Raw genomic sequence first — 72,089 nt, forward strand, 5'->3', positions numbered from 1 at the left:
ATAATATATCACTTGAATAATGATTAGATATTCAGAAGCTTTATTAATGATTGTCCCTATGCAATTTATGTTAAAATAAACTATAACTAAATCATGATGAATAACCTACAAATGTCATAAATTTGTGCCTGATAAATGTTTTAACATGATATTTGCCAAGTAAAACAGATTGAATTACTAATTGTAATAAACTATAACAAAAAAAGCAAGCTATGTCAACACTAGAACTAATTAAGCATGTATGTTTGTGAGATTATTAGTCTGTTATCCTGTAAAATAGCAGTTTGAATTAAACTGTAGAAATTGCAGAAAACATCTAGGTTGTCATGACTCATTGTTCGATATTACAGGTATCAACATGATAATCATTACTTTTAGTATGATTGTTTATGTATCAAACTATAGTAAAGGTTTAGTCTGAGGTTTAAGAACCAAGAGTTAATTGATTAGCATTACCTATAAATATAACATTTCTAACATGCTTGAATAAACCGACAATGAAACTTATAATACCTACATTTTAAGAGAAAAGGATAGTAGCCCATATGATCACATTCTGATCCATAAATATGGAACGTAGCCTGTTGTAACTACAACTTGGTGTCTGTCATCCGTATCTCATCTGTTTGAAGTAAAAAAATCATTAGGAGTGGATGTTAAAAATAGTTCAAGTCAGATGGACAACTAGATATCATCACATACGATGAGTTTTCAGTGACATTTATTGTGTGAATCCCAAAAGAACAAAATCTCAGTTGGTCGAGGAGTGTTTGATTATTGAGCCCCTATATACGAATGAGTTACAATTTTGATTTGTAAATAATATGTTTAATGGGAGATGTGTTTTTTTCAACTGACTCTCTATTGCCGTTTAATAAAAGACAACGGTTGAAGCATTAAAAATGTGATGGAACTGCAATATCCCAAAATGTATTTTACGTCAATTCTAATCTGTTTCAATTGGTTGGCCACATGCTAAATGTACTAAAACATTTTCTAGTGCTGTGATATCATACAAGGCTGAAAATTGAAAAGAACTTTCTCTACACCTGGATTCAGATCCCTGAAAATATTCCTTACTATGGATGAAATGGCTTGAATTTACTCAATTGATATGTCAATCCCATAAAGGAACTTGCTTACTTACCTACTCCTGTTACCTCTCATCAAATAGCATAGGCCTCTCACCAGCATTCTCCATCGAACTCTATCTCGAACAAACCTTTCCAGTTGTTTCCAGTTGTTATTCATCCTTTTTATATCTTCTCCCAATTTTCGACCCGCTGTTTTCCTCGATCTTCTTTTATTTTCTCTTTAGGATTCCAAGTTAGGACTCATGTCTTCATACAGTCTAATGATTTTCATAATGTATATCCTATCCACCTCCAGTTACTTTTCCTAATTTCCTCTTCACGTGGAAACTGTTTTTTTCCATACTTCTTCTCAGATGTGGAGGTCTTCATAATCCAGTCAACCACGAGAAGGAAAGGAAAGTGTGGGAGTAAACAGCCTTGTCCCATAAACGAAGTTGAAAATCTAATATACACATTTTTCTGATTACAGTCGCTCTCGTTGTTAAAAATAAAGTTTTTTTTATTAGAATCGATTACTTTGGAAATGATCAATGCCAGAGATATAATACTTCTTTCAACCTATAACTATAATAGTAAGAAAATTGCAAAGAACACAGCAAAATCAGAAAGTGAAAATTTCAAGTAAATAATTAAAATCATGCTAATACAAACTGAATACTAATGAATGTTTTCTGCGAGAAACAGTTCCCAATTTGCTTTAATTGATATTCGAAATATCAATGATCAATATCCTTCGATAAACAGATGTTCTTACAAGTTAATTGCATACTGCATTTGATTCTTAATAAGGAAACTAATACTGGGTTACAGGTAGGTCAAGCTAGAGAGTTATAAATTGAATTGACAAACTATCGACGATTATAATTTCTAATGATAAACTAATCAAACCTTAATGTCAACAATATGAATCAGTTCAGTAATCATTTTCTAACATGAAAACATTACTGTTTCTAAGTTATAACAATTGGCTTGAATAATAATTAATTTATCTAAGAATTCTTAATGTCCCTTCTTTTAGCAGTCATATAATTAAAAAACCACTTACCTATGTAGGTTAACCAAAAAAAGTATAATGTCAGTTCGTTTCTATATGTAGAGAAAATTCAATATTTTTAAAGTGTATTCTTTTCTTAAAGTTGAATAAATAAAAGTGGTTTAAAGTAGAATAATTTACAATGTAATAGACGTCAGTGACATTTCAAATCTAGTATATCCTTTCATAGTAAAATAAAATCAATATTTTGCTTCAATTACTTTCATTATGATAAGATTTTTAGAAAAAAACTGTGCACCAGTAAAAGTGGTACGAAGGTAGTCAAACAGTAGTAGTAGTAGTAGTAGTAGGAGGAGGAGGAGGAGGAGGGGAAAACACCTTTTTCCTAAACAGTTGTTTATATAGTTAAAAGTAATTTATAACTTAAATTTAATATATTTCATACTTAAGAAAACTTACTGATTGACTGATGTTTGTGTGTGTGTGTGTGAATAAATTTTAAAATTTAGCATGCTGCTTATTTCAAACAAACAAAATCAACCGATAAAACATATAAGACGATTTTAAAGAACTAACAAAAGGATCGTTCATTGAACCATTAGGAAAATTGAATCCTTTATGAATTAATTAAATAATGAATACAAGTTAAGCAACAACAAAATATTATCCATGGGTAATGAATAAAATTTCTTGTAATTCCTTTGTATAAAAAAGCAGGTTATTATTCATTGTATATAACTAATTAGTATTGCTTTGAAGTATTTAACTGTAAAAATTATTTTTTTTTTATTATGTTAGAACAGACTGATTTCAAGAGAGATGTTATAGGGATTCTGTACCTTAAAATTGTATCGATTAGAACTATATTCATATCATCAACTTGTAAAGCAATGGATGTCTATAAGTTCATTCAGTTGAAGGAAGCCTGGTACAAATGTTTATCAGCTCCAGTTGTCATACTGTGGTGTGTGTGCTACTGATGTTGTGAGATATAAATAGTATATATCATCAGTCGAAAATGAAATGCCTAGTGGCAGAAATGAAGTCTGCGACAACTGATTGACATTATGAAAATTAAGTATTTACTGTACAGTCCTCAAATTTTTTGAGGACGTTAGATCCCCAGAACTCACTTGGAAAAAGTCCTAATTTTATGTTTTCGATGCTTAGTTGACCTACAGCTTACATTTCCCACTCAGAAATTCTTGATTGTCATTGGTTGACGGATGTTTTTAGTACGCTACTTTGTGACTCTCTCAAAGACATTTCTATCATTGTATAAATAAGCTTGATTTGTGTGCTTAGTGATCTCGTACTTTCTGGGTGCTTGTAGAATACATTCTCTACTCCTCATCAAGACTTCTTGATCTAGTTAGCAGGGCCGGGGACAACGGATTAGAATAGCCTATCGTGTCATTGTCTTTGACCTTTGTTCCCTTTACCGAGTAAGGTGAAATCGTAATAGCATAAAGCATATCAAGATTTTACTAAAATGTTCTGTAATTTTGTGTTCAAATACATTTGATTGTCTCCACTCATGTCCTCGTTCACTACAATGCTACATTAGCACGATAAGACGAACTTGATAAAACAGTCAAAATAATTGTAGTAGCATTGATATTGAAAAGGATTAAACACTGAGAATATGGTTCGAAAAGACTGAATATATGGAGAATAATAGAGCTGAAGAAAGACAGGGAGCAAACTCATTTGTGCAATTGTGATCGATTGTGAACCATGTCACTTAATACTAACTACTAATCCTAGTTATCGCGCAGATCGAAATCATACATTCTATATCTAACAAAACTACTCAAACTAATAGTCAACAATTTCGGATGACCTTATAAATTAGTCAGGAAATAAGCATCTAGAGCTTCTGATACTTAATCTAATCATGTGCACAATAAGGTTTGTTTTCATTCGTTTAGAAGATATCATATTTTCTACGAGTGAAAAGACTTAAATAATTACGGAACTTGAACACTTAAGATTTACAATATCATTTGGTTATACTTTTAAACGACTATGGACTATTATCACAATTAGTTTGAGTTAGTAATCATTCCATTATAAGAATTAATCTAAGAATTCATTAATTACATATTTATTATCAAAAATTAATTAGAATATTTTTCCATTTAATTAATGTATGGCTTTGTAAGGCTATATTGAATAACAACATTTAGCTCAACATTGTAACATTGGACCCTATCTCAAATAAATCTTAGAGTGAAAGAATTCATTAAAATTCGTAAAAACTCTATCAAGATACAAGTGAAAGTTTTTCACCCTTTGAAAGCAACTGTATTCTTTTCTTTATCTACAATCTAATGGATGGATTTGAGTGAAATTTATTTACTTCTCAATTACAAATTGATATTTACTAATTATCAGAAGGGGGTTTTGTGGAGATTTTAGTAATTTTATATAGTTGAGATCGTGAGTCGATTAAAGTTAGACCACCATAGAAAACCTGAGGTATTTCCTGGAGTTCTAGTGAGAAGCAGTAACCAGTGGAGTTCAACCAGGTCTGTTGAGAGGTATCAACTCACTGATGACATTGATGAATGGTTGCTCAATTTCGTGGATTGGTTGAAGTTAGACATTAACACCGTTGGATGCCAGCTCAGTGGTCTATCGGTTAAGGGCTCTGGCTCGAGACTGGTAGGTCCTGGGTTCGAATCTCGCGAGTGCGGGATCGTGGATGCGCACTGTTGAGGAGTCCCATAATAGGACGAAACGGCCGTCCAGTGCTTCCAGGTTTTCGATGGTGGTCTAGCTTCAATTGACTCACGATCTCAACTACATAAAATTTACTAATTAATTAATCATATTAGTTAATTACCGATGAGCATAAGCATTCATACATATTCGAACATAAATATAAATATAGAAATGAGCGCACAAAGTAATCACGTTTGATCCTAAATGTTTCCTCTTCATTATGTACTTATAAAATCCCTTATCATGTCTTGAAATTAAGAAGAAAATAACAATGAAACAGTATTTGATATTTCTTCTGATACTGAACAACATTATGATTACAATATCATCATATATTCACAAAATGACATTGTTTATTTATTATAGTAAGTAATTATTGTATCCATTATATGTTAAAAAATGTTTTTATCACAGAGAAACATAAGTGTATATCGTTTCTGCGCGAAAATAAAATGTGTTTGTCAATGGATAGCTGATTTGTTGAACTTTCATTAATACCAGAATGACATAAATTCATTTTCATAAAAAGATCTAGTGTTAACTGCGAATGTGTAGACGATCTGTTAGTAAACAACTTGTGCCAGTCGATATTCCATATAACTCTTAAACTTCGTCCTGATAACCGTTACTAGATAACGCCCAACGATGTATAAATCAGAAGATGAATACGAATCGTTGATTACGTTTATTATCGCGCCACACACAGATCACCAAAGCCACAGGCACATAAAGTAAGAATGATATGCGAGTGCCGAAGATCAATCGAGCGAGTGAGCGAGTGAGTCGAATGAACAAGATTAAAATGTACATATACATACATAGGAAAGTGAATGCGTCATCAAATCATTTAAGCGACTAACACCAAAGCTAGCAATGCTCAAGCATACATATTCATACAAGCACAACAAGAATAAAAGTAAAATAGTATAGATAAGTTATCGTTGCACGAATGACTCTATCTGTTAAAAAAGTTAATAAAAGGGTTTAACTAAATTAAATGAGAACAAACTCAATGTGTATGAGCTGCTATAAACTCGTACAATCTGGCCAATGATTAGGTTAAATTCTTCAACATATAAAGAATTCAAATTAATGGACTTATAATTAGATAGCATCATCTTGATGCATAAATAATAGTGGTGATTTTTGTTGTTGTAAACAGTTGTAATCTGACTAAAGAACTTAAAATAATTTCATATTTTCCACTCTGAATTACTAATTGGTGTGGCTGAAGATGAATAATCATTAATTTACCTATACAATCACATTCTCCATAATTTGGAGAGTTGATATTTAGAGCATAAAAAACCAGTAAACTGTTAAAATCAATTCACTTGGTATTGTTTGTTTGAATCTTCCCACTGATGTTTAGGACTGAAATTGATCAGTCTCTTACTGGCTTATGTGCATAATGTGCGTATTGCTTCGATATAGCCTTAATTCACAAGCATTATAAACAAAAATGGATAGTGGCTACCAGTAGAATCCAAGACAAGCTTTTCGTCTCATTTGGGACTCGTCAGCTGGATGTACCTGCGAACGGCACTGGGTTCGAGTCCTAGAGTGGACGTCTCAAATAGGACGAAACGCGCTTCCTGGATTCCACTGCTAGCCACTATCCATCTTTGCTTATATTAAAAACAATTCTTATTTCCTTGATTTGCTGTAACTAAGGCTAACACCAAACCATGTACAATTTTATACGGATAATGGATGCTTCATAAGGTGATAAATGATAAACAGACTCTTAATATACTAGAAAATTTCTTTGAGGATTTGAGAATGGTTAAGCAATGAAATAGATTACTGCCATTATCTTGCTATAAACAGATTCGCTGATGATAATTACTCCTATAAAACAACTTTATATAACTTTTATACTATTGGAATGATAATCGTGACATAGAAGTGTAGTCAGTAGACTAAAACTACAATTTTCTATCCTGTTTGGATAGATTTAACATACATAAACTTTTATAACTTATAAGAAAGCTATCAATTTGAAGACAAACTCTTATCACTCTTAAACACTTTAATATTAGATTTGTCTATCTTACCATCTTATTGTTGAATAACTATTATTTTTCTTGTACATCAATAAAAGTACAACATTGAAAATAGACCTTATATGTATGAATAGTCTAGGCTAATGCATTTGAGAAGTTACACAAAATTAAACTCAACTAACACTAAAAAAATAAACTCTAGTGAACAAAACACTAGTTGGGGTCAATCGAATGTGTTTAGACACAAATTACAGACTATCTCACCGAATTCTGATAACCATACAGCGAACGGTTAATTTGCAAAATAACAACCAATCGTCCTAATCTTCACTGTTCCTTCTGTAAATATTAGTTCATCTCTAATTCCATTGTTTGTGCATTTTCGTACCAATTGCGCTTCATTTCAGTTCTTTCCTTATCGGTCTTCTGCCAAAATACATTCTATGTCTAACCATCACCATATACTACTTATATGGATATAAGTAGACCACAAGCTAACTTATGTGAATATAGTATTATTTTCACACTTTCAGGGAATTATCTTCTATAAGTATTCCTTACAAAAAAGCATATATGTTATATTATGAAGAATATCCTGGTATACATACAATTCTATCATGTTTCAGTAGTAATACATTCATAAAAGTATGTTAATACTGAACTGTATAACACTTCCGTTTTGTATAGGAAACGGAGAACTATTAACAAAATAAACATTATGAATTATATGCCTACATCTATTAAAAAAGCATGTTTCCTGTCTAATTCCTACTTCATTTTAAGCAGTATCATATACTACTCCTAACAATGATATTATTATTAATAATGTTTATAGATGGTCAAACTATTGTTTTTCTTACCCTCTTTTAATTACAAAGAATATAAAGAGAAACAATAGCCGATCCATTCACTATTCACAACAATTACCAATCATTACTAAATGTCTAATATATATAAAAACGGAATAGATGTATTTTCTTTTATCAGCCTACTACCAGTATCTATGTTCAAAAAGAGAAAATGAAGTGAGAAATAAATAAAGTATTCCTTTTGAGTATAAATAAATTTATTTATTTCCTGTTTCTTAGTTATATTTTTTGCACATGAATATGACCTACTTTTGACGCTCTATATAAGAAAAAATAGATAGTGTAGAATATATAGAACGTGGACAACAATTGAATCCATGACACTTATTCCGTTCTATTTTAAACTTACAGTTTGAATATATTTATATTCCAGTGTAGATGTCTCCATGCGGATTCGAAGCCAGTACTTTTCTCAGTCTCAACACATTATCCAATGAATTGTTGAATTTAGAAAGTAGCTAACTTGTACAACTGGTATGAACTTTATTTTAATTTATAATGATTTGAATTATTCTGTTATTGATATTCTTGATTAAATTTGATCAATCTTAGTTGATGTAAGCATGTCCCGTGAAGATTGCATCTATTTAGCCATGACAATTCTCACATAATACACCTATCCCAACCAAGACTGATCGATATCCGTAAACAGCATGAACAGAGGGATATTTCAAAGTGTTACAGTTAAACCAAACGCTTTTAGTATTCAACAGTTAAAGATAACCAATAATTACAGTGAATGTATTTTTTAAATTGAATGTCCACTGAATGAAGTTTTAAAATTAAGTGTTTTCAGATGATAATTAAAAGTGTTTTAATCATACAAAAGATAACGGTGATAAAGATAGGTATTACGGAGGAATTTCACACAACTTGATGATTTATTAGGATCTCTTTGTGAAAGTATTTTAAAATTCGTGAGAAAGATTTTATCACAAATTGTCACAAACTTGAAAACCATTGAAAAATATAGCGCACTGGGAATCTGCTGCTTTCTGTCTTGGAACTTTTGTATCAACAGCATCCTCAGGACATGTAACTAGTACAGCCTTTTTAAGTAAATCAATTAAAATCAATAAGTGATATTGAAGAAATATCTTTCACCAGTTCTATTTAAGGAGATGAAAGTACCTGTAGAACTAAAATGACCGCTGAACACTGAAAGCTTGAATAGACCTATCCAGAAGTTTCCTAGTTATATTTTTCAAGAAAACTGGATTCCCGCCCAATGTCTGATTTGTATTGTATACCTGAGGAAACATGGAGGTCCTGAGTTTCTTCTCATGTCACCTGACTACAGGTTTTAATCCAAAACAAGACATACAATTAACATCATTGGCATAATCAAATAATCACTGCAAACCCTGTAAATGAAGAAAACATTTATTTCTTGTAAATCGGTGCCTGCTTCACTGTTTTGTAACTCCATTTCATGTTGTTGCATCAATAAGTAATTGTAAATTCAGGGTCTTTCACTCACTATAAGATTATCAGAGATGAATGACAGATCTTTTTTTTGATCGTCCTCTAATTAAGATCATTTCGTAACGTAATCTGCACAAACCTTCTAATCTAACATTTTTTTAAAAAAAATCCTGCATAATTGGAGCATACAAGCACCAACATTTATTTATTTCAGTCACTCTACTGATACGTGGGTTGATTTTAATGTTGCCTAAATAGTTCGTTCAAATCTACCTAAAACAGTAGAAGCTCTTGCCATTCATAAGATGAAGCCACAACTTTGTATACAATAGAAGTACATCTTATCGTTATATTTACCGTGGCCTTAAACCATTTTTATTTTATTTTATTTCGTATTTAAAAATAACCCCCTTCTGTCTCTAACTGTTTCTCATATTCCTACGTTTTTATTCATAATTTTTTCTGATATCACTTCATTTCACTTGACCCATTTATTACCTTTAATCGTTGTATCAAAAATATTGTAATTATCATACTTCATTCATATTATGATCTGTTATTATTTTTACACTTACGATCCTTTATTGTTACTACTTACATTACGTAATCTAGTATTATAACCGTTATAATACATCATCATGTTTATTCTGTGTTCAGATTTCCTCACGGAACTAATACGGTTGTACAGCTTGATAATAAGGAAACCTTCACATATCTGGGCAGCATCATTGATGAACACAGCGGATCTGATGCAGATGTGAGGGCGAGGATAGGCAAAGCAAGAGCAGCATATTTACAACTGAAGAACATCTGGAACTCAAAACAATTGTCAACCAATACCAAGATCAGAATTTTCAATACAAATGTCAAGACAGTTCCACTGTATGGGACGGAGATGTGGAGAACTACGAAAGTCATAATCCAGAAGATATAAGTGTTTATTAACAGTTGTCTACGCAAGATACTTCAGATCCGTTGGCCGGACACTATCAGTAATAAGTTACTGTGGGAGACAACAAACCAGATTCCAGCGGAGGAAGAAATCAGGAAGAAGATCTGCAAGTGGATTGGACACACTTTGAGGAAATCACCCAACTGCGTCACAAGGCAAGCCGTCACATGGAATCCTGAAGGTCAAAGGAGAAGAGGAAGACCAAGAAACACATCACTCCGAGAAATGGATACAGACATGAGAAGAATGAACAAAAAATGGATAGAACTAGAAAGGAAGGCCCAGGACAGAATGGGTTGGAGAATGCTGGTCGGCGGCCTATGCTCCATTGGGAGTAACAGGCATAAGTAAGTAAGTGAGTAAGCTTGATAATAAATTCATTAGAAAGAGATCACTTTGCTGAACTAGATGTTTTGAATTCATACTAAGACCAACTATAATCCCTCAAGTAATATGCAAAGTCAACTCAACAATGATCAAAAAAAGATTCTTGAAATTAAATTAAACTGAAAATTTTCAGTTAACTATAACTCAACGAAAATTCTACATTTCTTACGAATTGAAAACAACTATTCAACAGAATCATATTGCAATCACCTCGTTTATAGTAGTAGTAGTGCTAGATGTAGTAGTAGTAGTAGTAGTGATAGTAGTAGTATTAAAGGCAGTTCTAATAGTTATACTAGTAGTGTTCTAATCGTTTTTACTCAGTTAGTAAAAATAGTCTATTGACTTTTTCTCTACCCATTTAAATTTGTAACCGTTGAGTTCAGAATATTCAACAGATAGTAGTTATCACTAAAGTACTAAAGGATTATAAAATAACTCGACGCCCAAGTATATAGATTATCACATGAGAAATGTGTTGCATTAGAAAAGGTTGTAGCACAAAACTAGCAACCTTAGAATTATTAACCCGCTGATTCATTAGATAATTTATATGACTACAGTTAAGTAGTAAATACTACATTAGTGACCCATATTGTATTTTCTCTTTAATTTAAATCAATACTTTTATAGACATAAACAAGTCTATTACAAGTAGTAATATAATATTAAGGCAAACAACTGTTATGAATTATTGTGTACATTGATAATAAATGCGAATGTTCGATTGAACATTTAAAGTTTAGTTAATTATAACTAATAATAAATAAAAATCACCCATAAATGAATCTTCTTTTTTTTTTGAAAAAGGCACAAATTTTATGGGGTTTTTAATCAAACAAATTTAAATGAGGATTAATTTTTTTCACTTAGCTTTGATACTTATTAAGACTATAGTTATTATACGCCACCCACTATGGTTAGTTACAGTTTATTTTCTACTAGTAATTAATTCATTGATTTATTTATTTATGTTACATAGAAATATCAACCAAAATAGTTACCATGACAACAGACGTATTCTGAATACTATTGTGGTTGACTAAAAATATATTATTTATAGAAATGTTAAGATATGAAACAATGAAATTTTTATCTGTCTATATAGTGTTTTGAAAAAAAGCAGTTATGGAAATGGTTATATTTGGAATTTTTCAATCTGATGTAACTATGACTTATCTAAATTTCTTTAGAATGATTCTTGGAGAGAAAAGAAACATTATTCATTTTAGATGTCTACGAAGTACCTAGGCGTTTAGTTTTCAGTGGTTGGAAGTATAGACCAAGTGGTTCTACCTTTTCTCTATACAATTCATATCATTATTTAAGGTTCAGTAACTGAAATTCTGAAATAGGAGGAATGAGCTTCCAAGAGCTCATACTCACGTCACTGCTATACAGTGAAGTATACTGAATCACATGGCAATAGACACTTTTCTGGCTACTTGACTAAGAACTAGATATGTATATAAAAAATATAGTGACATAAATACATAGTGGGATCAAGTCAGTTACAATATCAAATTAGTCAGTATGAAGTCCCCTCTCTTCTCTTACTATCTAATCACAGCTTATATTGTCTGGATTAATCACTCTGAATCACAGTTTTATAAATTTATATTAAGTAGCTCAATAGAAGGCTGTGTAATAGTGGTAGTGATGGATCTTAATTCAAGTCTCTGAATGATAGTGCTTTCCCCAATATTATGTACTGGTACCTGCGAACATCAGTACCCTTCTATCAACTAGTAGTTATATTATGAGTTATGATATCGAGCCAGATAAATTGATGAACTTATGAAAGTAGATATAACTTATTCAGTACTAATGATTGCTATACCTGGAATTGATGGACAAGTTAAAGGCAGAATAAGATGAAATAGAAAATTTAAAGACTGATATCAAAAGCCTGTTTACTGAATTATTCCTTAATAGATAAACCAGCACGATTGAACTCACCACACATCGAAGCAACACACACATAATATCCTATAGATGTCACTCCACAAGTGATCGAACAAATCAGGATGGTAATCAGACAAATCAACAGTGAGAAAGCAGCATGACCTGACAACATACCAGCTGAGGTACTGAAGTCAGACATAGAAACAACTGCGAACATGCTCCATGTTCTATTCAGGAAGATTTAAGAGGAAGAACAAGTGCCACAAACAGACCGGAAAGAAGCATACCTCATCAAGATACCAGAGAAACGAGATCTCAGTAAATGTGAGAAATACACAGGCATCACACTACTATCGGTACCATAAAAAGTTTTCGACAGTGTTGTTTAACTGGATGAAATATTCAATAGACACCTAACTATGGGATCAACATTCTGGATCGCGTAAGGATCAGTCGTGCACAGACCGAACCGCGACACTACAAATCATTATTGAGCTCTCATTTGAATGGAACTCGTCACTATACATCAACTTCATTGACTGTGGCAAAGCATTCGACAGTGTGGATAGCAGAACCTTATGGAACCTTCTTTGACACTATGGAGTGAGTAGCTGAGAACATCGTCAACATCACAGCGAATGTATACTACGGACTACACTGCAGAGTTATGCGTGGAGGACAGCTGACAGACGCATTCCAAGTGATGTCTGGTGTCAGACAAGATTGTTTGCTCTCTCCCTTCCTCTTCCTTTTGATGGTCGACTGGATTATGAAGACCTCCATACCTCAGAGAAATCATGAGATACAATGGACAGTTTGCATGCAACTAGACGACTTAACTTCGAAGATGACATAGCCAACCTATCCCATACACAACAACAAACGCACATGAAGACAACCAGATTAACAGCAGTCTCCGAATCACTAGGACTCAACATGCACTAGGGATAAACTAAAATCCTCAAATGCAACATGGAGAACATCAAACAATCCTATCACACTTGATGAAGAAACTCTGAATGTGATGGAAACTTTCACGTACCTACACAGGTAGCATCATCGATGAACAAGGAGGATCCGATGCGGACGTCAAGGTGAGGATTGACAAAGTAAGGACAACATTCCTACAGTTGAACAATATATGGAACTCAAAACAACTTTCAACCAATATCGAAGTCACAATCTTCAGTATGAATGTCAAGACAGTTTTAGTACAACCATCATAAAAAATGTGCAAGTATTTATAAGCATTCCCCATTCCTCTTCCTTCTAGTGATTGACTGGATTATGAAGCATTCGACATCTGAAGGGAAATACAGAATACAATGGACAGCTCAGAATCAATTAGATGATTTGGACTTCGCAGATGACCTAGCCGTCCTCTCTCATACACACGAACAAATGCAGATGAAGACAGCAAATGTAGCAGCAGCCTTCGCATCGATAGGCCTCCACATTCACAAAGGAAAAAGCAAGATTCTCAAATGCAACATGGAGAACATCAACAAACCCAATCATACTTGATGGAGAAACTCTGGAAGAGGTGGAAACATTCAAGTACCTGGGAAGCATCATTGATGAACAAGGAGGATCTGATGCAAATGTAAAGGCAAGGATTGGCAAAGCAAGGGCAGCATTTCTACAATTGAACAACATATGGAACTCAAAACAACTCTCAACTAATTTCAAAGTCAGAATCTTCAATACGAACGTCAAGACAGTCAGTCCTACTGTACGAAGCTGAAACGTGGAGAACTACTACACCCATCGTCAAGAAAGTACAAGTATTTATAAACAGTTGTTTACGCAAAATACTCAACATCCATTGGCCGGATACCATCAGCAACAGCGTTTTATGGAAGAGGACAAACCAGCTTCCAGCTGAAGAGGGAATTAGGAAAAGACGTTGGAAGTGGATCGGACATACATTACGGAAATCACCAATGTGCATTACAAGGTAATCCCTAACTTGGAATCCGGAAGGGAAGCGGAAAAGTGGAAGGCCAAAGAACACACTACGCCGGGAAATAGAAGCAGATATGAAAAGGATGAATAGCAACTGGAAAGAACTGGAAAGGAAGGCTCAGGACAGGGTTGGATGGAGAATGCTGGTGTGCGGCCTATGCTCTTCCACGAGGGGTAACAGGCTTAAGTAAGTAAGTAAGAATTAGTTAACTTATCAAGTTTCCATTAAATTCTAAGGGATTGGTACATCTTGTTTCTGCTGATTGCTCTTCTGAATCGATTATGAAACAAATTCCCAATTAATGTTCAATAGTCCCTAGAACATTGTTTCCTAAATAAACTTCCCGTAGTACAGACAGTAATAAGTCTGAAATAAATTCTTCAGTTGTTCACAAATTTAAAAGCTAAGAAAGTTGGAGGTTTATAAAGTAATGGAAATCATGGCATCATTTAACTTGATATTGATGTATTATGGTTATACCTCATTATATAACTCTCCTGGTGGAGTATATATCCGGTTCTAACGTCTAGTCATTCGTTAAGACTTTGCGAATGAAATATACAAATTAAATCTTGTACTTGTTTTTAGCAGTAACTGGATTTGTTTTTATAGAGATTCTTTTTCTATTAGCTCTTCTAGATGATTTCTTTCGAAATATCTTTGAATAACACCTACTTGTATGTTTATTATTTTAACCAAATTAATCATTTGAAACATTGTGAAATTTATAGACCAATTACAGAGAATTAATAACTGTCTTATTCACGTTTTGACTTAGAATTAATGATTATACTATGCTCCATCAATATTATTTGTTTTTCAATGGTCTCTTTATAAGTAGTATCGATAAGATAATTATTTACTTTATTTCTCATACATTTAAATATGTTTACATCGAGAAATAAATGAATCGAGTGAATGAATTTTGCACTAACAACTTCATAATTAAAAATGAACATAACAAAATTCAGGTCTTTATAGCAATTCATTTTCTAAGTTAATGTTGATTATTATCAGATGGGGATTTTGTGGAGATTTTATTAATTTTATGTAGTTGAAATCATGAGTCAATTGGAGCTAGACCACGATAGAAAACCTTCAAGCACTAGAAGGCCGTTTCGTCCTATTGTGGGACTCCTCAACAGTGCGCATCCACGATCCCGCCTCGTGAATTTTCCATGATGGTCTAGCTTCAATTGACTCATGATCTCAACTATTGAAATTGTCTTTAGTTACTAGGCTAGATATCAAAAATAAAGTTGCGTAACTTAATACGATAATAAATTACAAAATAGATACAATCATCTTTAATATTGAATAATGAATACAAAATTATTTTTTCAAACAAACTGTTAATTTACACATACATATTAGTTTATTGTGGAACTCATGTATAAAAAAGAAGTACACATAGCATTCAATGAATTGATTCATGTTTAACTAAAACAAAAGTGTAATTCTAAACTAAGATATAAATATATTAAGAGTATAATATTGTATCTAATGGGAAATATGTATAAGAACTTTCGTCTAAATTAGAGCGAATAGTTTCACAGTATTTGGGCGCTGAGTTGATACAAGACATTAAATAGGAAAAAGCTTGGACCAGATTGCCAGGCGAAAACGTTGAATTTACTTCAAATTCATTCGCTGAGATTTTACAAATATATATTATTCCTATTTAATGGGAAAAATATTAAACAAATTCATGGAAATTGCCAAAGATTAGAAGATTTAATAATAACAGATAACCAATTCATATGAAATGACCCTTCTTTTTAATTGATTCTATTACAAATTAGGGTATGAATTCTGACCGGTAATTAGTTTTTCGATACAATTTTTATAATGTTCGTTAGTCATTGTGTATTGTTTATTTCAGTGAAAGATTTAAAAGAAGGATACCTAATAAATATAAATATATCACAATAAAATAAGTAAATGTAAAAGTCCGGAAATAAACAACAATGTTACAAAATTGTTTAAATATAGGTGATAAATGCTTCCTAAATTTAGTCTAACTGAATATGTATCTATACAATTGCATTGTATAATGATTCTTTACAATGAAATAAACAATATAGATAGAAGAGTACACTACTCAAATTAACCTAATATCAATGTTTATATATGTATATATAGTTAAATGTAGGATAACAGAACACTTTATCCAATAATTATGTTACAGTTATTATCTTGAACAGGAAATCATTGAATGTGAATTTATAGAAAACAAATAATTAAAAGTATTTATTTAGTTGAATTAAATGTAATTCATTATGAATTGTATATTTTAATTTTCATTTATTAGATCATTAGTTCAAATACTGTGCCATTGATTTCAGTTTTTAAATAGTTTGATATTATTGTAGTGTGTATGTGTTACAGATGTCAACAGATATAAGTAGTATGTATCAGCAATAGAAAGTGAAATGCTTGAAGGCAGAAGGTTAAGAAGATTGAAGAAAAGAGAACCACAACACAGAGTGATTGGTGTGGAAACAAAAGAACAATCAAGTCTGAGACGATTGACATTTTGCAAATGAAGTATTTACCGTATGATTCTCAAATTTTACTAAGATGTTCTATAATTTCGGTTCTCGATACATTCGATTGTCTCCACTTGTGTTCTTGTTCACCACATTATGTTTAAAGTACTTTATGAACACAGTTAAGAAATTGTTTTGTGAACCGGTAATTGTAGCATGTTATTTGTATTAGAAAATGAATCACTCAGTATTTACAAGTGTAATGATAATTCATTTATAATTTAAATGATTTCTCCAAATTTAAACAACATTAATATATATATATATATTTCAAGGTAGAAAATCTATTTTCTTTGATGATTTTGATTATTTCCCTGAAGAATTCCAGACAAGTTAGCTGGACGAAACGTTGAAATTATTTAAATTTCAATCGCTGAGACTATTTCAAATATAATTCCTCACATCTAATCTATTTTATAGTTTTACCATTTACCTTCTGATCAATGATTTTTCTTTTTAATGCCTATTCTGTTTATTTCGGCTTGAACAATCGAGTGATACAACTAACTTTTAAACATAAAAACAAAAAACATTCTATATTATAATTAAGTCATTAATCTAAAAACTACCACTTTCCCTCTCGATCAATATGATAAACAATTTTTATTTCATAGTGTCCTTTACTTACTACTAGTATGTTACGATTCCAATTATATATATATATATATATATGATGACAACTTTCCCTTGAACATACATTCAGAACATAAATTGTTAATGTATCTTTATCGCATGAAATAATAATAATAATAATAGTAACTGTGAGATTTCTCACTCCTTGTAAATCTGTAATAAATAATTTTATGTTGATTATTTGTTTGTTTGTTTTTTTTCGTCACACATAAAATCACAACACTAACAAACAAATAAATAAATAAATAGATAAACAAATAAACAAATAAATATCGAAATTAACAGTGTTTCTGAGAGAGAGAAAAAAAAACTCATAAAATAAATCAGATTATTTTCAAACTGCATTGATATCTACCCATCTATCCATCTATCTATCTATCTATCTATTTATCTATGCATGATGGGAAATAAATTTAATGATACCCTTTAATGACTAATTAATTTAATTTTTTTTTAATTTGATGATATAGACTACTTCATAGTAGTTAGTTAATTTTCTTGCATGTCAAAAAACAAAGTAATAAAAAAATAAATAAAATAATGTAACGTTTGTTGTTTTGTTTATTTGTTGTTGTTGTTGTCGTTGTTCTCTTTCATTTTCTTTAAATTAAGATAAGTTAATATTACTTCAATAAGAATTCTTATATTTGAAGTATGGATGATGATTTTTTTTTTAAAAATGTTTACTTTTTGTAATTTAAAGGATTATTTTTGTTAATTTTAAATAATTTTATGCTTAATGAATAATCAGGGTTTTGGGTTTTAATTGGTTTTAATTTCCTTCTCGTTTTTCTTTTTAAAAAACTTTATATGAACTGAATAATTATTGATTTTAATGGATATATATTACTGATATAGGACTTAATCAAGAATAAATAATAAACTTGATATATATATATATATATCCCAAGATTTTGAAGGACTGTTTAATTAAGATCCATTCATGATGTAAATTGGAAAATGAATAATCTCTACAAATCTTTCATACTAAAAATCTGGGAATATCAATTACTGAAATAATGGAGAAGATATGTAACCTAGTTTAGACATTTTTAACACTGATTGGATGACCTATTCAGTATACAATGAACTAGAGAACCATGTATCTATTTATATTCGATAATTTTGATGTTTGATTACAATTCCTTGAAAAAGCTTGGGCTAGATTGACAGGTGAAACGTTGGATTTACTTCAAATTCATTCGCTGAGATTTTACAAATATATGATTCCTATTTAACTCAGAACAATGTTTTTGTTAGAGTTACATTCTATGAGCCGGATGATTTAATTGCCGATCTTTTATAGACGATCTGAATAACATCATCAGTATCTATTTCATCTAGAAATCTGTATGAAGTAAATACTGATATTAATGTCTTGAATGACATCTAAAGCTTCTCAATTAAAGCATCTTATTAAGAGAAAACAACCTTATCTAAAAGTATCAATTATTTATGTAAAGATTTTTGTGATCATTTAGTAAATGATTCAAAAGCAATTACCAGAAAATAAGTCACTAAAACTACGTAACTAGGAAAAATCACTTCAAACCAACCATAATGTTAAATATAACAAGTACATAAGTGAAATACAAATTACAGTTTATTATAATTGTTGTTCAATGCTGTCATACATTGTAAACAGTTTTCTGAAATTTAAATATGATGAGTAGTATCAACTTATTCAACAGAATTCGTTAAACTCAAGAGACTGACCAGTTGCAGTCCTAAACATCAATGGGAAGATTCAAACAAACAATACTAAGTGAATTTAAACTTCGCCCCATTGCACAAACAAGTGGCTATCAGGATTCAGTAGCTGGGTGGATAATCCGATGGCGTTTGAAGCGAACGTTACTAGGTTCGAGTCCCAGAGTGAACATCGACTTTGAGATGCAGGTACATCCAGCTGGTGAGTCCCAAATAGGACGAAACGAGCGTCCTGGATTCCACCGCTAGCCACTATCCATCTTTGCTTCTAATAAAGTAAATACAATTGCATAACATTACAAAAAAATTAATACAACTCAGTGATGAAACGTCTTTTTTGTAGATGAATGTTTTTTTGTACATTTAAGCATGAAAAATCCGTGTTATGACTTATCCCTCGACATCATTTTCAATTTCCCCCTACAGACTAGTTGAGTATTAAAAAGGTATAATGACTCATCAGTTTTGATTCTTTGTTTCAATTTTAAATGTAGGCGTGACGGAGTATTTTATATTATTATCATATGCCCAACTTTGGTACGTATATTGATTTACTTAATTTTGACATTCATCAATGTTTACGTGTAAACGCTTACTATCTATTTTAACATAGTTTCCTAAAGGATAAATGTGATGACAAATACAATGCTTCTAAGACTCGTTGTTAGGAGCTCAATTTTTCTCAATAACACTTCGAATTCGTTTAAAGGTACATTAAAGAATTTCATTCCCTATGATCTTTCAGGTCACTTTCTCTCAAAGAAGAAATTTCGAAAAACATCATTAAGTAGAATTCAACCAAACATACTATGGAAAGGATTTTAACCACCACATACGCTAATAATTTGCATCAGATTGTGGTAGACATTATTTAAATTTCAATCTTTTATATCATCATTTCCCTTCTGTTAGCACAGTGACTCAAATCCAGTTTTTGATGAACGTCTATGTTGAAAATTATCTAGCGTACTAAGAAAGAGGATTATTAAGCAGTCGAATCGATAGGATTCAACCAGTACTAAAAATGAGACAACATAGCAACAGTTACCATGCAACGATGACTTAATGTATCTATGTTATTCCCACAGACCAGTTATGAATCGATAATTTGTGATTAAAGTTTTTCGCTCTCATATTGGTTCACATTGAATCGAAGATTTCTGGATGATTCACTTCCCTGATTACCATGAATATCATAGTGCAAGCAAATAATTTAGCGTCAAGACTTCATTTTAGTTACTTCTAATCATCTCGCATGAAATACTGCAATAAAATACAACGGCATTTGAATACAGTATATTATACAAATGTAATACAATTAAACACTCATCTTGAGGATAAATAGAGATGGAGCGCACTAAAGATTAATTATACAGTGGGATAAATAGATCATATGTGTTGGTAATTATATTTTCGACTAACTCCGACTGTAGCTCTTCTAGGGTTACTGCCGGCTCCAAGCATGGGTGAAGGAGGAGGGTTGGGCATGAGTTAAGCAACCCACCAAGTAGAAAACAACTTTGCTAAAACAACGCTAAACAAAATAAACCAATTAAACCATTTAAACTCTGTCCTCCGAGTTGAGGCATCTTCATTCATGACGCCTCATAATGAGGACCGGAATTCTTCGGAAGTCGCAAGGTCGACGCTCCTTAAAACAACCAGAGCAACAATAATATAAGCACATGGAACGTTTGGACAATGTGGGAGACTGAGAGGACCAATCACATAGTTACGGAAATGAGGAGACACAACATGGTGGTGCTCGGAATCAGTGAAACCCATTAGATCCAATCTGAACAGAAAGGGTTAGATTCGGAAGAGGTGTTGTTGTATTTTGATCACGAAGAGGAAAATGTTCCGCGCACTTAGGGAGTTTCTCTGATGCAGTTCAAAGAAGCACATAAGCCAGTTATCGGATTGGAATCACATGGATTCATAATCAACAAGACGTCCTTTGAAACAAAAAAGAAAGAGATCACAGTAAGGATAATCGATACTATGTACCTACCAATGATAGCAATGACGACGATAAAGATCAGTTCTACGAGAGGCTGTAATAGATCACAGCGAAGTGTCTAGGAAAGGACCTGAAAGTCCTGATTGGAGACCTAACCGCCAAAACGGGATAGACAGCATGGAGTATGGACATATCATGGGACGAAATGGACTGACTGAGAGAAGGGGATGAGAATGGTGACAGATTTGCAAATTTATGTGCCTTTAACAAAATGTTTATAGGCGGCACAATATTCTCACATAAACGCATACACGAAGTTACATGGGTCTTATCGGATAATAATTACACCACCAAATAATTCAGAAGGTCAATGGAAGACATGAGAACCAAGTGAGGAGCAGACATTGCTTCAGATCGCCACATGGTGGTTACCAATAAGAAAATGAAGCTAAAGATGCTCTGGAATACTAGCGAAACAGCATTACAAACGTTTAATAAAGTCTATATTCTATAAACTGACTAACTCAACAAATTCAAGGTAACTCTCAACGATAGGTTACAAGCAGTACAAGATCTACTAAAAGCAGAAGAAACTACTGTGGAAGACAACGGGAAAGAGGTAAAAGAAGCACTAACTTCAACGTGTCAAGAGGTTCTGGGACACAACAAGCATCATCATATGGAAGGGATCTCTATGAGAACCCTGGACAAGATTTAAGAACGGAAGAACGAGAAGATAGAAAGTAACAACAGTCGAACAAAAACAGAGAAAGTCAAGCCACAAGTTGAATACACAGAAGAAAACTAGCGAGTGAAGAAAAGCACTAGGACCGACAAGCAGAAATACATGGAAAACCCAGCAATGACAGTGGGAAAATGCTGAAAGAGAAGGAAATTTGAAACGAATGTATGACATGATCAAGAAACTGGTAAGGAAATATGATAAACCAGAAAAACCAGTCAAGGACAGAGAAGGCAAGCCAAGGAGATTGAAGAACAGAGGAACAGGTGGACAAAACATTCTGAGGAACTCCGAAGTGGGCCAGCCCCATTGAATCTACCACACATCGAAGCAACATGCACAGACCTTCATATAGATGTCGATCTAACAACAAACGAAGAAATTAGGATGGTCATCAGACTAATCAACAGTGAGAAAGCAGCACAACCTGACAGCATACCGTCTGAAGTACTGAAGTTAAACACAAGGTTGACTGAAAAGATGCTCCACATTCTCTCCAGAGAGAACTGGGAAGAAGAACAAGTGCCATGGACAAACTGGAAAGAATCATACTTAATCAAGATATCAGATAAAGATCTCAGCAAATGCGAGAACTACACAGGCATCACATTACTGTCAGTATCAGCAAAAGTCTTCAATGGGATGTTGTTGAAACGAATGAAACGATAAGTATACCCCCAACTTCGAGATCAATAGATCAGATTCCGTAGGGATCAGTCATGCACAGACCAAGTTGCGACACTACAGATCATTATTGAGCTCTCATTTGAGTGGAACTCGTCATTATATATCAACTTCCTTGACTATGAGAAAGCGTTTGGCAGTGTGGATAGGAGAACCTTATGCAACCTTCTACGACGCTATGTAGTGAGTAGCTGAGAACATCGTCAACACTACAGTGAATCTATGCAACGGATTACACTGCAAAGTTGCACATGAAGGACAGCTGACAGATGCATTCCAAGTGATGACCGGTGTCAGACAAGACTGTTTACTCTCTCCTTTTCTCTTCCTTTCAGTGATTTACTGGATTATGAAGACCATATATATATATATGAAATTCAATAAACTTTCAGTTTATTTAGTCACGAATTCAAACTTCACTGTAATCAATTCGGTTTAGATAACTAGAGAATAATATTACCAACAAACCTAACCAAGTTAGTTAAATAGTCTTGAGAATAAACCTTAAAGTAGGTTATTAAATAGTATTTATTATTAAACTCAATTAGTATTGTTTGTTTGAATCTTCCCATTGATGTTTAGGACTGCAACTGGTCAATCTCTAATTGATATATGTGTATAATGTGCGTATTACCTTGATATAGCCTTAATTCACAAGCATTGTAAAAAAAAGACGGATAGTGGCTAGCAGTGGAGTCCAGCACGCGCGTTTCGTCTTATTTGGGACTAAGTGAGTTTAAACTTCACCCCATTGCACAAGCAAGTGAATATCAACTCTGAGATGCAGGTACATCCAGCTGACGAGTCCCGACTAGGACGAAAAGCGCGTCCTGGATTTCACTGCTAGCCACTATCCATCTTTGCTTACAAAGTATTTATTATTGTCGATATTTTTTTGAGCATCTATTGAACTATTAAAGAGAAATATGCCACTGAAAATACATATTTGTATTCATAAGATCATTCGTCTCTCACTATAAAATATGATATAAAAGACTATGAATTTATTTAGTTTGTTGATTGAACACATTTCAAAGACACAGCCTAATATCTAGTAGACGTGTGGATAGCTAATTAATTAGAATTAACAATGCTAATTATTATAAATCTTACTGACCAACAATTGAAAATTTGTTAGTAATAATATTCTTTGAAATATGAATATTCTTTTGATTATATTTCGTTAACCAATTGTCTATTTACTATTATTGTATTCTTATCAAACATTTTGTTCCGGTTCTACTGTCTTCTACATAAGACTGAAATTATTTTTGACAAAAATACATTAATTAGCCACTAAGCAGGACCAGACAACATTCCAGAAGAAGTACTGAAAGCAGAAGTGGCAGTAACTGCAAAGATACTCCACATTCTTCTCACCAAGATTTGGTATGAAGAACAAGTACCAATAGACTGGAAAGAAGGACTTTTGATCAAGATACCAAAGAAAGGCGATCTCAGCAAGTGTGATAACTACAGAGGAACCACTCTACTCTAAATACCAGGAAAAGTCTTCAACAGGGTGTTGTTAGACAGAATGAAGGACTCCCTAGACGCTCAACTTCAAGACCAATAGGCTGGATTCTGTAACGATCGACTGTGTACTGACCAAATCGCAACCCTACGGATCATTGTGGAAAAATCAATTGGGTAAAATTCACCATACAGTGGAAAGTTAGGATGCAGTTGGACGATCTATACTTCGCAGATGATCTGGCTCGTCTATAGTACACACAACAACAAATGCAGAAGACGACCAGTGTAGCAGCAGCCTCAGCAATAGTAGGTCTCAATATACACAAATGGAAAAGCAAGATCCTCCGATACGAAACAGCATGCACCAATCGAATCACACATGACGGAGAAGCTCTGGAGGATGTGAAAGCCTTTACATATCTGGGCAGCATCATTGATGAACATGGTGAATCTGATACAGGTGTGAAGACGCGGATCGGCAAAGAAAGAGCAGCATATTTACAACTGAAGAACATCTGGAACTCGAAACAATTGTCAACCAACACCAAAGTCAGAATTTTCAATACAACTGTCAAGACAGTTCTACTGTATGGGGCGGAGACGTGGAGAACTACGAAGGCCACCATCCATAAGATAGAACAATTGACTTTACCTACTCATAAGTAGCTTAAATCATTTGACAGCATTTTCTGACAAAAATTTCTCATTGCAAAATTTACAGATATAGCACTTCAGTCAAATAAAGCTTAATTTCCTTAAACGGTACACATTTTCGATATTAAATGGTTTACTTAAAACCCACCTATACATGAATTCATAATAGTACATGATTAGTTTTTTGACACTTCATATTTGTTATAACAGTCCCGTTTTCCTTGTTTACGCGAATGGGACGTTAATTTACCTTAGACGAATATCTACACTAGATTCCCTCCCAGTGTCTAGTCTACAGGACTTCAACACAACTCAGATCAATAACACGCGATTAGCCTATCTAGAACGTAAATATATCTTCACACCAAAACTCGACCCAATCCAACAACAATGAACAGTCAATCAATAATAATAAGGATAGGGGAATATATAACTCATCTGTCAGACTATCTACATGTCTGAGTAAGCAGACAACCAATCATTATAATTCTCACCTACACATCAATATTACAGTACCATGCTTTCAAACGGAAATTATGGATTTCACACTTAATCCGATAATCGGACCATAAAATGTATTGCAAGGATTTTAATGCTCATTTACCGTAAACTGGATTGTTATTCTAGATTTTTAGGACAACTAATGCATTCGTTAAGTTTAACCTGTATTACAAATAAATTTACAGGTCAATGATGATTAGTCTTTAGAATTTGAATTTCGTGATAGATATGATTATTTTTTCTAAGACATCACGTTCGATGTGAAATATAGGCTTCGATTTAGATTATTAGTTAACATAACCAAAGTTAACGAAATACTTCGATTTCTTTATATATGAACATTTCTATGTATGACTTCATTCTGTGCTAAGATTTTCGTTTCAATTTACACTTCATTTCTTCTTTGATGCCGTCCTATGAGTTTACTGAACTGTTTGTTCTACTTTTATTATTCAACTTCTATTCTCTCACTGTATTCCCTAATTACTTGACCTCCTTTACTTTATATTACAAATATTTATTATTTTCGAGATCCATTTACTCGCGTAACTTCAAACAGATGTCCACTTATATTAGTACTACTATTACTATCCAATGACATTGGAAACTTAAAAGAATGGATGTACATACAGTACTCAGTTATTGTAGATTTAATAGGTTTAAAAATATTTCACATACACTAAATAATATACTCTTTTCCAATTATTTTGTAATTATGATTAGTCTGGAATGTAGCTTACTTAGATTAAGAATCATTTCATTACTTGACATTTTTTCGAAGTTTTATTAATTAACGGATATTTTATGATAAAATGTGCACAGTGTAATGTTTATTTTAGTATAGGTTTATGTCCTAATAAGAAAAGGGTTCTGCTTTCATTTGGTATCAAGGAGAAACACTGGAAAATAATGAAGTGCATTAAACATGAAAGTGTTCAAATTCAGCTTTTTATTCACATTAGCAGTTATATACTAGTGACATTGAGATTATGAAATGGCTTATCAAATTATAAAACACAGTATGAATCAAGAATTTTTGCACAGTTTTTCAAGTATGAATACTAATTATCAACAAGAATAAACTACACAATTCGCTCTCAGAATAAGAAAATCACACAAGGTTACAAGTTCTATAGATCAGCAAACATAAAGAAATAAAACGACAACGTATGGGACAAATGCAACTCTGAACGGTAGAACAAGAAAAATACATTAGATCAAAACATACTATTTTGTGAAACTATTGACGATATCCTACTTTTACAGAAGGGAAACATACAATTTCTCTATTTCTATCTGTAGATTGTAGTCAGAAAAGAACTAAACAACGGATCCTGTGGTTGCCAAGTTTACCAAGGTTTGTTTTATATCTAGAAATGTGAGTTAATATCTTGTCCGGTCAACGAATTGCTTACGAGCATATTTCACAATTTCGTGAGGATAGACATATTCCCTCGTAAATAAATTTAATTGTTTGAAAGTTGCACAATGTACTTAAAAGTTAATGTTTATTTACCACCAACAATAAACCTACCATCTCTAGGATATTAATAGTATTCAGTGTGTTATGTAGCGTCCCATCTCCCAGTATTTACTCAGATAATATGGGTCATTTTTGAAAAACGAGAACTTAGCGCTACTTGACCCAGCTATCCATAAAATTCGTTGCGGAACATATAATGGACATTTAATATAACTAACGTACTTATTTATTTATTTAAACACATAAATATTGGTACAAAGGAGCACCAGATATATATGCGCCACACAAATCTCATTTGATTTGTGTGAGAGCTGTGATACTGCCCAGGTGCCCGAATTGAAGCAGATGGTCTTTTCAGGGTGCCACACCCGCAGCCTTTGACTTAAAGGTCTAATCCACAAGGCAGTAGAGCATCGTAAGGAGATGTAGTTCCATGGTAGTCAGTGACTAACGATTGGTTCACACGCCATTTGTCCCTTCAGGATACTGGAGCCCGTGTGCACCATTGGTTTGGAATCAGGGTTTTCCAACTCCCTTAGGTGGACGCGCCGTGTCCACCAACCCGGTTAGATTGCCGGACATTAGCTTTTCGTCCTCTGAATTTCGTAAACAGCCCCCCCACCACGAGAAGGCAGTGAGTAGTACTTCCCTGGCAGCAGCTATCTACGCGTGGCCATGTGAGAGCATTTCGAGAGGGAGAGCGGACTCTCTCCACTCTCGGCTGTACCAGGGCATTCGGGGGCTGTAGCTAACGTTCGACTTTTAAAATGTATGTGGGATTACTAAATGTATTTTTCGCTCCGATAGATGATTCACCTTTATCACCAGCAGAAATTTATGTAGACATTGATGCTACGCATCGAGAGACATAATGTGTTAAAACTATACTTCTGATAAGCATCAGTCTATGAAATACATCTTTCGACTTAATTTAACAAGGTCCTGATGATTTCAATAATTTTACCAGTCATTTCATTAATGAATAGTACAATGACATTTATTATATTAAGTATATAGCAAAAGTATTGTTCCTAGTTTTTAGACAATCACTTCTGTTGTATATACATCCTCAAAAGTTTATGTATAAACTATACAAGTTTTAAAATAGAAAAGGTCAACAAATTATATTTTCATCCAATTTATATTAAAATTAGCCTCCTGTAAGAAGAAGCAACATTCATATCGGCACAAATAACAATTAAAAATTTTTTTTTAAAAAAAACTACATGTATTTTATGCATGTATCATACGCTGAAAGAGATCAAAAGAAATTTATAAGAGATCACTTTCAACTTTATTGTATGCACATATATATACTTATAAACGTTATGATGTAGCAACATTACAGGACAATGGAAGAAATGGTAGAACAAGTTAGTTTATCAATTAACTGAGCTATCTGTATATATATATAAGCACGTTTACTGAAAAAGAACCCAACTATACGCGTCCTTTGTTTTTTAAACTTTAGTGCATTTAATATCTAGCCAGAGGATATCAAAAACGAATTAGATTCACTTGTTTAAATAAACATAATAAACTTATATTTCTATAACAAACATACATACAAACAAAAATGCACGTACGCATCAAAACCAAATTCATTAATGTGCAGAATAGTTCATACAAACAAACAACTATATGTATGTTATGTATTTGTGTGAATTGATAATCTACAGTGATAACATTTAAGAATATGGATTTAAAACAGGAACGTAATTTAAGCAATATCACCATGATCAATATTGATAATTGCACACTTCACACACACAAAAAAAACTATGTCATATATATTATATGACTGGAAGAGGATTAGAATTTTTTTTTAATCAAATTAAACGAGCTAAAACAGTTGTTTGTTCATTTGAAGCTGCTGGAACAGGATAAAAACCAAAACGTCGATAAAGTTCTGCTCGATGTTCATTGATAGTATCCAACTGTACATGTGCTCCCTTAAGTAAAATAAAAATACGATAAATACAAAGTTTAAAAAGTAATCCCCATTATAAATAATACCACTAACAGAACTTGAACAAAATAAAAAAAGTTTATTACATACTGACTATTGATGAAATTCAGAATGTGGGTATTGTCTCATATAATGACTCATCAACTGGACATAGTTGGATTCTAGTAACTGCCAGTGATCGACACAATGCACAATCTTGTATCTTTCGTATCAAGTGCATTATTCATTGTTATTGAATCACAAAAACTACATTTTCTCGTTATTTAATGGTTTTTGTTTGTACATTAGACAGGTCCAACTAATCTTTCTCGATAATGCAGGCTACATTAACTATATATATAATGTCTCGATAATATTGTTGTCGGGTTAAAACTAAGTGATCCATTATTATCAACCAATATAATTTAGAAAAAAAGTCGAACTTCATAAACTAACAGCAAACACGACATGAATGATGAATCTACAAAATAAACATAACTTTTCTATTCCAATTTAAGAAATATAAGTGTTTTCAGTTTACATGAATTGGCTTTCTGAAAGTAACCAATGTGATGATATGAGCATAAACATTGGCAATTTAGTTCGAAGATTGTCAATTCCATCACATGATATACTTGTAAAACTTTAGTCACAATCTGATTGATTGGTTCAGTTTAAAATTTTAAAGTTGATCCTCTGACAGAATTCTCAGCTAATAATACAGTAAACAGAAATTTCTAATCAAAATGAACAAGAGTATGACATTCAGGTTTTAAACAATCCTTGCTAATTAGTTCTAAGCATTTGTTAAATGTAGATTTGAATATTTCACACTAGATTCAATTTAATCCAAGATAATATAGTTTATTCTTTACATAAATATTTACATTAACGATTATTTATAAGTGATTAATCACTGAGTTGAGACTACTGTCATGCTTGTCGAATGTCTTTTAGTACCAAAAGAATTTTATTGATCAAGTTGAAATATAACAGTCATAATATCTTACAAAATTGTACTGTTTATAAATTTCCGTAATTTATAGTTATTTACAATAATGAAATTTATCAATCATATTTTATAATGACAAATTATCATTTAAGGACTTACATGAGCGCCAACTGTCTTTAATGCAGCTAACAAACAAATAAACAATCGACGTGCTACAGAATCCAACAACACTTCAGGTGAATCTGCACATAATCCAAGATTATGATTAATAAGCATAGCAGGTGTAGGACCATTAACACAACTATTTAATCCTATATCATCAAATTCAATCCATATAATAGCGGGATGAGCTGTTAAAGCACTATGAAGTGCTTCTGGTCCACCAGCAACAATAAGATTCCGAGCTATCACTGAATTTGTTGTTGCAGGACTACTTGAACATGTCTCAGGCACTAATGATGGTGCACAAATAGTTCCAGACGGTGGAGATGGAGGAGCAGTATCTGGTAAAATAGGTGTAGGCAAAGGTAAAGCTGGGATAGTTGTACCACATTCATCAATAGGAAAAGAAGATTTTAGTTCTAATTGAGATGACAAATCAGTCGGAATATTTGAAGTAATTGGAGCAGTCGTACAATTAGGTTCACATTGTTCCAAACAACCAGATAGTGGTGGCTCCATAGGAAGGCATCCACCAAGTGGTTCAGGAGGAGGGAGTAAATTCACAGCTGCAGCAATATCAACAACTTCAGATGTATCATTGTGGAAAGAAGAAATCATAGACTGAAAATTAAAAAAATGACTAAGAAGTTACTATTACTTTAAGTAGTTAATAATTTACAGTTCATGTAGTTGATTGTGACGAGCTGTACCTATCTTTCAATATTAATCAGTATAGCCATGATCATCGGTGGTTAGATATCATAAGTAAACACATTTCGATATCCATTATGACGAAACATATATTTCATAGCTAATTTCGTATAAATTTGAACTTGTTGCCAACTTAGTTTAATATTCACTGGGTACTTTTTTAGTTCATTTAAACAAAATTTCATTTAGCTGGAGTAGTATGCAAATTTGAATCAGTGGACTACTTCATACAGCTCAGTAAACTTTACTTAATAATGACACAGGAACCCAGTACTACAATGTCATAAATCTCAGCTTCAGTGAAAGAATTTTATAATCTTTAGTTGAAACAAATTGACTACGTTTCAAACATTATTACCGGGTGAATTCGATTCGTCGAAAATTTGTAGATTGTGTGTACGGAACTAGTACAATGATTACTACCTCCAGTAAGATCTGTAGGTCTAAACAGTCGTTATACATTAAACATGTGGAATCGAATTCATTAATCATAACGATACAAAACACAAAACAAAGATGATAAGGTATGAAATATTAATATGATGTAAATGAGCAAAAAATATTACTATTATTATTCACCTTGATGAATTCTTCGACAGCCATAGGATTTTGATTTGGAGTAATGCTTGAACAACGACTATCTGTTAAAGGGGAGAGTGGAGCAGATGAAGTTACAGGAGGTTCCAATCGAGTAGTATCAGTTACAGTAGTAACATTCAAGTTAGAGTTGTTGGTCTCACCATTTCCAACGACTAATTTGTTACAATGCGATAAACTGTGTACTCCGATTTGAAAGTCACGTGGATATTTTAATTTCATTGACTCTCGATAGTGAGTAGTACGTTCACGAGCCCAACATACAGCATCCGGTGCTGAAACACCAAAGCCAACACAATTACCTGAGGCAGAATGATCCCTATTTGTGACTGAACTAGAGCAATCAACTGAGGTCTGCAGGAAAGGTGGACCCATAACCATGAAACAACTTTCAGGTGAATGTTGTAGAAATGGAAGTAAATACCTAAAAGTTGATACGAAACACGAATGAAGTAACAGGGAAATAGATATACGAGTTAAATGTAGGCAGTACATTTGTGTTTATACGAAAAAAACACTTAAAAACTTCTTTTGATCATTTAAAGGCAGCGATTTATTTATTTATTTATTTGAACACATAAATATTGGTACAAGGGGGCACCAGATATATATGCGCCACACAAAGGTAGTGAACAATAAGCATAGTTAGTAGATTGCAATCTTTTTTAGAATGTTAAATGAACAGGACCTGGAAATGCTAACCAAGATGGTGATCCCATAATTCTTTTTTTTCTAAATGCTCACAAACTGTAGTTTTAAAGAGTTTTACCAAATAGCTAGTAAATGGTTAGATTAATAAAAACTAATAGAATACTAGACAACCATTTAGTTTATGCTTTCAACCAACCAAGATATAATGATAAAAATCACACTAAAATATTTGACAGATTTAAATGACACGATGAGTTTGCATTCTTGCGTAGTTCAAATGACCTTATTTGGTAGTACAACTAACCTCTGACAATTATTTACAAACTGATCACAATCAACGATAATTTATGAAGAAATTAATCTTAATCTTATTTTACTTATAAAAATTACTCAATTGTGGTGTGATGAAGAAAAAAATTAACCCAACAATTGAGACTTAATTTTAATAGTACTTGGGTGACCTAAGAAATCCGTATCTCCCGATTTCTAATGTTTCGACTGGCTTTTAAGCATGTTTATTTTTGCTTGATATGTTGTACATAAGTGTGTTATTTCATTAAATAAATAAACTATTCAGTTGGTCAACTGTCTTGTCTTCTGATCTAGGTTCATTGCGGGTTTATGCCAATAATTCAGTCTCTTGAGAAGTTACCACTTGGCCAGGTTCTATACTGAGTATGACTACTACTTTCCAGGTCACATCGTATCACTGTAATTCAACCTATCGATCAGCACCGGATACTTCATGTTAACAATCCAAAGCCCATTTAAATCACAAAATAATAATTTATAACAAACTGATAAACAATAAGTGGGCTATGCACTTACGTTATATATTATAAATTAACCTTAAATTAATGATGTTTATTTGACTATTTTTTTACTATAAAATAACCATGACAATAAATCTATGGAATCTTATTGTATTTAATAATATTCATTAACAAATTTATTGAAAATATTAAAAACTGAACAATGATGATTTCATTATAGTGATCTCAGCATATATACAAATATCCTAATGTAAATTTTATTACCAACTAACGTCAGCTGAAGAATCAATGAAAACCAGGGAGAATTCAATGATTGATACGTTCTATTTTGAAAGGATTTTTAAGTAGTGTACACCTACGGTTCAAAACAGGGTCGAACCTGGAAAACTGGATTATTTAGCAATTTTACTGAGTTAATGATGAAACGTATATTCAAATTACGTATAAGCTTCTTAAAACTATCTTAGAAAATAAATACTTCATGTATGAATTTACTCACTTGTCACCTGGTAAATCCTGGAATTCTAATGGGAGAGCGTTTTCCGGTAAACCAACACGAGCCAAAAGTAGTTTTCTGAATAAACCATACATACATGATTTATCTTCAGGTCTATATGGTCGAACTATATACGATGGAAACCTTGAAAAATTTGGGAAGATTGAAGGCTGAATTGGAATCATTGGGGGAACAGAAGGAGCAAGTGGAGTGTATACACTTGCTGCATTATCAGTCCAATTCAAACAAGGAATGGTAGTCATGCCTGGGACAGCACGACTTGGCGCGGGGAAAAGATCTTGAGCAGATTCGAGTGGTAAAATTCTCTGAACAAGGGAAAAAAAAATCATATTTAAAAGACCTTTAAATGTAAGAAAATAATAAAGGACATTTTGATATCATAAAGACTACAATATAGCAAACTATTGAAAATTTAGACTGAAATAAATTCAACTTATACGGATCACAACAAATAAAATAGCATGTTTATCATTTAAGAAAATTGCTTATGCTGATTGCATCTTTAATATATATATATATATATATATATATATATATATATATATATATATATATATATATATATATATTGTAAAACCTTACAAGGAATAATTTGTTACATTTAATGATCCGTTTATTTTTTAAGTATGATTTATATAACTGTAAAGCTTTTGGTCGATAAACCTGGAAGCAACGAATCAAATCGGTCCATAACTGAGTAAATAGTTTTTGGAACTATGTAAGTATAGATAGTTCTATGAGTTTGATGGTCATCTAAGTATAGAAATCAGCATACGGTTGGAAACAGAAAATTCGTATTATTATTGGATGAAAAGTTCCGCTTGATTGATCAATAAGTACTGACCTCTGTCATGTTTGCTTAGTAATTTAGTGCTGACCGAATTCTATAGATGAAGTTGCAATGTGACCAACATCTCAAAATAATGCACTCGATGTTGAGTCACTTATACTAGTGGTCACAATTAATCTTGATCGATAAAATTCCGTCAACATTCAAGGGCCAAACAAACATAACGGCGATCGCTACATAGTGATCAACGAGTCATAGATATTTCAGTCCTACATGAAGTCAGTTGATCTTAGAATACCTCAATGGTAATGTCTTAGACTGTGAATCTGGGTGACGTGGGTCCGGAACCACTAGGGGCACCAGTCCCCCCACGATTGCAGGCACCCCTTGATGACGAGTGTTAACTAGTATAAGGCCTAAATCTGAAGTTTTTTGTCAACTAACTCCAATCACTCAACTGGATGAAAGCTACCTGGAAAGTACAATTTCATTTACCTGAAGCTCTGTTATCAACCCACCACGAAATGTCCATGGTTCTTGATCACCAGATGTTACCATATCACGGTAACCAGGTGAAAACCCTGAAATTTTAAGAAATGGAAGATCTTAAATAAGAACAACGAGAATTCCTTTAGTTTACAGGAAATACAAAATGAAACAGGATAAAACATTGATCCATATGGGGAATCACAGGGCACAAACAAACAGTCAGTCAGCTACAACGTAGGACCAGGAACATATACGCATCGGTTCAAGTTGCCATACCTCATTAGCACAACAAGATGAACACCGGATTCATAGAAGTAATTAATTTAGTGGTGGTAGTATATAAAGAAAGGTTGTATATAAGGATATAGTACAGGAAGGAAGAGAGATATGAAGCAATTTTAATCTCAAGGTTTAAGGGAAGATAAAGAGTGTATACACCTATGCTATTGTGAACCATTCTGAGCCATGTCAAACAGTCTCCAACCATTGGTTACAGTAGTCACGTGGACCCCAACCAAGTAGTCTGCATCTACCAACATGGCTCAGACTAGAAGTTAGTGACTTCAAACACTGATGCCATGTTTTGGTTTGGCCACCCCTAACTCTCTTCCAACCATCCCCAATACTAGTCATCATAGCGCGTCGTGGTAATCGGTGTTCAGGCATACGTAACACATGGCCCAACCATCTCAGTCGATGAAGATTCATAACCTCATCAACTGATTTACCATCGTTCCCTAATACCCTGCGTCTAACCTCACTATTACTTACCCGGTGATCCCAGCAGATGCGAGCAATATTTCTAAGACATCTGTGGTCAAATACTAGTAACCTACGAGTATCTTCTACTCTTAATGGCCATGTTTCACAGCCGTAAAGTAGAACAGAGCGAACTGATGCGCAGTATACTCGTCCCTTAATTGATAGACGGATATCTCGTCTTCGCCATAGGTGACGTAAGTTGACAAAAGCCAAACGAGCTTTTTGAATCCGTGCCGAGATTTCGTCAGACACCAACCCATTAGGGCTGATCAGACTTCCAAGATAAGTGAAGTTGTCCACGCGTTCGACTACTTCACTCCCTATCCTTAGTTCGGGTGTTGACGCAGGCCAGTCTTGGAGTAACAATTTACATTTGGATGGGGAGAAACGCATCCCATTTATTTTTATTATTATTTGAACACAAATATGGGTACAAGGGGGCACCAGATATATATGCGCCACACAAAAAATTGTCATTTCATTTAAGTGTGTGAGGGTCATGATACTGTCCGTGTGCCCAAACTGAAGCAGATGGTTTTCTTAGGAGGCCACAACCCGAGCCTTTGACTTAAATGTCTGATCCACAAGGCAGTGGAGCATCGTAAGGAGATGCAATCCCATAATAGCCTGTGACCAACGATTGGTTCATACGCCATTTGTTCCCTCAGGATACTGGAGCCCATGTGCCCCATTAGTTTGGAATCAAGGTTTTCCAACTCCACTAGGTGGACTTTCCGTGTCCACCAACCCGGTTAGATCGCCGGACATTCGCTTTTCGTCCTCTGAATTTCGTAAACAGCCCCCCCCCGCCACGAGAAGGCAGTGATTAGGACTTCCCTGGCAGAAGCTGTACATGCGTGGCCGTGCGAGAGCATTTCGAGAGAAAGGACAGGCCCTCTTCACTCTCGGCCATGCCATGGCATTTGGGGGGCGAAGCGCATCCCAAACATCCTGGCACTGTTACTCAGTGCTACCAAAACACCCTGCATTTTATCAGCGTCTTCACCAAACAGGACTATGTCATCTGTGTATTCTAAGTCGATAAGTGGACATCCTGATAGGAGACCAATTCCTGAAAATTCAGACAACGAGAGTGTTATTTCCAACAGTAGATCTACGATGAAGTTAAACAGAAATGCAGATAGCCGACAGCCTTGATGGACACCACTTGAGCATGCGAAATCAGATGACAGTTCGCCATAAGCTCTCACTCGACTGATAGTGTTCGAGTCAAGAGCCTTCACAAGGTTTATGTACTTCTCAGGTACACCTTTCAATGACAGACACTGCCAAAGAACCTCTCGGTCTACAGAGTCAAATGCTGCTTTAAGTCAAGAAAAACTACCATTTTCTGACGCCGATAAGCATGCCTGTGTTCTAAAACCTGACGAATAGTGAATATGTGGTCGATACAACCACGACCAGGTCTGAAGCCAGCCTGATTTTCTCGTGTTTGCAGTTCACAAGTCTTAAGTAGGCGCCCGATAATTATTGAGACTAGTATTTTAGATGCTATATTAGTCAAACTAATCCCTCAATGGTTATCACAAGATGATTTTGACCCCTTCTTATACATTGGGACAATCAGTGATTGTGACCAGTCACATCATATGGGATTACATCTAGATCTCAGATTTTACCTGAAATATTAGTCAACCTAATCGCTAAAATTGGACCATCATATTTAAAGACATCTGCAGCCAATTCATCTGGACCAGCTGCTCTTCTTCGTTTCAGATTAACTATAGCCTTTTGAACTTCAACTAGAGTTGGGGGACCTACTTCAATGTTCCATTCAGACTGTCTGAGAATGGTGGGTAACTGTAGAGTAGCTGAAGGTAAGCTAAACTGTTCTTTTAGGTGTTCCACTCATCCTTCTAGACGTCGAGACTGAGAGCAGATAAGAGTGTCGTCCTTTTCCGAGATCGTCTCACTTGACTTCTTAATTCTAGTTTACTTTATTAGTTTGATGTTACCTAAAGCCGCTGCCCTTTCCATCTCTTTTGCTTTCGCTGCCCACCACTGCTCACGACCGTTCCGTAGACTTTTGGTTAACCTAGATCTGATTTGTTTACGCTCTTCATTGTATCAGAGCCTGATGGGATGAGTTTACCAGAATCCATCAGAGCAATAGACTTAGAAGAAATCCATTGATTTTTTGTAACCCTTTGGCTTAAATTACTAATAGATGTTACTGCTGTTTCTACAGCTGTTCGCATATCTTTCCAATCAGCATCTTGGTCAGCCTCGTTCACAGAACTACCCAAGTGTGACCTCTGTTGTTCCGGGAAATTGCTTTTGGCTTTCTCGTCCCTCAGTTCAATTCTAATGGATCTTCTTAGTATGGTTGGTCTGCGTCTGGTGAGGCGCAAGCAAATGCATGCACGTATTAAAGTATGATCAGAGTCTAAACAAGTATTCCAGAACGATCGATAGTCTTCTATCGAGCCTCTCCAACGATGACTGATGGCAATATGGTCTGTTTGAGTCCATCGTTGGTTTGGTGCAGGTGGTCGCCATGTTAGACGATGTCTCTCCTTATGTTTAAAATTTGTGTTTGCTAAAAATAAACGATTGTCTGAGCATAGTTGCAACAAACGATCACCATTATCTGTTCGCTGAATTGGGATACTGAAATACCCACCTAAATATCTTTCTGTTTCTGGGTTCGAGTCCCAGAGTGAACATCAACTCTAAGATGCAGGTACATCCAGCTGACGAGTCCCAAATGGGACGAAACGCGCGTCCTGGATTCCACTGCTGGCTACTATCCATCTTTGCTTGCAATCTTTCTGTTTGGTTTAAGCAACCTACTTGGGCATTAAAGTCACCCGCTACGACTACTATGTCTGAGCGCTTAGCTTTCTGAAGAAGCTCAGAGAGCTTTCTGTAAAATTCATCTTTCACTTCATCCGGGCTGCAGTCATTGGGAGCGAAGGCAGAAACGACGAAAAGGCAACGACGTGTGTCCCTATCCTTCTGAGTTCTCATGGAGCCGTTTAGCCAAACAGCACATAGACGACTGTTAACGGGGATCCACTCTAATAGTACTTGTTCTGCCCTCGTACTTAATGCCATGCCTACACTAACTAGTCTACGAGAACAAGCCATCGGGTCGCCAGATACATGGAGGGTGTATCTTGTCGGCTCTCCGTTTCGGCGAGGTGAGGTCAAGTGAATGACCACATTAGGATCCTGTATGCGTGTTTTGGAGACACAACATACATCAATGTACGAGACTCTAGGGTTTTAGACAAGTAAGCCTGCTGGCCAATCTGACATAGGGTAGGTACGTTGAAGGCTCAAATGTGTAGTTTGGAGCGAGGTTTCAGTAGACCTCGACGGTGTTTTGCTCACTAGAATCGTTGGTCATGGCGACACTTGAGGAGGAAGCCGAAAGACGAAGTTTAGTATTGAAATTCGAGGTAGGAGGAATAATAGGAATTGAAGAGGGAGATTGATTATGAACACAGTGATCTTGAGTGCTGTTAGAGGTATGAGGGTGGTTAACACTTCCCGGTTTCTCACACCGTGGAAGGGTTCTTCTGGGGTTACCTAAAAAAAATGGATTACAAGTGGTCCTAGTGACCTGAGAGCGTGACGGAAGTGCCCAAGGGACAACTGCATGAGGCCGGTCACACACAACCCTTTTGTGAGTAACTTTCGTGTTAGCTCCGTACTTGTTGAGACCTTACCACCGAAGACGGAAATCCGTGGGATAAGGCGAGGTGTGCATTTTCAGGGTCGACCTTTTCTAACCCCCCCCTCCTTGTGAGAAGGCAGCATCGCTGTTATGCTGGTTATCCGAAGGAAACACCTTACTGCCGTTACACCTCTGTACAGTCAGTAGTACGACTTTGCCCTCGGACCTTCGGTTCGCCGCTTTCAGTCTTCAACCGACCTGTCTGGCATGGCAGGACTTTGAGGAAAGATTGTTCCAGCCAGTATAGCTCGATTGGTTCATCACGATAGGCAAAATTGACCACCACTTCAAGGTAGCAGCAACGGTTGGGGCACAAAAAAACAGCCATACACTGGACAGCACCATTGTCTAGGAAGACCAAAATAATATACACACCGTGTATTTACATTAAAATGATGTTAAGCCTAAAGGTGGGACATAGGAATTACGCAAAGTACCCCACTTTTACTTAAACAGAAAACAAATGCTTAGAGACAAAACGAGTTATTTCAAGACGCTTCCCTTCTCTAACAAATGATTTCCACCGTAGTTTACCCTTAAAACTAATAATATACAACTGTCCTCTAATTTGAAACCTAAGCTACTGTAAACCAATAACACGTTCCCTATTTCCCTGCGTAATCATGTATATACCAGCTACTATTGGCTACAACTACAACAATAAATGATAAGTTTTTCCTAAGATAATTCAGATCATGACGTGTGATCAAACTGAGAATTAATAAAAACTAGAAAGTAATAAATAAACGTTTGATAATAGTCTAGAATTTCACAACGGTGCAATCCTATACGGGATTAGTTTCAATCTTGTATTAATTACTAAACTACTGACATTCAATATGTATAAATAGTAGAAAACTTATAAAAACTTACATGTTAAAAGCCGCTTTAAATGAGACATGCTTCGAAAAGCCATGACTCCAGTTTCTGTTAAAAATTTAGAAAAACACCATAGTTATGCTAAATATCTGAAAACTCGGGGTAATAGATGGAACAATATTGTGAGAAAACTTTACTTCTACCTGAAGTTTGTGCTGATGATGTCGTTCAGAATAACGATGAAAGCTCCGCGATTAAACCATTCAGTTCAGAGAACAAAATTCCACCAAAAACCCTAGTCGTTTCAATGAATAGAACTTATGAATGGACCGAAGGGCGGAGAATTACTCGGTTTAAGACAATATTTTCCTTGAAATGTTCAGAACAATAATACATCAGGATGACTAAACTAAATGTGGAGACTTGGAAAGGTTATATTCATGAAATAAATTGACAAATAAAATTTGGAACAACCGATAGGTTTTTACTGTCACAATTGATAGGTTTGTGAGAATCTAAAGTGGAATTAACTTGCGATCAGTTTTATTATGATCATGATTTCAGAATAATACAAATAGAGAACATATATTCCACCAAAAACATTACTGTTCATTCTGCGATGATATTGAATATGGATTATGGTTGGATATATATGTTCCGAATGTTTTTAGACAACAATAAACAAAGCGAAACCCTTTAACCCTCTGGTTGTGAATTTGGAAAGTACTCTGACTAGTATTGCTTGATCAGACCGTTAATATAATTGGCCAATATATATATATATATATATATATATATATATATATATATTAGTGTGAGGCTTACCTAACCATCGGAAATAATCCAGGATAATTCCCACCACAGTATGAACTTCAGTTATATATGGTACTAGTTCATAAGAGATACTTTTAGATGGTAAGCGTTGTATACGGTCTCGTATTCGACCAATTGTAGAAACCATATCTGTATAATCTGATAACTTTTTGTTCCATTCAGTTGCTTTCTAAAAGTAAAAAATAAGTAAGAAAAAGAAAGAAACTACCACGGTATTTTGTTGATTTCTAATTAGTCAGTCAGTCATAATCAACACAGAGCTTGATACAAATGTAAGTTAGCTGAATTCTCCACACCACATCAGTATTGACTAGATGAAATTAATAAGATTAATAGAGAATGAGTTGAAATAATTGTCGTAGTAATGATAATGAGAAAGATTAAATATTGAGAATACGGTTCTAAAAGACTGATTGAAAAGGTAGATATGAAGAAATACTGAAACTGAAGATCAGGATGAAGATAAAGGGTGCCATTGTGATCGGTTTTGAGCTATGCGACCCGTTTCCAACCACTGATTTTAGGATTATTTTAAATTAGAAACCACATAAACACATAAGCTGTTAGTTGTATTAGTAACATCAAATTCTGTAATTAGCTCTATAACTGTGAACTACCCGCATCTACAAACGTGAAGAATTTACATTCATTATTTTCAGAGTTACAAGTCTAATTCCACATCATTTGATCGATCTCATAGTAATATACTCCAGTTTCTCGAAGCAAAGTCGACAGACGTACATGATCTAAAGAAAGAGCATCCTATGCTCCTCCACGAGGGGTAACGAGCGTAAGTAAGCAACTTAACGAGACAAAATGAGACGAAGAAGTTCTAGTAACGCAACTTTATATTATTAAGATGTCAGATATCCTGTTGGATGATATACAATTCTTAAATCTCAAGGCGGAAAGAATAGAACCAAGATGACTGGAAAATAAATTACACGGATTTCGAAACGATTAGGTCGTTCAGACAAAAAAGTTTAAAAGGCCAAATAAATCAGAGATATTATTAACCTATGAAATGAAGGTCATCAACATTTCAGCTAGTTAACGCAATATTTGATTATTTAGAATAAAAGGCGGAAACATGCTGATTTACCACTTGTAATTAGTATGAAATAAAGTTAACTATACTCATGTAAAATGAATATTAATGGAATGCTTTTTCATGTTGTATATATAAAGGCAATACTTTCAGGACAAAAAATATCTTCTCATTAGTCATCATAATTGATGAGTATTACCTCAAGATCAGATGGGTTAGGTCCACAAACATACGAATATTCGCGTAACCAATGTCCTAATTCTAGTAGACGAATAGCTGAAGGTCCATGAGAGAAAGGTAAATAGAAAAGATCAGCAAACATTTCCAAATCCTCTAAGGTAACAGCAACTGAATTTACATCACCTATAAGGGCACATATTTAAGAAAGGATGAATGTTTAAAGTGGTAATAATAATAATAATAACAATATGGCGGAAAGTAAATAGCTAAAATTGCAAGTTTTAGATGAGTTTGTTTATGAATTCTTGTCAATAGAATTTACATATGTCAGTCAGTATTTACGCTAATATAATTTCGATTACATATCAGCCGAGATTATAACAAGCAATTGTACTGTATGTTAACTACAAACAAACTAATAATAATAATGATAATAGTTATTATTATCTATTATTATGGGGAAAATAAAGATAAGTTATTCTTATCATGATTACTTCCTTTTGCCTAATGATACGAAACAATGTAAGACATGTAGCAAATACATATTTTTTAGTACTAAGATGACATGGTTCATCTTTGACTAGTACTAGGGAATAATTAGAAATTTAGAATACACTACGTAACAACTTGAATTAGTTATTCGTATTAGATATAAGTTTGAATCCAATGCTAACTTTGTTAGAAAAGGAGGTAATCTTACAACTGAGGTTGTAATCACGTGGTTAGATAAACACTCAAATGATTTGATTAACTGAGATCGTACTGTATGGATGACTCCATTTATTTGACATACTGATGACACAGTAGCTAGAAGGTTAAAACACGATATAACAAAACAGTAATCTTCAGTTTACCAGATTAGTCAATCTATTTACTTTCTTTATGTGACTTATTTCAATAATCTGATCAAAACATAAGGTATATAATAAGCTGGTTAAATAACATATCACCACCCAATATAAATCAATTTGAGCTACTGATGTGAGGCAATTAAGAATACAACGTTACAGGAACATTATTTCCAATTAGAGCGATATGTCGATAGTTGAAGGGCTTGATCTTCAGTGATTGGGGGTCACAGGCTTAACACATCTGTTTCATTTACTTCAGTTTGGAGGTAGCTAGATCCATATGATTAACCTATCTATAGAAAGTATTACTTATATTTAAGTACACTGATCTGTACTTGTCTGGTGAATTACATCAATTATTGATCGAATAAGTTTCCTGTGATAACTGAATGATTTGATTTTAACAACGAGGACTCGTCAGGTTAAAGATCAAAAATCGTAAATTTATGACAACTTTCTTCACAAGATACAAATGAATATTCAATGGTATTTTAGTAAAACCTGCGTTTCCATAAGATGCTAATTATATACACAGGTGATAATTAAAATTATTTTAGAAATCCTGGGTCATGGGTTATATTTGAACTAACTCCATCTGGACTACGGCCTCAATTGCTCTACAGATTGAGTTATAACACAAAAAATAACGAGATCATGATTTTACTTTCTTTATCATATTATTATTCATAATAAACATTCGAGAACTGTTAATTAAGTGAATAAACTAACAATTAATAAAACTATTTGAACTGTTATAATGTTGAATCTAAATTAATTGTAAACAAATATTTACGTTGTACAACAAATTTGATTGACTAACCTGAAATAGGGGTTTCAGAAGAATTATTATCAGAAATCACGACCACATTGGAAGGAGTGGATTCAATCTAATAAGTATCAATTAAAGCAGATATTACGTGAAATTTACACGGTAATGAATACATGTATAGATTTGAAAACATCTTATTGAAAAACATTATTTGATAGTGGTATCACTCTTTAACTTAATAATACAATGTAAAAAGTTCACGTTAAAATCGACTGATGGTCCCAGTTAATTACTTGCATGAGATTAGCTTGACAAATACAATCACAATGATATGAACAGTATATGTGATATTAGCCATTTGTCACCTTCAAGATGGATATTGTCAAAAAATTCGGAAACTGTACGTTTGTGGTGTATGCTACACTTATGTCGACAGAGCTACGCAAGTCAGCGCGCTGCAGACTCGATATTTTGATAGGGAGCGCAGCACAGACTTCAGTAAAGAAGTGGCACGGCGAGCAGAACAACCGCAAGAACGACCATTTAAAGGGGGGGAACGAGTGTAGTGCATGCTAATTATGTTGACAGACATAAGTAGTATATAACGCCAATCAGAAGTGAAATGCATGGCAACAGAAAGCTAAGAAGTTCGAATTGAAGAAAACAGAGAAGTAAGAAGTTTTAAATTGGAAGAATCATACAGAATGTAAAGAACAATTGATGGAATATCTGCAAATGAAGTATTTTATGTGTGGATCTCATATTTTACCAAGATACTGTGTAATTTTGTATTAAAATACATCGGTTCTCCCCACCTGTGTGTTTGTTCACTACACGTCTATTGTAACTGTTTTCCCATGACCATTCAAACTGTTAAATTGACATTGAGGAGATAAATTTATGGAGACTGTTTTCTATTTCTAGTAGTAAGTGGCATATACCTGTGAAATAAGATGACAAATTTGACAGACACAGAACATCAAGTGAGTTCTCCAGCTTTTTAAGATACGAGATATGGGTCTTCGCTAACTTTAATAAGTATCCACATTACATTATGCTACCCGCTCAAACCGAACCAAAGTTGGATCACTTTGAACTGTACACATCAACAAAACCAAATTATGAGACAAAGTTTATAATTTTAACAAGAATCAGAAGCTCTCCTTTATATGACAAGTTGTATATATTCTCAGTAAAAAAATGACAATCCATGAAAGGAAAAAAGTTGTTAACAATAGCTCTGATCTTTTATTTGATTAGTTAGAAGACTGTGACTATTGTTCAAAATAAACAGACATGATTGTACTCATTTAGAATTGGTATATTAGTGTTGATTAATCAAAGTCTAACATTTTCTTTGATACTCCACAAACTATCCTAATTACTAGGTAGTACTCAATTGAATTTCTATATCGCATACCGCCGTGCTAACTAAATCTAAAGGATAAGCTATAACCAGTGCTGTGAGGCAAAGCGCGATGACACCATAACCCATAATCTACACACACAAGTGTATTTCAAACAGGAAATACAGACAAGAAGAAATGAGCAACTAGATCGACTGAATCAGCTAAGCGTAAATAATTATCTCCTGTAAAGATATGCGAATTTTAGCTATCAGTCAAGATGCTCTCACTCATTACCAGCCGAAAATATAGAAGCAACAAACACTGATACATCTCTAAACTGTTGAATACTTTTTCATTGCTTATCGAGAGACTGTTTTGATAGCCACAAAACAAAAACACGGACGCGTGGGAGTCTACCTAATGTTCCAAACTTTCTCTGAGTAAAAGAAAAGATTTCAGAAACCTGTAAGTTGATGAACAACGGTAAGATTTATGAAAGATAAGAGGGACAGACAGCAATTCTGTAACCTGCACATATGAAAGAAACACTTTTATTTATGTTAATGTGATTAAAGCAAGATAATGTAACCAAGAAAACAAGGAAAACACCACATGACATTTCAAGATAATGAATTTGAATTAAGATATTTTAGGAGAAAAATAACCAATTGGTATCAGATAACGTTCAATTTACCTGCATGGGAGCTTCGTTTTGACCAGTTTCAAGATTATCTGTATCCATAGGTGTAGGAGTACCTATAGCCGTGCTAGGTTTTGAAGCACCAACCTTTAAATAAAAATTTAGAGTTATACCTCAGTAATTGAAGATGGTGATAAAAAAAACACTACAAATATCAACAGTCAAATGACAAGAAACGTTCTAAACATATGTAATATTAAACTCATGATTATATATATATATATATATATATATAAAGTTAAATTCCATATCGTTTTACGATTAAGAAGTTTAAAAGCAAAATACTGCTTGTGAGGACGCACTAAAGGTGATATCTAAATTGATGTCATAATTTCTGTCTCTAAAAACTAACAAATGGACCAGAATTTACGATTAATTAAATTTAAAAACAGCCGACTACATATTACTACTACTTCAAATTATGCGAAAAGTTGGCAAGCATTTCATTAATCTCGAAAAAATTCATTATTGATGGAGAGTAGCAGGTCGATTCTCACCCTCTAAAAATCAGACACGTTTACAGATAAAAATAGTGTCGTCTTTTGGAGACAAGTGTGAGTAAGTAAGTGATCTAACAAAACCCAGCCGTCAGCACCTTCAAACAATGGTCACTGTCTGGTCTGCAATTGGTAAGCGTACCTAAATTCGATCACGAAGTTCATAAAGTGGGAAGTACGCGTATGAAGTGAATAAAATTCCAATGAGCACCAGAATAACTTTTTAATTAAAGTATTCAAGTTGCAAAGGATAAGATACACTAACTGATACACATACAAACTGTGAGCGAATACATGCGACAATAACTACGTATAGTTTAGTGAATTAGACTGCAAGCCGCACCTAATGTGTAATGTTTAGTGACACTGCGTAGGTGTTTAAGATCTAAACAACAGTCCGGTGTATTGTAAAGATTAAATTAGCTTTACACCTGAGACAAAACTCAAAAAAATTATACAGTAGAAAGTGTGCATATAAACTAACCTGAAGCATTAATGCAAGCCAGTCTCGTAAAGCTATACGGAGAGCTTCACGAGGTCTGTAAACAGATGCATATTGTCGTTTCCTATTTACACAGTCATCTTGACAGACAGATGGGTGTTCATTAATATCTACTGATTTTTGATCATCGATACCATCATCAATCACTTCGTTATCATCAGAAGCGTTAGATTCAAAATCCTCACTTGTACATAGCATTTCTGTATCAGTTGATTGTATTATATGTTTGCTACCAGCTTGTCTAGATTAAAAAGTTAATAGGATTTAATTTCAATATTACCTAATTAAAACAGACTAAAAGAAAGCCATATGATCGGTAATATGTAACCTGCCTTCTGCATAGAAACGAGCCTAAAGATATTGAGAACAAACAGGATGTGTATGTCAGTGGTATATCAGCAGAAGTAAAGTCGCTGCTCCCGACCGTTGCTGCTACCTTGACGTGGTGGTCGGGCTTGCCTATCGTGATGAAGCAATCGAGCTATGCTGGCTGGAACAATAGTTCCTCGAGGTCCTACCATGCCAGACAGGTCGGTTGAAGAGCGGTGAGACTAAAAGCAGCAAACCCAAGGTCCGAAGGCGAAGTCGTACTGCTGACTGTACAGAGGTGTGACAGCAGTAAGGTGTTTCCTTCAGACAACCAGCATGACAGCGATGCTGCCTTCCCACAAGGAGGGGTGGGGTTAGAAAACGTCGACCCTAAAAATGCACACCTCGCCTTATCCCACGGATATCCGTCTCCGGCGGTAAGGTTTTTTTTTGAAGAACGGAGCTAACACAAAAACTACCCACAAAAAGGTCGTGTGTGACCGACCTCAAGCAGTTGTCCCTTGGGCACTGCGGTCACGCTCTCAGGTCATTAAGACCACCTCGAACCCAATTTCCTTTTCAGGTACCTCTAGAAGAATCCTTCCACGGTGTGGGCAACCGGGAAGTGATAACTGCCCTCATACCTCTAACAACACTCAAGACCACTGTATTCATAATCAATCTCCTTCTTCAATTCCTACTATTCCTTCTACCTTGACTTTCAACACTAAACTTCCTCTCTCGGTTTCCTCCTCAAGTGTCACCATGGCCAACGATTCTAGTGCGCGAAAAGCTGTCCCAGGTCTACTAAAACCTCGCTCCAAACTACACATTTGAGCCTTCAACGTACGTACCTTATGCCAAATCGGTCAACAGGCCTCCTTAGCTAAAACCCTAGAATCTCGTACCATTGATGTATGCTGTGTCTCCGAAACACGCATACAGGATCCCAGTGTGGTCATTCACTTGACCTCACCTCGCCAAAATGGACAGCCGACGAAATACACCCTCCGTGTATCTGGCGACCCGTTGGCTAGTTCTCGCGGACTTGCAGGTGTAGGCATAGCACTAAGTACAAGGGCAGAACAGGCACTACTAGAATGGATCCCCGTTAACAGTCGCCTGTGTGCTGTCCGGCTAAATGGCTCCGTAAGAACTCGGAAGGATAGGGACACACGTCGTTGCCTTTTCGTCGTTTCTGCCTACGCTCCCACTGACTGCAGCCATGATGAAGTAAAAGATGACTTTTACAGAAAACTCTCTGAGCTTCTTCAGAAAGCTAAGCACTCAGACATAGTAGTCGTAGCAGGTGACTTTAATGCCCAGGTAGGCAGCTTAAATCAAACAGAAAGACATTTAGGTGGGTGTTTTAGTATTCCGGCTCAACGAACTGATAATGGTGATCGTCTGTTGCAACTATGCTCAGACAATCGTTTATTTTTGGCAAGCACTAATTTTAAACATAAGGAGAGACATCGTCTAACATGGCGACCACCTGCACCAAACCAACGATGGACTCAAATAGACCATATTGTCATCAGTCATCGTTGGAGAGGCTCAATAGAAGATTGTCGCTCGTATTGGAATACTTGTTTAGACTCTGATCACGCTTTAATACGAGCGCGCATTTGTCTGCGCCTCAATGGACGCAGGAAAAGTACACTAAGAAGACCCATTAGGATTGAACTGGAGGACGAAAAAGCCAAATGCGAATTCCAGAAACAACTGAGTTCACATCTAGGCAGTTCTGTAAACAAGACTGACCCAGATACTGCTTGGAAAGACATACGAACAGCTGTGGAAACAGCAGTAACATCTATTAGTCATTTAAACCATAGGGCTCCAAAAAACCAATGGATTTCTTTTAAGTCTATTTCACTGATGGATTCGCGTAAACTCATCCCATCAGGCTCTGAACATGACGAAGAGCGTAAACAAATTAGATCTAGGTAAACTAAAAGTCTAAGGAACGATCGTGAGCAGTGGTGGGCAACGAAAGCAAAAGAGATGGAAAAGGCAGCGGCTGTAGCCAACACCAGGCAACTATTCAGACTAATAAAAGAAACTGGAATTAAGAAGTCAAGTGTAAGTGAGACAATCTCCGAAAAAGACGGAACCCTTATCTGCTCTCAACCCAAACGTTTAGAACGATGGGCGGAACACTTTAAGGAACAGTTTAGCTGGCCTTCAGCTACTGCACAACTACCCACTATTCCCAGAAAACCTGAATGGAGCATTGAAGTAGGCCCCCCGACCCTACTCGAAGTTCAAAAGGCTATAGGTAATCTGAAACGAAGAAGAGCAGCTGGTCCTGATGGATTGGCTCCAGAGGTCTTTAAATATGGTGGTCCAATTTTAGCGATTAGGTTGACTAATATTCTGGCTAAAATCTGGGAGACGGATGTAATCCCATCCGACTGGTCACAATCACTGATTGTCCCAATATATAAAAAGGGGTCAAAATCATCCTGCGATAACCATAGAGGGATTAGTCTGACTAACATAGCATCTAAAATACTAGCCTCAATAATTATCGGGCGCCTAACTAAGACTCGTGAACTGCAAACACGAGAAAATCAGGCTGGCTTCAGACCTGGTCGTGGCTGTATCGACCACATATTCACCATTCGTCAAGTTTTAGAGCACAGACACGCTTATCGGCGTCCGACAATGATAGTTTTTCTTGACTTGAAAGCAGCATTTGACTCTGTAGACCGAGAGGTTCTGTGTCAGTGTCTGTCATTGAAAGGTGTACCTGAGAAGTACATAAACCTTGTGAAGGCTCTTTACTCGAACACTACCAGTCGAGTGAGAGCTTATGGCGAACTGTCATATGATTTTACAACCTCAAGTGGTGTACGTCAAGGCTGTCCACTATCCCCTTTTTTGTTTAACTTCATTATAGACCTGTTGCTGGAAATAACACTCTCTTCGACTGAATTTACAGGAATTGATCTCCTACCAGGGGGACCACTAAGCGACTTAGAATACGCAGATGACATAGTCCTGTTTGGTGAAGACGCTGACAAAATGCAGAGTCTTCTGTTGGAACTCAGTAATAATGCCAGGATGTTTGGGATGCGTTTCTCCCCATCCAAATGTAAATTGTTACTCCAAGACTGGCCTGCGTCAACACCCGAACTAAGGATAGGGAGTGAAGTAGTCGAACGCGTGGACAACTTCACTTATCTTGGAAGTCTGATCAGCCCTAATGGGTTGGTGTCTGACGAAATCTCGGCACGGATTCAAAAAGCTCGTTTGGCTTTTGTCAACTTACGTCACCTATGGCGAAGACGAGATATCCGTCTATCAATTAAGGGACGAGTATACTGCGCATCAGTTCGCTCTGTTCTACTTTACGGCTGTGAAACATGGCCATTAAGAGTAGAAGATACTCGTAGGTTACTAGTATTTGACCACAGATGTCTTAGAAATATTGCTCGCATCTGCTGGGATCACCGGGTAAGTAATAGTGAGGTTAGACGCAGGGTATTAGGGAACGATGGTAAATCAGTTGATGAGGTTATGAATCTTCATCGACTGAGATGGTTGGGCCATGTGTTACGTATGCCTGAACACCGATTACCACGACGCGCTATGATGACTAGTATTGGGGATGGTTGGAAGAGAGTTAGGGGTGGCCAAACCAAAACATGGCATCAGTGTTTGAAGTCACTAACTTCTAGCCTGAGCCATGTTGGTAGATGCAGACTACCTGGTTGGGGTCCGCGTGACTATCGTAACCAATGGTTGGAGACTCTAGGTGACATGGCTCAGAATCGATCACAATGGCGTAGGTGTATACACTCTTTATCTTCCCTTAAACCTTGAGATTAAAATTGCTTCATATCTCTCTTCCTTCCTGTACTATATCCTTATATACAACCTTTCTTTATATACTACCACCACTAAATTAATTACTTCTATGAATCCGGTGTTCATCTTGTTGTGCTAACGAGGTATGGCAACTTGGACCGATGCATATATGTGCCTGGTCCTACGTTGTAGCTGACTGACTGACTAATCAACTTTTACATTACAATTCCAGTACAAGTCAGGAGTGCATTCTATGTGAATTACACTCAACACAAAGTTTGAGAAAATAGTTGCTCTAATATTGAGAATTAACAAGCACATTTGAAAATGAATATCATTCTTATTTAATATGATATTTTGATTGAGTAACAACAGTCCATATCTTAATACGTGACTGTGTAAATGGGAGTTCACTGTTTAAATTACTGAGATACAGATCATCGTTATAATACAAGGAAATGTAGAGAAATCACAAAAACCAAATTACAATTTACCTAGACCATTGTGCAAGAGTATGAAACGCCACATAGTTTGCTTCAAATTCACAATTTGGATTGGTCAGCACTCCTCTAAGCAAGCCTTTGCGACGTAAAGCTAGGGGTCGACCACTGTACGGTCCTATAAATACGCGACGCTGGTCATAATCATTAGCATGTAGATTGTCCCATAAAACGATAGGATGTTGTAATAAAGTAGATAATTCCTTCAGCTCCTTAGTTAAAATTCGTTTAGACACTACAAGCGGACCGGTCCAGATTACAGCGATACCTTAAGTTAATTTTTAGGCATTAATTAAAAGAAAAAAACATTAACTTTGAGAATTTACTAACTACAAATATAAGAATGTTATTTTCCCCATATTTTTATATCGAAGACATACTGTCAAATCATAGTTGCTTTTTCTAAATAGTTGTGAAATTCAAACACACAATAATACCTAGCTTTCACTGTCATCTACAATAAATTATCGAAAAGGTGAAGAAAATAATTTTGTAAATAAAACTGTACAGCTATATTGAGACTGAATAGCAAAGTACTTTCAAACGCAAATATATTTAAAGCAGAATTTTAGATAAGCAAAATCATAAGACAAACAAGATTTAGTGGAATTATCAATTTTAATGAAACTTTTCAACTAAATAGTGCACATACAACCATATATTCAAACTTTTGGTGAGCATTTAAATGAATTTCAAGAAAAAGCAGGAATTAATCAACAAACAACCACAAAGTAAAACACAGAGGAAGTTTTAATAGACAAACGGATACCTTTCCAACGCCATATATAATCCACGTGCGTAAAAGCCAATCGAGCACTTTGATTTCGCGCTGAGATCACGTCAGTCAACAAATCATTAAGGGTGCTGAGAATTTAAGGATAAGGTAATGTTCAACACACTCCACTGCTTTACCTCACATGATTAAAATAAGTACTGACACAAATCAGTCCTGGGGTAACATTTCGCAGTTAGGAGAAAAATTAATCTTAAAAATTATTACGCTGTTACTCAAGGCATTTATAAGACTGGGTTTCGTCAGCATCTTGGTCAAACACAATAATTTTATTTGAATATTTCGGGTCAGTGATTGAGTTTCTAATAAAATCATCCACTTGAAACATTAGACGAACCTGATCGAAGTTTCTGGGACAATGGATCAATGGAATTGTTCGCTGAAGCACCTTACCCAGTCATTCAGCACATCTTTGAAGATTACCAATTGCCACACCACCAATCACAAACTGTTTTACCGATAGGAAGTTTTGTTGCGATCAGCCTGATTCCAGTTTTGTAGCACTCTACAACTAAAAGATTTTTATCTTTACCTTGGCTGACTCCTGATTTTCCAGAATAAACTGACAAGGGACAAAAAGCTTTAAAAATTCTGAGGAAATCATCCAGTGCTTATATGAGGGAGGCTTACCAAAACTGAAAGAGACATTACATAACATTTTAATGACGTCTTGTGAGTGCAACCAATGTTCACTTACGCTCTCTGGTGAAATGAGCTTAAACTAGAAACGATAATAAATGTAAGTAAAAAATGAATTCATAAAACGAAATATTAGAAAAGAGCATGTTCCAAATATATTACCTGGTGCTAAACAGGAAGCGACTGTCGCTAAATATTCTGATTTATTAATATTAGGTACTGCCAAACTTGCACTGTACTCCGTTGGACAGAATAAAAAGACATCTGGACATCCTAAATGATTGTAAATTTCGTTCGCGAACATAACCTGAGCACGGGCTGATGAGTTAAATACTTCTCGATCTGCGGGACATAGGCGCGGCTCAATATCATCAAAAAGAAGGGCAAATGCACGACAACCAAGTTTTGAAACCTAAAACATTGATATTATAAATGATGCATATATACGGGCTATCAAAACAAACCTAAAACGTTACTGACGATCAGTTAAAACACAGTCAACGACCTAGTAAGAATAAGAAATAGCAAAAGCCACGACACAGTAAAGAAGAATTAGCAGAACGAAAGGCAGGGGATTTGGAATAATAATTGCTGTGGAAAACTGGGCATAAGAAATATCAGTCGCATGAAAACTGGAAATCCAGGAGGTGTTAAATATTACTATACTCAATAACTAAAGGAAAGGAAAGGAAAAGATGATTATATCTGGGCCACTGTGACCTATTTTGTCGTGTCATCTAGAACCCTAACCACACTTCACAACCATCTTACAAACTTCCATCAAGAGTTCAAGCACATAGTTAAAGACTAGTCATCATTTTTGAAAATCTATGTTGCAACTGAATTCCCAGATACAGATTGATACAATGAACTTTGGAACCAGTTACTGAGGAGTTGGAAAAGCCATCCACCCACCTGGATGAAAATAGGTGGGGTAGAGAAACACTGAGTATCTGAGACAGTGGCCTTAAAAATGTCCTCAACGCTCCCGAAGTCTACCTGTTACAATAAATAGTTTTAATTATATCGCCCTTAGTATCTAGGCCCCAAGACTGATTAAATTTCCTGTAATTAGTGAAAAACCATGATTCTGTGTTCGGACTACATTTTGAAGGAACTCAACCTTTATGAATAAACCAACTGTGCATATGCTTACCTGATCAACTTTTTTCTTTAAAATATCTACTTCTTTAGCACTAGAAAACGTTACATCTAAGCCCGGTGATATAGCAAAAATAAAAAGTACTCCAGCTTCAGTGGACTCAGTGATCAAAAACTGAAGTTGCTGCTCTTCTTCTTGAGTGTACAAATCCCTCCATGACTGTCTGTGTTTTATATCATCCTTAGGGGCATACAGGTAAGCATTCATACCCATTTGATTCATTCTCCGAAACAGTTCTTTTCTTTGAGGATATGTCCAAGGTCGACCATAAAACCCTAAGTGTAAAATAGATAGAATAAAATGCACAACATACCTTCAACAACGCCTGTAAGAAATTCTTTATTTACAAATGTCTTACTGTCTTCGTTGGCCATCTTCAGGATTGAAGCGCTGTAGAGTGCAACCTGATCGGCTGGCTGGAATGGTCGTATGAATGAATGTTCCAACGAGATACAGTTAGGCTTCAACTACACTGACAGGGACTGAACAGTTATCGTGGATCAAAGTGACACTTTTCCGATCAAAAAATATCTAGATCTGCCTACCGTTTTTAGCGTTACAATAATTTCCTCCTTTATTTTGTTCTTGATTCTTTCAACAATCACCAAGATAAAAAGTAATATTTTCAAACGGGTGTTTTGAAGGAAACACAAATTAACAAGAACAAAAAACAGGATGATCGCGACCTGAAACAAAGCTAAACAAAAACGCGATTGTAGAACAATTAAAATGACAGGTACTGAAAGCTTTGTTCAGTAAAGATTACAGTGAACAATACATAAGCTTCAGACAAGTACGGTGAGCTAGTGTGGGTAGATGTCAATCAGCTTTCCAGTCTCCTAACTTATAAATGAAATTAACCATAACTTTTATAACCTTATGTAACTGAGCAGCTATTCCTGTCAATGGATTTGTCTTCAGATATGACATAATAGGAGTAATTGTGATGCAATTTGCGATGATTAGTCGACATATTTAAATAACAGGCCCTAAACAATTTAAGAGCAGAGTAAGCGCTTGCTTTATATAAAATCCAGTGCTCTGGTACTATCTTTTCCAATAAGTGCTTGCGGTACAGATGTATTGCAACTTGGATCAACACACGTCCCAGTCGAGTTGTACGCAATGGCTGAAGAGCCTGCAGTAATGTCCGAACGGTTTGTAAAATAACTATGGTGAATAGTGCATTTATTCTCATGAATTTTACGTGAGAGCATGAAAATGTCAGTATCCCTGAGCTCATTTGGATACTCAAGTTAAACAAAACGTATGATTAATTCCCGTAGGTTATTAACCATCTGATGGCTTTCCCAAGTTATTTGTTTCCTTAAGCCACCCGTAAATTGATTTGATGGCTGACACCGTTTCGTTCTTGTGAACTGTATCTAAAACACCACCGACCAGATTCCCAAACTACTGGCAGAAACCAAAAACATAGTCCACAAAGAATATATACATCACACCTATCATCAGTAAAAATTAGCACACTAACTTCATGTGTCTGTCTTTCCAGTTCTTATTGAAAATGATTCTTTTTTAACCTATTCATCATGCGACTCACAAGCAATAACTCTTCTTTTTACCTAAATAGATTTATGATAATTCAGAGCTGATGGTCTAATCAATAATAAGTACTTACAACAAACAAACTGATCTTCCAAATTGGTCGAGAGATTATTAGCACTGGGTACATACCTAACAGCCCCCAAATGCCCTGGTACGGCTGAGTGAGAAAAGTTCGTTCCCCCTCTCGATATGCTCTCACATGGCCACGCGTATATAGCCTCTGTCAGGGAAGTCCTACTCACTGTCTTCTCGTGGCGGGAGTGTTGTTTACGAAATTGAAAGGATTAAAAGCGAATGTCCAGCGCTTTAACCGGGTTGGTCGACACGGCACGTCCACCTAGGGGAGTTGGAAAACCCTGATTCCAAACCAATGGTGCACACGGGCTCCAGTATCCTGAAGGAATAAATGGCGTGTGAACCAATCGTTGTCACCGGCTACCATGGGGATGCATCTCCTTACGATGCTCCACTGCCTTGTGGATCAGACATTTAAGTCAAAGGCTCGGGTTGTGGCCTCCTAAGAAAACCATCTGCTTCAGTTTGGGCACCCGGGCAGTATCACAACCCTAACACAAATCAAATGAGATTTGTATGGTGCATATTTATCTGGTGCCCCTTTGTACCAATATTTATGTGTTCAAATAAATAATAAATAAATAACATACCCAACAGATTATACAGGTTAAAATTATTGAAGGCCCGGTTGTAAATCTCAAGAAAGTCACAAACCTGGGAGAATGAAGTTTACTAGCATCTATTTCCATAACTCAGTCTCAAACATTGTTAGTTAGACACCTTGTGCATGGAAGACACTAACAAGAAACACGAATTCTTCTCAAGAAGTACTATGGTTGTTAAATATTGAACTAATTATATGGGACAAGTCACACAATTTCCAGCAACTACCTTATGTTCAATAACACTATCCAAATGTACTGTTAAAACTAGTGTGACTACAATAATAATTAGCAAGTACATTAGTTGTGGAAATAGTAGTAGGTGCGCTGGTCAGCGTAAAAGATATTGTTTGGATCCCATCCAAGCCGGCCTGTATTTCAAAACCGAATGACTCCTGATTTTGTAGTACGAATCACAATCCATACCAAATTTTGTGTAATAAAAATACTGTGTCACATCATCTTTAACATTTATAAACAATCTAATAATTACATTTAGGACCACTTAACGGAAATCAGTAGAGCAACATTTAAGTTGCAGTGTAATAGAACTTAAAGATAGGTTTCTCTTACATCTGACCAATACCACTCTCAAGACCACTGATTTTGTTAAGTGATCCCCGATTTTATAGATTGAACACGTTTGGTTAACAAACGACCCCAGGAAACTGGACTCTCAGAACAGTGAGTCACCTTATTAAAACCAGATAATCTTGAGCTTACACACTTTTGTATAGAACACAGATAAATCAGAGGCTAATGTGTAATGAAGCGACCCAAGCTGTTGCTTTTTGGTTTACCTTCAGCGTTCTACCAGTTCATAAAAGGCGCGCTTAGTACTCAAAACCCAAACTTCGGTAGGGAAAATTAGCGTGTTGTTTGTTACTTAGGTTCTATGACTTAGTTGCAAAAGGATTTCCTCGACAATGGGGAATAATCTCTCTCCATATGCCTCTTCCTAAGCGTGGTTGGTAGAAGATGTAATCATGGACTAGCGTCTGATGTAGTCACTATCTATGCATATGGAACTGAAGTTAGCCTCGAGTTTTCTAGGGGATGGCATCAATATGGCCTCTATTTAAAAGTTTCACGGTCAGGTGATTCTCACCAAGGAAAAGTTTGAACGAATTTTCATGCATGCTTATTCGTCTGCCACACAAAGGTATACAGTTATGTTCACTTAAGTACTGTAGTGGTAAATAAATCCTCAAAATTAATCGTTCCGTAAGTCTAAGACATTGTATACTGACCACATTAATTTTAATGGACTCATCTAGCTGAAGGCACTCTGTCATGTATTCGCACCAGGTCACCAATAGGAACGCTGTGCACAACTTCTCTTGCAACCGTTGCCAGTTAGATCAGTCGTTTCTCGATATATTGATAGCCTTTCAAATATATCTTCGAACGCCCTCGCTTCTGACTTTTGATTTCACTGGGTGAGCGTGATTCATTTATAAAAGGTGTTACTGGTTGAAGTGTTGTCAAACTAGAAATACCCGTGATATCTTCAGTACTGGGATGAACAAGTGAACGGCATTATAAGCGGTATGATAAATCGAGGTAATATCCTCTGCTTCACTTCTGTATTGTGCAAGTTGCATGTTAAGAGCTTCCAGGTGAGTTCTGTGAGGTTTATGTTTTATTCTGAGTACCTATTCACTTGCTCTTCTTCTAAAACATTCAAAAAGAACAACATCCTTCTTGGAGTAAAAGAACGTAATTTAGAAATTTCTATAATGTGAGATCCAGAGTGAAAAATGATAAGAGTCTCAACCTGTCTTAGAACCAGGGTATCTGGTCACTGAGATTCACGAACAGCAAAACTGGTGAGTAGAGAATAGACTTGCCCCATTGAACTTATACTACTATCGAGCCAGATCATAACACATGCATCACACTACTGTCAGTACCAGCAAAAGTCTTCAATGGAGTGTTGTTGAAACGAATGAAACAATAAGTAGATGCCCAACTTCGAGATCAACAGATCAGATTCCGTAAGGATCAGTCATGCACAGACCAAGTTCAGACACTACAAGTCATTAATGAGCTCTCATTTGAATGGAACTCGTCATTATACATCAACGTCCTTGACTATGAGTAAGCTTCTGACAATGTTGATAGGAGAACATTGTGGACCTTCTACGACACTAGAGAGTGAGTAGCTGAGAACATCGTCAACACCAAACGGAATCTATACAACGGACTACACTGAAGAGTTATGCATGGAGGACAGTTGTCACCAGTTCACTAAGTTATGAGCTCACTACTGAAAGTAGCGGAAACATAAAAGAATGGAAAAATATTTTTTAAGGTAAAACTCGGGTACTATTATCAGAAAACGAACAAGAATGAAGAAGAGCGATTAGTTTTAAACATTATATTTAAAATTAGGCAGAGATAGGTAGAGATGAAACTATTGAAGTAGCTACTAGGATTGAAAACCCATCAAATGGGTAAGTACAATTAGCTGATTCAACTCCACCTAGCTAAATACGTATGTTGAAATTAAAAAGGACGAATTATGATTTCTAATGTCTTCAAAGCCGTAGATTTCCTGATAATCTTCTACTTCACTGATCTCTTCAGACAACCTATTCATAAAAAATGATAATAAAATGCTTTAAGAAATACATGCTTGAAAATGGGACGTTGTTTTCGTGACCCAGGCTAAACCACTAGAAACTATTCACAACAAAAGGGAATCCTGCCCCCATCAAAGAAGGCGAGAAATCGAAGATTGATCACAGCGACAGATCATTTATATTTCATAGAATCAAGGAGAGTGAAAGCTTTGAACCGAAAGCTCGTTTTGAGCATGACATTGTGTTGATAAAACAGCTACTCAATCAAGTTATGCTTCAAACTATCTCCGGAGTCAGCTTGCCAAAGGTGTATAGACTAGGTAGCCTGGCGAATTTGAAGCATAATCAATCCAGACTGCTTAAAGTAGTATTAAAATCCCCAAATGAACGCGACCTAATTTTACAAAATCGACATAAATTAAAGGGTTCAGGAGTTTTTCTCCGTAAGGACTTACCGCTGACGGACCGTGTAAAAAGATGGGAAGCCGAAAAAGAACTACAGCTTAGATTAGACGCTGGTGAATAAGACTTAAAAATTTTAACTTTTTGGGTTGTGAGGCATCGACAGAGAATGATGCCGAAGCCACTCTAGGTGGAACACGAAGCCATTTAAATAGGCTTCGGATCTGTTACACCAATGCTCGAAGCTTGTTGAATAAGCGATCGGAACTAAGTGTACAGATTGACTCCACTAAGCCAGACATAATCGCAGTCACAGAAACTTGGCTGACACAGTCTATAGGTAGGAAGGAACTTGATCTCCAGGGTCTTACATTAGTAAGGGCCGAAAGAATACAGAAGCGTAAAGGTAGGGAAGTAGCTCTGTTCATTAGGAATGCTATCCCGTTTGCCACTTTCGACAGTGTATCGCATGAGAGTGAGACGTGTGAATCAGTTAGTTGCCGCTTGAAATGCAAGGGACAAGAGCTGTTAATTAGTTTGATCTGTGGCAGTCCAAGCTGTGAGGTAAATGAAGTCCTGCTAGGCAGTCTCAACACTTGGTCACAAAGTGGTCGATGTCTAATCCTAGGGGACTTTAATGCACCCATGGTAGACTGGGGAAATCTGCGGACTGAAACGTCGGATAATTCCTTCGAGCAGGAACTAGTTGATGCAGTTATCACATGTGTCCTGGTGCGACATGTAAAAGAAGCGACTAGGTACGACCCGAGCTCTGAACCATCCTTACTAGATCTTATGTTGACTCATTATGATGATGACGTTGCGAACCTGGATTACGGGCCACCCCTAGGTAAAAGTGATCATGCAGTTTTAACCTTTGACTTCCACATAACTGTCAATCACGAGCACACGTCGGCTCAGTCCAGGCCTAACGTCTGGAAAGCAAACATACAAGACATCATGCACTCAACATCGTAAGTAGATTGGACGATAGACCTGGAATCCTCAATCGAAACGACTTGGGACGTATTCCGGAATTTATACTTAAAAGTTACCGCCGCCCACATCCCTTGAACTACACCTAGGGAGCCGAGAAACTCCTCCACCATGATTTAGTAGAGAGGTTCGAATCCTTCTCCGCAAGAGAAGGAAAATCTTGGATAGATTTAGGTTACTGGGGACTGATGAGGCAAAACCTCAGTATCAAAAAGCTCGGAATACCTGTGCCTCGACCCTCCGTAAGTCTGAAAAGCTTTACGAAGAGAAAATTGTAAAGGAATCCATAGAACACCCTAAACGCTTGTATCTCTGTATAAACCAAAGGACAAAAAGAAGAGGAACTATTCCTGCACTATGGGGAGACAGTGCTGCCTCATCATTAGTGGAGGACGACTTTGGCAAAGCTCAAGTATTCTCAAACTATTTTAATAATGTATATACCATGGAAACACCCCTGTTACCAGTCCATGAAAATCCCCCCACACAAACACTGGACAGCGTGACCATTAAAGAACCCGATGTCGATGGTCTGCTAAATAAGCTTGACATAGGCAAATCCACTGGACCCGATGAAATGCATCCTAGGCTACCAGAGGAATTAGCTAACTTTGTTGGGAACCCCTTTCGTATATGTTTTAATCTATCCGTAATCCAGGGTCGTCTACCAAAAGACTGGAAGAACGTCATAGTAAGTCCTGTCTTCAAAACAGGTACAAAACGTAAGCCCGAGAATTACCGACCAATTAGCCTAACTAGTGTGGTTGTTAAGACCTTAGAAAAGATTATTCGGAAGGAGCTGTTTAAGTGCTTCGATAAAAACCAGATCCTTTAGGAGAAGCAGCATGGTTTTAGAACAGGTTATTCTTGCCTCACTAACTTATTAGTGGCTCGTGAAAGTTGGTGCGCTCTTAAGGACCAAAAGTTACCTGTAGACGTAGCTTACACCGATGTCAGCAAAGCTTTCGACAAAGTTCCGCACAACCGGCTGTTATATAAGCTAAGGAATGTCGGGATTGGAGGCAATCTATTGATGTGGATAAAAGACTTCCTAGTTGGGCGTCAACAAAGAGTACGGGTGAACTCCAAGTTGTCTAGCTGGGAAACTGTGCTTCGTGGAGCCCCCCAGGGTACAGTTTTGAGGCCAGTGTTATTCCTCCTGTACGTAAATGACCTCAATCGTCTGCTATCGTCATCGGTCTTGCTCTATGCTGACGATGTCAAGATATGGAGAGCGATACAAAGTAACAATGATAGCTTAGAACTCTAAAACGACCTGGAGAAATTATCTGAATGGTCCCAAACCTGGCAATTGCCGAAAATACTTCCAAGTGTATTGTGATGCATATTGGCCACCAGGGTACGGATACATACACGATGAATAACACTGAGTTACCTATTGTCCAGGCACACAATGACTTAGAAGTCATCGTTAGTCAAGACCTAAAGACTACTGCACACTGTGGTGCAATAGCCGCCAAAGGTTTTAGAACTTTATGGTCCATACGCAGGGCTTTTAAGCATCTCGACGCTAAAACGTTTCTGACTTTGTATACAGTGATCGTATGTCCTAAACTTCAGTACTGCATACAAACAGCTAGCCCCTGCCTAAAAAAGACAGTGAACTCTTGGAAAGGGTTCAGAGAACAGCAACTAGGCTGATTCCCGGAATAGCGAAGCTCCCGTATGGTACTAGACTGACCAAGCTAAACCTATTCTCGCTGTCATATCGAAGAATCAGAGACGACTTGATTACAGTTTTCGAATTGCTTAATGACAAATTTGCACCTGATATGCCCTCATTTTTCTTGTCTTCCAAAATTGAAGTTTTACGAGGACACTCCAAAAGAGTTCACAAGCCCAGAACGAATTACTTGTCAGCTGACTATCGACTTTCCCATTGAATCATCAACGAGTGGAATTCATTACCTCAGCACGTGGTTGAGGCTCCATCTATCGACTCCTTCAAAAGAAAGTTGGATCAGCTGATAGACCATCATTGCCAGGACTAACACAGGCCATCAAACCTCCTGTCCTTTCCAAACTGAAACTGAACAATTGGCGTTGATATATTTTTCTACCCGCTTTCTGAATTTATACAGGAATTGTGTAGAACATTACTGTAAGTGCCACTTAAGTTAGCCAAATACTCTTCTTAAGTAAAGCGATGCGTGTTTGTTATGAGCATGGTAACTAAAACATATCGTAGATAATACTATTTTACGATGTCTCGTATAGGGTTAAAATATAAATTTCTGTTAACAGAATCCGAAATCACTGACTAAATCATAAACAAAGTGTTAATGCATGTTGACGAGTAATCACTAAATAGTGGTTACCAGTTATTTCATTATTGTATGTAAACAGTGAACTGCAAACAGTATTATGAACGTTGTAATTGGATTTTTCTCAAATTTCATATAACTAATTAAAGTTTGTGAGTCCCTTCGTTTGGTGCCTCAAGTTTGTTTGTTAATACCGAATAACTAGATGAAATTGTAGGAAGGTTAGAAAATGAAGAGCACTGTTTACAGCAAGTAAAACACTTACAGGTACATCCTATCAATTGCTATTTCATTTACTTATGGAATTTGATACTAATAACGAAGTTTAATCTTTTCTTTCACGATTGATTTGTTGTTTTTCAGAATTGCATTGAGCAAGCTATCCATACATTTTGTTATACAACTTATGACTTCTGTCAACTAATTGAAAGGCTCAAATCTTTGTAATAATCAAGTCTATGCAGGTGAACAACTTGGCGAATTTCTTAATATGGAAGTTTATGCGGAGAAACAATTCACACATTGACGATAACTGTGTTTTGTATTGACTACTACCGCGTTTATTCATCTAATAACTTATCTAAATATAATATAAATATAACAACTGTAGTTTTTCGCACTTTAAATCTTTTTAGTATGTGTATAGTCTAGTTCGGTACTAATACTACTTTCATAATAGACATTGTCCGATAACGGTAAATTTATCGTTTGATTGCCTAGTCTGTAAGATCTTACGTGAAAATCGCATCACTATCTACACTGACCCATCGTATCGCGACAAATAACAATACTTAGTACTTCTGAAGAACACATTTATGCTTGGGATAGAATAATATATTTAATGTGAATATAAATAAGTTAAACATAATGAGCGCGTCTGCAACACTCAGTCATGCCATTCGATTGAATGAATATCTCCACGTTCACCACTTCCGACCTTCTCCAAATGTTACATCTTTTTAGTTATTATATTCTTGACTCCGGAGACCATGTGATTAGGAAACAATGCCACTCCAATTGTTCATCCGAATATACTGATCGTAAATAGGACTGCAGGAAGAGAAATGTTTGAGAAATGGCAGTCTTACCTAGTTATTGATTTTTAAGTGATAATTGTCTACTTTTTTTCTCCACCACCATGGCGAAGTGTTCACCATATTTTTCAACTATCTGTTGTTCATGGATTTTCTGGCTTCTTTGAATTCGTATATACTCTTCACTCCGTCTGGGTAATGATGTTGTTGTATTATAATGGAAGTTATGCGTGTTATTTAACTTCCATCGGCTGCATGGTCTAAGTATGTGATGAGCTAATTAGTTTATTTATTTCGTAGTTGATTAAGCTTACCTGTAAGAGTTGGACTTTTTACATATGTCAGTAGTATATGACGACAAGGATATCGACAAGTCATAAATGTTCGACAACTGCACTCGCAAGTGCCTGCATCTAGTTCATAACACCACAAAACTGTATTTAAATCGCACGTCCTTCAGCAGTTTACTTTCGCCGTGAATGTTATACGTACGGGTGGTCTGAAAAGGGATGGAATTATGCATCCATACTTTTTGGAACTCCTTAAACACACCAACGAATTCAACCCAGTTTCCAAAACGCCTACTAAGTATTATGCGTTGAAACGCCTCACTTAAGTCGACCGAAATGTCTCTGGAACATAAATCACTACAAATATTACTCGTTAATTACTAAAAAAACAGCTATTTCATGCGATAATACTTCAGTAACTGAAGGAAGGACTACAAACATTTAAGAATTACGGGTTACTCGTCATGTCGTCTTAATTCTTGCAGAAAACAACGATTCACACAAATTCAGAGTATCTTTTACTGATAATTTATACTGAATACGCAGTTTCGTAGACCCCTACAAATTTTAAACAAGAAGAGTGAGATTCAGTAGGGTAATTGGCATCTCAGGTCAAGTTACGAAGCAACAAAAGAGCCAAATTGTACACTACAAAACAGAGTAAGCTAAATAAACGCTTTTGGCATTGATTTTGCGAATTTACTACAGCCAAAAACGACGCAAATACAAGAAAACCTGATATTCGTGGAACCCAGAGGACAACCAACCGACCCTCAACAAATCAAATACGGAATGACCGCCTCGTGTCAGGCCGTTCAAGGTTGCAAAAAGGAGACGGCGGGCAGGTTTGAAAACGCACTGACTTATTTACCTTGCCATTCCGCTTGTAAACTTTGGCACGTCTCTGTATCCTTTCGATACCACGAAATCGCAGCAAATATATCTTATTTCAACCATTAACAGCCTTCTGGTTTTTGGCTTACCGATGGATCCAATTCGATATTTAGCACGTAATCTTCTGGTAGTGGTGATCATAGTCGATCGCGACTCGACGCCATCTACAGTTTCTTCACAACACTTGTGCACTAATAAGATGTTTGTGAATGATAATAATAGATTTGATCGTAAGAATTGATTGGAACACCTCGCCAGTTGTACTATTTAGATCTTTTATTTTCTAATTGTTTCGCATACTTCGTATTTATATTTATACTTGAACTATACCAATAATATTCGTATTTCATAATCCTCTGTGGCAATTACGCGTTGTTGGAGTTATGTAGGGACAGAAACTGTGAAAGATACAAAACGAACTTCGCTTTTGTTGAGCTAGAGGATAAGGATTATTCCCATTACGTGGTCCACTCAAATCACTATTTTATTGAGTTATGTCTATATATTAATATAGAAGAATTTTAAACATGAAAGCTGTGAATAAATGAACAACAGTTAATTACTAGGACTCTTTCAACATATAATTAGGTGCTGGTTACCTCGTCGCTTTCAATAAATCTAGTAACATGTTAGAAATGACTTGCATAAGGTAGGGTCAAACAGTACCTACGTATAATTAACGTATAACCCAAAGACAAGAATGTAAAGTACGTTTTTAGAAACAGTATGTCCAGTTCAAATGCACTGTGACCATCAAAATCCAATTATGCAATCTAAACAAAGAAGACAGACTAACAAAACAAATACTTATTCGATTAGCCCAAACCATTGCGTAAATACTTTCTATAAGTCATTCAATCATTAAAGAAAAAGATGGATTTCCTACATAGTCCGTGCAATATTATGCTATTTTTATAGCAAATTATGTTGAAAAACTTTGGAGAGGCCACTCACCCATAATACGGTCAAAGCTTCCACTGCAACGAAATAATGTGTCATGTAGAAAAAAGCAGACCTATGTACAAATAATAAGTACCTAAGAATCAGCAGAAGTATTCTCGCGGAATCGGTGTTTTGTCTACAACAATCAGGTTAAGCAGCAGACTGCTAGAGAGCAACAACAAGCAGCTTCTCCACCCAACAACTTTGAGTTCAGTAAAACAAGACCTCATTGTCAACGGTTTGGCATAATACAGTAACAAGATAAAACACTAAAGACAAGTCTTAATAAACGTGGAGTAAATTTTTGATACAAAGAGTCCAAAAAATGTGAAAATATGAATATAAAAATCCTGAACAAAAGTTTCCACCTACAAAAATTGACAGGAGGACTCATGAAGTAATACTGCAATCAAACAATACATTTTCTGAGTATAGTTTTGGTTAGAACAGACTACAGAACCTCTGCATACATTCATAACTCAGCGTACGCACTTACGGAGTATAGGACTTATAAAAATACGCCTAGATATTGACAAACCTTACAACCCACGGTTAGTCGGGTCCTTCAAGAGACAAGGCTTTCGTAAGTTCGTCTTCACAATACTTTCATACTCACCACCACTATTCATATTATACCGTCTTTGTCCTTCTTGCACGTGTAAATTGGTTCCATTGGCCATTAGTGTTGAATAGCTAAGTCATTAGGCACATGTACCACATCCCCTTCCATAAGGTTTCTATGCTTAAATAACCATTTTCGTCGAACTTAGGGAAACGGAAATTACTCCTACTCTCCGATCCCTGGGTATTTGTTACGCAGTCTTCTTGTCTTTATTACCTTGAATTTCAATCCCCACTAGTGCGTTCTACAGTTAGTCTGTCACAATTTCTCAGTAGTATCAGGGTGTTAGTTACAAGAGTTAAATGACCTCTTCTGTCTGATGTCACTGAAGCAATGACAGTGTTATACTAGATTCCTCCATTTCCACAAAGTGAAAGGCTGAGTCAATGGGCAGAACTTGCTCATTAGAGATGGCTAGCGGGAGCATTTGGAAGAGGCGTATAAACAAGTTAGATCCTTTGTCACTACATATTGCAACAGGAGTTCCTCTTCTTTCCACCACTTAAGACAAAAATGTTAGTTCTCATACTGAAGGGCAGATCTAAGCTTACACACACGTTTGAAGACACAAACATATACTCATATCTCTTATCCCCACTCTTTCCTCTATGAATTATTAGCTGCCGAAATTGGCAGAATAATCGTTTTTCAAACGACATTTACGCCAACTACGTATTTCGTCCACTTTTTATTGATAAATCCACTACATAATTCAGAAAAAATGAATGAAAGTCATATGCATAACAAGAAGTATGATTCTTAGCCCTTGATGTACAAATCTCAGGACAGTGGAAAACTAGTGTACCATTACTCTTAAGTTATGCCCTTGTCGATGAAGAACTCCTAGTCGACGACCTTTTGATATAGACTTAGGTAGTTGTAGGCCACGGTGTTTTGGTATCTTACATAATGGAGCCTAAGGGCAAACTCTCTGAGGTTGACTTGAGTTCCCTAGAACATTTGCTTCAAGCTTGTCAGTAACCTCAGGCTTAGGGAGCAGAATAGTTTTTTGTACTGAAACAGCTTGTAGTCTGCACAAATCTGCAGGTAGTCGCCGGAATCTAATCTGTGGTGGTTAGCATTCTATCTGGTACTCAATTGACTCTCCTCTATATTCAAACCCTTAACATGACCGTTCAAAACTCCGGTTAGAACTACACTAACTAATGGATATGCCTTCTTGAGACTATTTAGTAGGTGGTAAAACTCAACTTTGATCTGTTAGACATGCCACAAATATTCGAAGTTTGACGTTTTAACGAGCAATATCTTTACAATCGAGATATGTCAACCCAGTCAAATCAGAAGTCAAGAATGTAGGAGTTCGAAGATGTATTTGAAAGGCTATCGTTATGTTGAAGGAACGTTTGGTCTAACTGGCTAGTAGTTGGAAGGGATGCGTAGCACGACGTACCCACTCGTGATCTGGTGAGGATGAGTGACCGAGAGCCTTCAGATAGTTGTGTCCATTAAAATCAATGAGGTCAGAATCAAATGTCGAGGCTTTGCAAAGCTATTGATTTCAAGGATTTATTTGCCGCTACACTTATAACATATAGGTCAGGATTTCGAAGAGACATTTCTACTGTTTGATAGATACTTCTAAACTAACAGCACACAAACGTTTCTCAATCCGAACCTTATCGACTAAAGCATCTCCTGATTTGGCATTTAATGTTACACTGACGCCAGCCGAACTGGACTCTGATTCTACTGAATCTTCTAAAAGGCGTACACGGAAAGAACATTTTGGACTAACGGAGTACGAATACGTAGTAATTCACAAAAGCTATGAATATGAATCTCAGATACACAGCACACGTCAATATAAAGACTTTGGAAAAAGCTGAACTGATCTGTGGTTCAACCTACACCAATAAGCGAGAGTTAGATGCAAGTTTAAACTGCACATGTGACTCCACGAAAGCCGTAAACTTCGTTTCCGATTATAGCACCCACAAGACCGACCATTTAGACAAGACAGGATTCTCAACAGATGGAAGCTGTTGAATGGCTTGAAGGTATACACAAATGAAATAAAAGGAAATGAGAAGCTGAGAGTTTACATTCATCTGTCACAAGGGAATAGTAAATATCGTCTACATGGCTAGAGTAAAGACTTTCTGTGTTGATAATTACTATCGATGAATATGGCATGAAACAGTGAATGTGTGGAGGTTGAGGCCTGATTAAATTATTGAGTTGTAGTGGCTGATACACTGCCTTTTCGTATAAAATTAAAGAAGTTAAAAATCCTTGACATACCTTGTCAGTTGTAAACACATGTGACTTATCTCAGCATGATCTATACCTACTAAACTAAGATTTGTGGACGTAACGTCCAAAAAAGTAGATCAAAAGGCTTATTCAGCGCACTGAGCTGTTTAAACCAATATCACAGTAAATTTTCTTAAGTGACCGTCTTTCACATACAGCCTAAAACAGGTGGTTGACATTGCTTAATTTGCCAATTACGTTTTAGCAACAGACATATTTGATAAACTTATTGGGGTTATTCATAATGCATACTCACTGTAAATTAACTGAAAAGTCAGTTAATTTAGTGATTTCGTCTGGAATTTGTCAGATCTCTAAAGGGAAACATTTGATTTTTAGTCCGATTTATATTGTCAGTGTAGATAAGTAATTATCATAAACAGCCCTTACAGATTGAAGCCTTTGTACAACAAATCAGGGAGGGTCTTCTTTACCTGAATTCTAGGTTTTTTAACAGATACGATGACTAGTGAACTCATGCCTCTACAAAGTATTCCCATACATAAACCTAGATAAATAAATCTTAATAGACCTTGAAGTGATTCTTTAACTTAATACATACTAGTAAGTTATTATTTTAATTTCTTATCATAGGATGGTCTAATGAAGAAATTTATTGTAAAGAATACTTTATACATGAATATAGGGACTTTCTTATTCTACTGAGAAAACCTAACCAGAACATGTGACTGACATATGATAGACAAAATGCCATCAAGGAAGTGAACAAAGGCTATTAAACTATTTAAGTTTTATCAGAAGAGGGTTTTGTGGAGATTTTAGTAATTTTATATAGTTGAAATCATGAGTCGATTGGGGCTAGACGACCATGGAAAGCCAGGAAGCATTGGACGGCCGTTTCGTCCTATAGTGGGACTCTTCAGCAGTGCGCATCCACGATCTCGCCTCGCAAGATTCGAACCCAGGATCTGTCAGTCTCACGCGCGAACGTTTAACCCCGTTCTGATAATGATCATATGCTTACGGGTGACTGGCTCCATAAAGTATTTCCCGGAGTTCTAGTGAGAAGCAGTAACCAGTGGAGTTCAACCAGGTCTGTTGGGAGATATCAACTAAATGAAGACAATGGTGGATGTGTCGCTCAACTTCGTGGATTGGTTGAAGTTAGACATTAACACCGTGGTTAAGCGCTCGCGCGCGAGACTGATAGGTTCCGGGTTCGAATCTCGCGAGGCGGGATCGTGGATGCGCACTGCTGAGGAGTCCCACGGTAGGACGAAACGGCCATACAATGCTTCCAGGCTTTTCATGATGGTCTAGCCCCAATCGACTCATGATTTCAACCATATTTAAGTTTTAATTCAGAACAGCACACAAACACGTAGAAATTGCATCGGAAAATAAAGATGAACATAGCGGACTGTAAAAATTAGTAAATAGTCAAAGAACGTGTAATGGAATTCGGACCCTTGTAATAAACGCTAGGGAACTGCTTACGTGAAAAAATGGAAACATGGCGAATTACTATTGCTTCATACGTTATATTATCATTAGATTTAATAGAATAAATTAGTATATCATGTTCTGTAGAACGAAAAGAACAAGGTAGAATTGCATTTTATTTCTGAAAAAAAGTAAGGTGTAGAAATAGAATACTGTATTATTACATCGTGATAACAGATAAAGGAATAAAGAAACAATTATTTATTTGTTTCCTCGTATTCAGGATTCTTTCGGAGAAGTATGAAACCCTCTAAAGGAAGCTGTGTTATAGGTAAATATTCATCGGTTGCAAGTTCCGCACGTTCACCATGAGATAATAAAACTGGAGTGGTATGAGTCTGAAATCCTGTGATGGTTTTCGGCCTTCCTGCCTGACCAACAACATCGACAGCCTGACCTACACGAACAGTTACAAGCGAAGGTTTCAAGTCTTCATCGAAAGTCATCAATAGACGAGGTTGAATTGCAGGTGTAATATAAAAAATCAGGTAATCGTGTCTACTCATAAATGTCATCCTCATATCCAGACAAGATGTTAACAGTATGAGAAGGCCAGCTAATCCAACTGGACGGCACAGGAATCTATCAGAATGCCAAGGACTCAGTGTGAGGGTCCCTTTTCCAAGATGTGTTAAGCCTTGAGCGAGTCGAACTAAAAACAAATTGTATGGATCGCGGCTATGATAAACAGCAAGCTGACGTAACATAGCAGCTAAACGTGCATTATTTGTTCCTGAAAAGAATAAATGGTAACAAATGTTTTTAAGTAGATGACAAATAAGGTTCACACTGTAACTAAGATTACAGGTGTCCATAAATAACTAAGGTTATAACATACGAAAATACTGTGATTATTTATCAAGTTAGTTTTAGTGCTAATACAAGAAAAAGAACTACCATGGGTCTTAGCAATCCATATTTGTAACGCGTGAACTGCTTGGTTAACAGAAAATCGATAAGCTTAAAGACGTTATTTGTCTTAATAACTCTGAGATATGCAGTCAAAATGACTAATTAGCACATAAACTTCTTTTTAAGTTATCTAAGAGAAACAAATTCATCGTATTTGATGTGGCTGATACATCATCGTTAGTATATCACAGAGACCTTTACCGATAGATAGAATTAGTTTCAAACAAGAAAGCTTGAGTTACATATGAGTTACCTATGTTACCATAACAAATCAGTACAGCGAGAAAACAATAACATGAGTATAAGGAGTCGAAGTGACAATAGTATAAATGATAGTGAGAATGACTAAAAATAGGATAGTATGGTTTGGAAAAAAGGGTTGAATTCAAGCAGTATCTAAAACATGTATAGATTTACTGTCCCGCACAGTTACCGTTAGCTTATTGAGAGATTATATCAACACTTGGAGGTTAACTGATTTCCACCTTCAATCACTCAAACTGGTTAACAGTTCAAAAGTATTTGGAGTCCTGAAGGTTCTACGGTACAACTTCCTTGACAATGTGACCACTGAGTGATGACAAATTGAGGTATATGAGGAAGAATCAAAGAGTAGATAGATAGATAAATCAGCATAAAAACTGAACTGTATGTCTTCCATTAGAATTATTAAGGTATATGATACTACATATACTAAAACACTGAACTTTTATACAAAAAATACATAATGAACGTACCTGCACCGACAATACCCATTGCAATTATAGAATTGTGTGATAACTCTGCATCTGAATCATGACTAAACTTGCTTAAAGTATCCAATACTTTTAGTTGAGGATTCGATACGTAGCACAATGCAAGAGCTAGTGGGACAGCTCTTTTAATTGGAAGCTCCCCGAATCTTAACTGTAAATTAATTATTAAAATAAATCACTTTCTGTCATCGAAAAATGTCTATAACATTTATAACTAAAACCGACTTCATTAATTTACATACACTGATCAAAACTGACATTTTTTTATTGGACAGGAAGTTTTTCTAAAAACCTACATTAGGTTAACAAAATATTAATCATAAATAATAACTTTATACTTGCTGTATTACATGGTTAATCTGATTTATATGCGAATTGTTAGATGTGTAAATTTACCTAACTATTAGAATTACAATGTTAGACATAACTGGACTCGAAGGAGAAGATCCAACGCCTATCCTCAAAGTCAGTTGATGATACAAGTAGAAATCACTGAGTTTATCAGAGTGGTGGCTATACTGCGTAATTAAATTTGACATACCTAACTCTTCTAAACACACATTAGCTTCATCCGAGTTTCGTTTGTTGTTTACCACAACTTAATGAGACATTAATTATCTACTTATTTTACTCATAAATTGTGTTTAATATTTGAAATCGTTACTCTTTAGTATGATTATATTTATTGCGAAATGCGAATTACATTTTCGCAAACAGGAGGATACAAGTAATCTTGTATCAGTCAGTCAGTCAGCTACAACGTAGGACCAGGCACATATATGCATCAGTTCAAGTTGGCAGTCAGACTGACTGACTGCCATACCTCATTAGCACAACAATATGAGCAC

General features: G+C 35.6%; 2 protein-coding genes across 4 annotated transcripts in view; both read right to left on the reverse strand.

The window, feature by feature from the left end:
• Positions 1-28,546: 28,546 nt before the first annotated feature.
• On the reverse strand, positions 28,547-53,914 carry Smp_000020 (Hyaluronidase, putative; the record flags this gene model as incomplete). The annotated part of the gene is made up of 15 exons (XM_018792002.1): positions 28,547-28,669; positions 29,777-30,400; positions 31,070-31,511; positions 33,011-33,333; positions 34,314-34,399; positions 39,646-39,699; positions 40,417-40,594; positions 41,673-41,836; positions 43,325-43,391; positions 45,317-45,409; positions 46,304-46,562; positions 50,941-51,214; positions 52,541-52,790; positions 53,535-53,815; positions 53,854-53,914. 15 exons carry the CDS (start codon positions 53,912-53,914, stop codon positions 28,547-28,549), a joined length of 3,279 nt encoding a protein of 1,092 aa, XP_018644906.1.
• Positions 53,915-69,672: 15,758 nt separating this feature from the next.
• Smp_000030.1 (26s proteasome regulatory particle subunit,putative) overlaps positions 69,673-72,089 on the reverse strand; it is a gene marked incomplete at its 3' end in the record, with an annotated part of 10,413 nt that continues 7,996 nt past the window's right edge. For 2 of the 3 annotated variants that reach the window (XM_018792004.1, XM_018792005.1), the window contains 2 exons: positions 71,224-71,392; positions 69,772-70,307 (listed from right to left, as the gene is read on the reverse strand). In XM_018792004.1, the coding sequence (XP_018644908.1) occupies positions 69,772-70,307; positions 71,224-71,392 (705 nt within the window). Of the gene's footprint in view, positions 70,308-71,223; positions 71,393-72,089 lie in introns of all 3 variants that reach the window. The other variant, XM_018792003.1, reaches the window with a different exon arrangement.

The sequence above is a fragment of the Schistosoma mansoni genome, assembly GCF_000237925.1.
Source record: "Schistosoma mansoni, WGS project CABG00000000 data, chromosome 1 unplaced supercontig 0010, strain Puerto Rico, whole genome shotgun sequence".
Classification (NCBI taxonomy): Eukaryota; Metazoa; Platyhelminthes; class Trematoda; order Strigeidida; family Schistosomatidae; genus Schistosoma; species Schistosoma mansoni.